This window comes from Pezoporus occidentalis, unplaced genomic scaffold (assembly GCF_034315485.1).
Source record: "Pezoporus occidentalis ecotype Australia unplaced genomic scaffold, CSIRO_AGI_Poc_V1 ctg2, whole genome shotgun sequence".
NCBI classification, from domain to species: domain Eukaryota; kingdom Metazoa; phylum Chordata; class Aves; order Psittaciformes; family Psittacidae; genus Pezoporus; species Pezoporus occidentalis.
This window is the reverse complement of record NW_026913855.1, coordinates 7,851,444-7,902,081: the sequence shown is the minus strand read 5'-3', so window position 1 is coordinate 7,902,081 and position 50,638 is coordinate 7,851,444. Positions and strand designations below refer to the sequence as shown.

The 50,638-nt window shown below is 43.7% G+C and overlaps 1 protein-coding gene across 4 annotated transcripts; it reads left to right on the top strand.

The window, feature by feature from the left end:
- Positions 1-300: 300 nt before the first annotated feature.
- RNF152 (ring finger protein 152) lies at positions 301-46,135 on the top strand. 4 transcript variants are annotated; one of them, XM_062617708.1, is made up of 2 exons: positions 301-361; positions 40,738-46,135. In XM_062617708.1, the coding sequence occupies exon 2, from the start codon at positions 40,956-40,958 to the stop codon at positions 41,565-41,567; it is 612 nt and encodes a 203-aa protein (XP_062473692.1). In that variant the 5' UTR covers positions 301-361; positions 40,738-40,955; the 3' UTR covers positions 41,568-46,135. The 4 variants fall into 4 exon arrangements, 3 of the variants coding, with proteins under 3 accessions (XP_062473692.1, XP_062473690.1, XP_062473691.1); XM_062617706.1 differs by lacking the exon at positions 301-361 and adding an exon at positions 672-730; XM_062617707.1 differs by lacking the exon at positions 301-361 and adding an exon at positions 12,924-13,045.
- The last annotated feature ends 4,503 nt before the right edge of the window (positions 46,136-50,638 follow it).

The window sequence follows — 50,638 nt, the reverse complement described above, 5'->3', positions numbered from 1 at the left end:
GCATCTTCAAACCGGAGAGCCCTTCCCGAGTGCTGCATTTGCCCTCTCCGCTCTGGCCGAGCAGGGCAGCGGCTGCGCTTGCTGATGCGGAGCCGCCCGGCTCCCGGCCGGGGTGGGGGGGGGGGCGGAGGGGGTCTCTCACCGCCGCTCTGACGACGGAGCCGCGGCCCGCCCGGGACGCACCGGTGCTCGGGGCGGCTCCGGAGCTCCGGCCGCCTCGACTCCGCCTCGGCCCCGCACCTCGGCGGGCGGGGGGGGACTGAAGGGGGGCGGCGCCGGCTGGCGGGGAGAGGGCGCCGGCTGCGGCGGTGGGCACGGGGCTGCCACCCCGCGGGCAGGCACGGCGGCGGATGGCGGCAAGGTCAGTGGTCGCCCGCTCCCCGCCGGCGGGGCTCCTCTCGGCCGCCCCCGAGGGGGGCGGCGGGCGATGTTCGTGTGCGGTAGATGCAGCGGCGGGGCCGCCTTTCCCTCCTCCCATTCGCGGCGCGGCGGCGGGGAGCGGGGCCGGCGGGCGCGGATGCCCCCCGCCACGCCTCCCTCCCGGGCGAGGGCGAGCCGAGGGTTTCGTAACCGCCTGCCCGGCCTGGCCCCGCCGCACACGGCGGGTGCAGGCAGAGCGAGCAGCCTCCGCCGGGCGGAGCAGCAGCAGCAGCAGCAGCCGCTGCCCGGCTCCGCCGCCGCTCGGTCCCCCCGCGGGGAGGGCGAAGCCAAGGCGCGGTGCGAGGTGCAGGTGATCCGCTGAAACGTGCGCGGGGCTGCCCGGTGCCCGCCGCCTCCCGCAGGGTGGCGGGGCGGGAAGGTTACTTTGAAACCCGGCGGGGTTGCGCCTGCACCGATCGCATCGGCGTGCTTCGGAGAGGAGGAGGGTTCTCCTTGGGCTTCGCGAGCAAGTAAACCCAGATAACTTACAGACGGGGTGTTTTTTGGTGGGTGTGTGGTGCATCCTTTGGTTCTGTTGGAGGCTCGGTGTTGGTTCTGGGTTGGCGTTTTCTCTTTTTTTATTGATTCCCCCTCCCTCCCTTATGCTGGCAGTTAGCGGAGAAGGTCCGCGGTAACTCGGCGCTGTCGCTAAGTGCCAGGCATCTCGCTGGGTTTTTAGGGAATAGCTTTATTTTTTCTTTTAACCAGAGAAGAGGGGAGCGAAGCCCCTGCCCCGGTAGCAGTCCCGCTCTACAGAGTTGCAGCGTTCAGAGTTTGCTACCGTGTTGGTTAGGTGCTGCCACCCGGCTGAGGCTGAGCTACCGAAATACAATTTCGGAACCCTGCCGCCATCCATCACCCGGGTGCTGGGTTCCGACATGCCGTCCGGCGGAGGGAATTCTTGGACGCGGCTCTCTGCCTCCTCTGAGCTGTGGATACGCCTAGGATGTGTTGCTGTTAGGTGGGGAGGCGCGAAGGGGTGTGTTTGTGTAATAGATGTCTTTGAGAGGTTAAAAAAAAAAAGAAAGAAAAGGAAAGCAAACAGGCTTTTGATAAGGTTCTGTTAATTGAACAATAAACACAGTAATTCTGTTGAACTGCAAATACAGTTCTTGTTTCCTCGCTGAAACTCTTTTCCTTCTTCTCACCGATATGATCCATGGTTGGTTTGTTTGTTTTTATAGTATGTTTCAGAGATCTTTCTTGATACGGAGTTGCTTATGGTGTAAGTCTGGTTGAGGCCACTGGAAAATACTTGTAACCTTCCAAGCTGTGATGTACGCTAAGCTCCTGTTTTCAGCCTTTCTGTACCCAGGCTGGGGTCACAGGCTTTCTTGAAATGCCCACTGAGTCTGAACTAATGCAGTGCTCATGGGATGATAATAATAGCAATTTAGGAAAAAGCCTTCTGCTGGGAACGCTGTTCTTGGCTATGTAATAGTGTGCAATTGGATCTCAGCTTCTTGTTAAATGCATGAAAGGCAAAAGGTAAAAGTAGCCCTGGCAGAGGAGTACAGAGCTGGGACAGTCTGGTGCTATTGCTGCCCATGGCACTGGGGTGTCCATAACCTTTGGGACATGGCTCTGTGCAAAATTTTCCCCATGCACGTGCTGTTGTTGGCAGTGTAGTTGAAAAGCCCAAACCTCTGAAACCTGTGAGGTCTGTTGGAGAGTTTGGACAACTTGGTAGGCACGTGAAGGTGAAGATGTTTGTTTTCTATTGTTTGTCCTGGGAGAGGAAAGTTGGTTGGGCCACATGTGGTGGAAGTTCTATATGCACGTTATGAAATATCTTGGGAAGTACTGGGCAGCAGAATATCCAGATTAGAAATGCCAGCAGGACAATAAATACAGTGTGTTTAAATTATACATGCAAATACAATAACTCAGAATAAGCCACTCATCCAAGATACACTATGGCTTATCAGAGTGCACAGGGAATAGCAGGTAGATGCTTCTGGGTGCTGGTCACCCTTCCCCAAGTGACTCACTTGAGCCTCCAGCTTTGCCAGAATCTGTGGGTATGTTTTTGCCGGTGCCTGTGCCTGGCTCCAGTTCAGGGTTCTCACCTTGACCCCGTGATGAACTGGAGCAGGAGCTCTATCATCCACAGTCTGACAGATGGAGGCTTCAGCACAGTCTTAACTTTAGTCATGTGTGTTGTCCTAGTGAGACAAAAGAGGGATGCTCGCAAGCAAGCTTGCATGCAAGGGTTTTAAACTCAGGGCTGCTTCTCTTAAGCTTTCCAGGGTGTGCAGTGCACAGCTTTTTTACTTGCATGGTACGGAGAACAAATGCCATGTCATGTTTGGGTACAGTATGGAAGAGCTGACCTTACTTAGGACCAACACTGACAGAGCAGGAGCAGTGGTGCTTCTCTGCTGGAATTTTATGGAGCATTAGTTTGCACATGGGAACTGAAGTCTTGCTGGAAGCTAATGAAGCTTAGACTCTTAAATGCTCAAGCCGTCCTATCCAGCAGAATTTAGCTTTCCAAGTCAGTGAAATGTTTTTCAGACTGTGGCTCTAATCAGTTGACAATGCCTGGAGGATACAGGTCTAGAGGGAGGCATATGATTTAGATGATACCCTGATCAGGTGGCATAACTACCAAAGACTAGGTGATGTGTGGCGTTGACTGCACAGCTGTTGACTCTGGGATCTGCCCTAGGTGGTTTTACATTGCCTTCTGCCTACCTGTGTTTATCAGCCAAAGTTCTGCAGCCCTTCTGTACATCAAGTGGCAGTGATTCAGGCAAGTAGTTTCACTGGCTTGAGTGTGGTTGTTCAGCTGAGTAAATGGTGTGTGATCTGAGTTCAAGGCAGTAGATTTTGGGCGTGAGTGCTGTCTTTTTGTGGAGAATGTGGGAAACTAATTCCCAGAGCCTGGGATCCTGGCATGCCTTAAATTCTCTCCTGTTCTTATGCTTTGCCTCTGTCCAGTGGGTGGGCTGGAAGTGAGATGGGAGGCTGGACTTCCCCCCCCTTTCACAGTAAGCAGCTCTTCCAGAGAAATTCCGCAGCTGTTTCAGAGTCTGTCCAGAGTTGCCTGCTTGCCTTCCTGATGCTATTTTCTACACAAATATATTTGCTGCTGCTGCTGTGCTGGGCTCTGCGAAGAAAGCAGAGAAGCCCTTAGAACCAATGTAACTCTGTAGTATGGTCTGTCAAACCAGGTGGCATTAGAAGAAACCCTTGCAGCCCTCCCCAGCACCAGCAACTTGTGGTGCATCTCCCCACATCCTGATCCTGGGTTGGTATGGGCTGGTCCAGTCACAACAGAGTTGACTCCTGCCTCAAAGGCACCTCTTGGTGCCGGTGGCCAAGCGCCAGCAGTGTGGGCTGAGGGACGCTGTGGATGGTGAGAAAAGATGCTGAAATCTCTGGGATGAGATCACCTCCAGGGCTGGAGCTTGTGAAGGAGAGAGGAGGCCCAGCAGCTTCCATCCTTAGAGCTGAATAATAGTCCTTCAGCCCTCAGGGGGTACTTCACCTCTTTCAGATGCAAATGACTTTGCCCTCCCCATCTTCCTACTTCAGAAACTACCCCTTCAGAATAACCTTCAGCTGTAAATGAGTTTGTAATTTGCCCCTTCCTGCTCCAAATGCACAGAAACTGGGCAGTTGCAGAGTTTAACTGCAGCTTGTGCTCTGCTGCTCGCAGGCTTGATTAAGGTGATGTTTCCTGGGACATAGTGGAATGTTGAGACACCACTAATCAAACGCACCATAGTTTTCATCTGGTTTTATTTTATTTCATTTTAACTTCGTTTCCCCAGGAAACAAGTGCTGTCTGTCTCATGCCCCTTGCGTTTGGCCAGTTCCAACCAGATTGCACCAATGGTTGGCAGTCTTGAAGATCATTAATTTCTCACTTGTTTTTGTTCAGATTAGTGGCTGGCTGGGCAATCTTTGAAGCAATGCTCTCTCTGAAGAGAAAGGAGGCTGCTTTCAGCTAGTCTCCAGTCTGCCTCATAGCAGCTGCCCAGCCAGGCATTGCACATGTGGTGGTGATCAAACAGACAGCAGCTTCGTAGCCCTTGCCACCTCGCAAGGTGTGCGTAGTCCCCGGGGGAGAAGGTTTGGGCAATATCGGAGGGAGCTGCAGTGGAGGGGTAGGGGGGGCAGAAGACACACAGATCTCCATCAGACGGGGCCTGTTTGTTATTCCTCCTTGTGGTGCTGTTACCCTTTTATTTGTCAAGCCACTTGAGATTTAGGAAGGCTGGCAGGCTGACTGGCATGGCTTGGAGCTTCCTTTCCTTGACCTCCAGGACACCTTGGGCTGGATGGAGGTGGGTATCGGAGCAGATGGAAATGCGCAGCCTGGGCAGGACTTTTGCAGAGGTGTGTGTGTGTGTGCGCAAACTTGCACGTGTGCAATGGCAGCGTGGTTATCTGGGTGTTCACCAGCGTCATCCTGTTGACTTAAATGTTAATTTGACACTGATGAAAAGATGGCATTCAGAGCTGTACGTTTCTCTCAAAATAATTTCTGTGAGTGAAAACAGCCTCTGATCCGCACACAGCCCCTCCCCTCCCCACAGGTACTTCAGGCAGGTATGTACTTGGGCAGATGCAGTGCTGTGAGATGTTTGGGACATGCTTTGTATTGCTAAGCACCTCTGTGTAGATGCAGCTGGTCTGGCATGGGTGAATTGGGTGGTTTGCCTTAGGAATCTGGGCAAAGCTAAACTAGGAAAAGCAGCCTTGCGCTCACCCAGGCAATGCCTGCGCTCGACAGCTTTTCAGTATAGCTGTGCTGGGTGCGATGGGCACATTTCTTCTAGACCTGGACTGAAGAAAAAGACCAGCATCTGCTCAGGCAGCGGCATAAGAAATAGGGTGTTGAGAAGCATACGTGGCATGCACACTGCAGTTCTTCAGCCAGTGCATGTTTTGTTACCTTCTCTGTTGCTGCTGAGTTTCAGGCAATACATGCCTGTTTGTCCTGGGGCATAGAGTGTGGCTCTTCAGAGATCGCCGGTGTCGCTCTGTAATGTCAAAATACTAAGTGTCACCCTAGAGGGCTGAGCTGAATCTCAAGCACCCGTATGCCACTCCTTTTCAGGCAGCCTGTGATGCAGCTGGGATCAGATGCATCTGTCAAGGTGAGATGAAGGAAGGAGCTGTGTAGCTGTATAACCCCTTATGGGTTATGGAGGATGTGGAGCACTAAGCCATACCAGCAGGGCAAAGGGGGGACACTACTCCTTCTCCCCCCACACAAACTGCCTGCCAGAAGCAGGGCTGGACATCTTTGGCGTCTGAGCATAAGTCTCTGTGCCACAGAGATGTGGTACTTAGTGCAGGAGAATGTGTTTGGTTTCCCTTACTTTTCCCTCTGGGCATCAACTCATACCATGGGCAGCATGGCATGGTGGATGACTGTGGTAGCTACGAATGGGCTCTGAGGCTCGGACCATACATCCTGTGCATATCCCTCCTCTGACAGCGCTGGCCACCCAAGCTTCAGTGTGAGAAATCCCGAAACAGGCAGTTGTGGGGTAAAATGCTGCTGCTGTAACATTTCTGCCTGTTCTTCGTAACTGTACAGTGCTAACGATATACATTTAATGCTGGTGTAGTGCTTTCTCTGTTAGGTTTTAAACTAAATCGAGTGGGTTGCATGCCAAAGGGGAAGGATTGCAACGCTTCCACCGCCATGACTGACTTTTCCATGGTGGAGCTTTTCTGGAAGATGTGCACTGGAGAGAGGTGGTGTGACCTGAGAGCATGGGACACTGCAGGTTCTGACTGGCTGTGGCTCACAGGCTTTGTAGGCTCTGCTCTCCATGGGGATGGGGAAAGATGGAAGTGAAGCTGGCTTTGTTAGCAACAAAAGAGTGTGTAAAGTTTGTACTGTAAAGCTGCCAGCAACCCTCAGACAAGGTAAAATTACTACTCTAGAAGAAAGGGAGTGTGTGTGTGTGAACAAATGGGGGCACACAAAGACAAATAAGACTATAAAGCACGAAGCAAGTGTGCTATTAGATGCACTGCCTCTTGCCATATCATCTGCAAATAAAACAAGTTAGGTTGTTGGCATTGCAGCTGCTTTTCCTCATGAAGGTAGCATGGTGAGCCAGGTGTGTCTGACTCTGAGAAATGTGCTGGCAATTTGCCTGAAGTCTGAGGTGGGCAGGGTAATTTACTTAAAAACTCTGACATAACAATTATCATCCAGGATGAACACATACAACCATAATGTTTGCTTGCAGTTGTATTTTTTCTATGACACGCTCTCAGGAGTTGCTCACTGGATGCATTCACCAGCAAACACAGCCTGGAGGTGATCAGCTTCTTCCTTGACCTACAGTTAACAGCAATAATTATACTTCAACAAGTTTTAATGTGGGAGGTAGGGATTCAACAGCTTGGGCAGAAGGCAGTCAGTGGGGTCATTTGAGGTCCAGGCTTTGGAGAGCTTTCCTTTTGACCTTGGGCAAAGCACATCAGCTGCTCAGTGATTCTGCTCTTTAAATCTATCTGTTCCAATTGGTTTCAGAGCAATTGATTAATATTAGAACTGGTTTCATTCTCTGAGAGAACCCCCAGATCTCCAAATGTTAGTGCATGGAACCGAAGTTCAAATACAGCTTCCCTCTCTCCTCCCTGCTCTTTACCTCAGAGCAGGAAGAAAGTGAGCCATTCACAGCCATCTGCTGGAAGCATCAATCACGCTGGGAGCAGAGTCTGCCAGTTGTTCCATATGTTATTAATGATGAAAAGATATAAACATATGAGCTCATAATCATGTTACATTAAAACTACTTACAAAATAATGACATTAGGAGAACAATGGGGTTATGAAATCAGGCGGACAGAAGCAAGGATGTGCCAGGACTAACGTTGCATAGCTCCCCTTTGCATCTGCATTATGATGCAATCTTTAATTCTGTAATTGCATCATTTTTTCCCTTTCACAGAGTCCCTCTTTCAGTGGATGGGTAATTACTGCATAATACATTTTCTCTTCCCCTCATGTACTTGCTGTGTGTGTCCCCACATCTATTTATTTTATGCTCCACCCAAACCTTGAACTGAGCAGTGCTGCCAATGCCTTCCTGGGGGCTTTGCAGGTGGGGAAGTTCTTATTCTTGCAGCATCCCAGGTACAGGTACTGTCTTCATTTTCATAGCTGAGGAATGGAGGCAAAGAGCAAATAAAGCTCAACTGATTGAAATGCCTTCAATTATGGCTGCTCAAAATGATACTTAGGGAGGAGTTTATTTCTCACTCACTCCAGAGTGCCTGGCATGATGTACCAGTTCATCTGCTGAAGCACAAGGACAATTGACCTCAGCTGTAACTCTTAGCACTCTTGTAGGTTAGTCCAAGTTGTCTTAGCTTTGTACAGGGTGGAGACTGTCCTGATAGGGGTCACCTGAATTAAAACTAGTTTCAGGGATTTGCTGAGCATCTTGCAGACTGTGGAGTGGAGAAAGAGGTAATTCCTGCCTGCAGGTCCTACATCCAACTTCCTCAAGCAAGGGAGTTGTGTTTTTCTTCCTGCATTGCCTTGTTCGCTGATCTTCCTGACCTGGGTGAGGCAGCGGTCTGAGACAGCAGTTGCTTTTATCACACAGCCATGTCTTTTTCCAGAAGTGGTTCATTTCCACAGCTCAAATGATTTGCAAACGTTGAATTAGAGACAGAATCGGTGCAGGCATGTACAGGACCTGGGTGAAGGTTGTATGGGCAGTATTCATTACAGTACCTCTTAATTTTGAGTGCTCAAGTTTGAAATCTTTGTGTTAAAAATTTAACATAGCTGTGTTTAAACGTAATTTTATAACTGTACAAAGGGAAAAGGTGGAGATAAAAATTAGTCCTGTCACATGAATCTGCAGTGGCCTAGGTCATCTAGAGGGTGAAGACCTTTGGGCTGTAGCATTAATTTCTAATCCATAAGAGCACTGTTTGGCTGTGGATGATGGTACTTGCCAGAGAGGGGTGGCATGTTCAGCAGGTCATCTGCTGATGTACTGGGGGTTTTGCAACCCAGACTAGGATACCCTCAGATCCAATTTAAGGATGGAGCTTTCAGAGCTCTGGTGCTTCCCAAGTCCTCTCTGATTTGCCTGTGTCTGTCCTGCTCTTCCCTCTCTGGCAGCTTAGTTTCTCATCCCCTTGAACTCCTTCTTCCCGGTTCCCCCTTCTTCCCCTCAGTTTCTGTACGTCCCTAACAAATGCCACCTGTTTCTCCCATTGCTTTCTTGTACCACCGCTCTAGCCTGTGCCCATCTTTTGTTACTGCTGGTGCCACCTATAATTTTCCAGAGGTCTCGTATCTAGGTGCCCTGGTAGGGTTGTGTGCAGTCTTGGTTCCAGTTTAGATCTGTAATTTTTGCTTGCTTGAAACTGCAGGTAAAGCCCAGCCCAATACCTTTGTAGGAAGCATTTTAAGGGATTCATCCTCCTTACTTTTAGTCCAGAACCATTACTGTGGGCATTCTCTGAGATCAGACAATGGATAAACAGCTGCTTCAAACCAACCCTATGAAAAAGGTTTACACCTAAAGAATGTGCTGCTTTCTGCCCCATTTCTCAGCGTGTCGTTTTATGCAGTCTTGTTTGCTCCCACCTACATTCTACAATTAAGCCTAGGTGGATGTGTCATTTTATGGGCTTGAATATGTGATAGAAGTTACATCATTTCATAGAGTGAGGAAGACTGGCTGCTTGTGATTTTTTTTGTTTTCTGGGAATGAATAGAAACATGATAGTGCAAGCAGGAGTGTGCAGATTGAGAGGCTGGGCTTCCAGCTGAAATGCAAGTTGGTGCAGCTCAGCTGCTTCCTGGAGAAGTGATGTCTGTAAACCCAGCAAGCCATTAGATGCTTTTGGCCTGCATGTCAGTCTCCTGACCAATTTACAGTGAATTTCTTCCTACAGCTTTGTTCATAGGAGGGGTAGGCTGTTGTTACAAACCTCATGCTGCAGTAAGAGAGATTTCCCATTATGTTCAAATGAGTATAACTATTTGCCTTTTTCATGTCCTTTGGTTTTTTTTGTTTTTTTTTCATTAAACTAGATGAGGAAAGCTGGATAATACTAGCAAAGAAAATACATTTGCCAACAAAATCTGGTCTTGGAACAGACCAGGCTGCAATGAAGCAGTTGGGGTGAGAATGATTTTAAAGTTAGATTTGTGTTCTTCGGAGTTTGTGATATAAATCATGGCCATGATACATATAAACCATGTCAAACTAGATTCATAAGATAATGACAGAACAGTGTCTTAAAAATTTCCAAGTGACTCAATGAATTGTGCACCTTTATAAAATAATTAATAAGCCAGATGCCAAAAATGGCACCAGCCAATTCTCCCTGCATTACCACTGTGTATAAGTCCAAGAACTAGTATCTAAGTATTGAACTTCACCTATGTGAAAAGGAGACAACTGCTAAAAGCATGGACTGGTTTTCAGGTGTGGTCTAAGGGTACTCGGGAGCCACGGATGTTAGTCTGTGAAAGGTAACTCTGAGAAATGGCTTGTGTCAATGGAGGGATCTACACATCTTTCAGAGTTGGGGGGGGGGGAAGACGAAGACTGTACATCACTGGCCTAGCCATCTCCAGCTTGGAAGGTGGTGGTGAGTGTGCATGCCAAGGATCTGGTCTGGTGTTTGTGTAGGCACCAGTTAATCCCTGACACAACCTTGTTCTCTGTATTTTGTGTGTGTGATTTTTCTATTGAAGCAAGCATGTTTGGGCAGATCTTCAGCACCATCAGTTGCCATAGCTCCCCTGGGAAAGCAGCAGCTCCTTTGTGGGGTAGCCCCCATACTGGGTGTGCCCTGCTGGCCTCTCTTCACCCTTGGTTTACCTCCTCCTCTCCTCTTCCTCACAGCATCTGTGTTTGGATGCTGAGAGGCAGGGACAGGGCTTCAAAAAAGCTGCCTCAGCAGAGGAGGTGGAGAGCCAGCTGATGCCAGTATTAATATTCTTTCAAAATTGATGGATGAGACGATTATAAAATTGCAGAGGGAAGTGAAACTTAGCGGAAGCCATGTTTTAATTGCATTTTGGATTTTCCTCAGCAGCCAGCCTCTGAGGTGCAGGACAGATCGAGCCATTTTGTGAGGATGTTGATGCAAACTGCACAATATATTGTTTCTAAGAAAGAAAAAGAAAAAGAAAAAGCCGGGGCCAGTCTGTTTTTCACACTCTGGTGCTCTCAGTCTTCCTCAGTTGTACTGCATGGTATCATGCTGTGTCTAGACAGTGAATCAGACCTGAAATACTGTCTTGATGCAGCTAGAGAGAAAAAGAGCCTATTGCAAGTGTCCTTGGTGTTAAGGTGCCCAAGCCTGTGAGGGGTATTTAGGTGCTGGACTTTAAGTTTCCCCTGTGTGCCTTTTATTACTGCAGAGAGGAATGAGGATGCTGGAGCCATTTGGCTTGCGGTGACTTGCAGCGTGGGTCCTTGTTTCCTCCCCGCTGCATGCCAGCCTTCTGGCAACTGATGCCTGCTTGCCTCTAACCTGGAGAAAGATCCCTTTTCAGCTGATGAAGGCCCCTGCTCAGTCTGTGAGTAGCATTCCAAAATGGATGGCCTGCCTTACAGTGGAAGGGTTCTTGCACTTCTTGCACTTCAGTTTACATACTTCTTTCTAGTTTTCCTTGTTATTACTCTTTGTTTCTGGTAGGAGGAACAGCTTCCTGGATCCCTGGTCTGTCCGCACTGAATGTCAGGTGCGGACACATCATTCATGAGCAGGGATAGAGGCTGAATGTATGCTGCACCCTTCGGGGTTGTTTCTGCCCTGGTTGTGTCTATGGCTGAGCTGCTGTCACTGGTACAGCTACCTTTGCTTCATGGGTCCCTTTTGAACCCTGCAGTATGTAGAGAAGGACCAGCAAGCATGCAGTGAAGTGTGCTTTTAGGCTGTTCATGAGACACCAGTTCATTTTTAATTTGATGCCTTTGCCAAATGTCATTCAATAATTTTGGTAGGTTGGCTTGCATGACTAGAGTGTCTTTGTGCCATACGTTGTGCAGTCTTGATAGCCGCTGTGGTCACTTTCCTCTGAGTAGAAGTAGTATGTTTAGGTGGCCTGCAAAGCAAAAGGGGAAAGCTATGACAATAGGAAAATAATGATTTTGGGCATACTGGATGTCAGTGAGCTGGAAGCAGTGGATAGCTAACTTCTAATGAGTGCTGTCTTCAAAATATGGGCCAGATGTTTGTATGCTGCGTGAGGTTTTCTCCTGGACAGGTGTTTTGCTTGAGTGTGCTTCATCCACGATTGGACCAAAACGCTCTTCACCCAGTTTTATTTTCCTTCAGGCATTAAGGAAAACAGTTTTCTTTGTAGCATTTTTCTTTGGCCTTTCTTTCCTCTGGGACTAGAACTTCCCTCCGCAGTCCCCTTAACCCAGCCATAACTCTCCCTAATTGTGCATATTTTGAACAAAACATACGTGTAGGTGGTTTAGTTAAGAGAAGAAAGCATTAGCCTTTTCTCTTGACTCCTCCTGCTTTCTCCCAAGTCAAAAGCTGAGGAAGAGACACTGTTCAAGATGTTCCTGCTCAGGAGTGGACTCTTTAATGTCCAAGTCCCACAAGTCCTGGTATCTTCAGCCTTATGCTTCCATCAACTGCGGGTGAAGTTGGATAAGAGGAGGTATGCTCAGGGGCTTGGAGGGCAGCTCTGTTTCTAAAAGAGAGTAATTTGGGGTGGAGATGTTCTTCCTGAGTGCTTTTAGTGTGTCTGTTCTCTCCACCTCTCTCATGCCTCTGGAAAATTTTCTGGGTTCTGATGGGAATGTGGAGCTGCAGGAGCTGCTTGCTTACTCTGTGGTACAGTGGCTACAATCCGAGTGGCGAGGTTCAAAAGTTATTCCCTCTTGCTGTGTTTCCTGCTCTGATGTTGGTTGGTATTTTGGTGGCTTCAAGCTAACACGAGGAAAGGTAGCACGCTAAAAAGCTGGACTGCTGTTGGGAGGAAGTTTCTTCTGTTCTCAAAGCTGGTGTCCTTGCAAGGTGGTAAAATGGGTTTGTGAGGTGTGGTTGCAATCCCTGTGAGTTATAGAGGTGCCTTTGCTGAGCAGGTGGCAAGTAATGAAGGTGAACAGCAGATCACGACAGCCTTCTGACATCCTGAAAGAGCTGAAGTCTTTGTGGTGTTTACTCTGAAAATATTCTCTCTGCCTTTTCAGAAGCACATTGTTTACATGCGCACAAACTTTGGAGTTTTGCAGTGTATGCACTTGCGTTTTTTGTGCTTTGAACACAGCTGGTAATGCTGATAGGAGTATTTCTATTGTACAAACACTTGCTGCTTAGAAGGTAGAAATTGCTGAGAGTGGCACTGGAAGCCCAGCAGTTTTCCCTTCAGCAAGGAAGGGAGCTGCTGGCAGCTGAGCTGTGCTCGGCAATGCATGCGTGTGTGCTCACAGCAGGACTGGGGGTGCTGAAGTGCTGGTGTTGTTATCTGGATGTTTAAATTCCTTAAGTTTATTTTTTTTTTCTAGCAATACTTTCCATATAATTATTTAAAAGTATAAACCTCAATTATGCTATTTTGCAGATGCTTGGGAGCTTGTTTTCTTCCTTTCGCCAGAGCGGTAGATCTGTTAACATCAGTGACTACAGCTTGAAGTAGCTTGTCCAGGTATAACTTCACTTTTGTGGAATTAAGGCTTGTATGGTACTCTTTGACCTGATTGTTGCAGAATTTCCTTCTGTTTGCTGTACTGTTCTGTATGCCAGTTTCCCTGTAAATGTTATGAGAATGGGGAGTATGGGCCTGATGCCAAGGGTAAGGGGCTAAGAAATATGCATATCTTTTTATTTTGGAACTCTTGTGATCTGTGCTTGTCTGGCAGGGTGGTAATGAAGTTTCACAGAAGAATGCCTTTTCCATCATTTGATTTCAAAGTGCTCTAACAGGGTCCATCCTCAGCGCCAGGCATGACAAGCAACACACCAGAGCCAGGGTCCATCCAGCAGCAGGAGCTGGGGATGGAGATGGAGCTAGGGACATTGCTGCAGGCATGAGCCCGAGGCCCATCCACGGACAGGACTGGAGAACAACAGTGCTGTGGCATCCTTGCAGCAGGGAGTGATGGGCGGGGGGGGCTAAAACAAGGTCCTGTTTCTATTTTTTGAGTGCCAGTCTAGTGCTCTAGCCATTTTGTTCTGTTGCTTATTCAGTGTTTCGTTTTAGGAGGCCTGAAGGTATGTTGCTGTAGCTGAACAATGACTCCTCCTTGAGATCACTGCATTTGCAGTATCTGGCTGTTCCGTGTGTGCAGAGCGGGGGACAGAAGTGCTTGTGTTAGCCTTTATGGTAGCTGAGGGATCACTTAGGCTCCCGATACATGGCTGTGCTCAGCCGGCTGCTGCAGAGTGACGTGTCTAGTGTCGTCATGCTGATGAAATTTCAGAGAGACCTGGCAGCTTTTGCATCCAGGGCTGTGCAACCTAAGGGCATATTTAAGCCAGAGAAGATGCTTGATGGGAGGCCAAGATGGATATCTACGTTACTGATGAGATGATTAATAGGCTGTGTTCATGGTTCTCATTAGAGACCTCTGGAAGATTGGAATCAGGGAGGGTGTATGTATATATATATGTGTGTGTGTGTGTGTGTGTGTGTAATTTGTGAGGTCTGCTGCACAAACCTCTTAATATTCTTATTTGTCACCTTCCACACAGGGGAGTGGGGAAAGGAAGCTGGAAAATGCAAATCTTGTTGTGTGCTCTCAAACAGAAACAAAGGTGGCTGTATCATGCTTTCCGCAGAGGCTCAGTGCTCCTGGGTGCTGATGTCACCGTGGATCATCAGCAGGGCCAGTGCAGGAAGAGTGCAGGGGGATCTGATTTTCATACCCTCTGGTGTTAGTTTAGAATTGATAATTGGCTTCCTTTATATGGAAATATCTTTATAGGTGAAATAAATCGAAGGACCAGGTTCTTAGCCCAAATCTGTTTTCAGTATTTGTTGCGTGCTCAGCTGACTGAGTTCAAACAGAAAACGCTATTTCCCAAGCCAGAAAACTTCCAAGAAAAAAATGTATTCCACCTGCTTTTTACATTTAAAAGCCAAATATTAAAAGATCCCTCTTCTCTACTTCCTTCTCTCACCCTCTTTCTTCTACGTTTCTCTCAGTGATAAAAGGTTGAAGGAAAAAAAAGATTGTGTGGATTCTCATACATGCACGTATGGAGGAAAGCCCAAAACATATGGATATTGTTGACTTAACACAAAAAGGCTGGTGAAAATGAGTGATTTATGTAAACTTATTTGTATGAAAAACATGCATTTAGTAACTCGCAGTGACTTTGCAAGTTAATTCTATTTTGTATTCTGGAGGTACATAAACATAGCTTTGAATCTCCATTTTTTTGCCCTTGCTTATCCTTTTTTAACTACAACACAGTTGCATTGATTTAAAACTAGTTTAGGGTATTGGACAGCCATGTCCAAATATTTCTCTATTAGCTCACTACCTCTTATTTAATATTTGTTAGTACCGCAGGTGGTGGCAACTCCCATCTCCAAAGTGTGCCGTGCACTTCTTTGAGTGGCCTGACCTGCCTGCTGTTGCACTTTCCCGGCATCCCAGTTCAGAGCCTCTCTTCTCCATTTTGTTCATAATGCATGGGTCTGAGCAAAAGCCAGCAGCTGCATTCTGAGAATTCATTGGTATGATATGCTGCATACTCTCTAGATGTATCAGCTTCCCTCTTTTCCAAATCAGATTAAAGAGGATAAGGTGCAGATTCTGTTTGATTTCAGCATGGCTAGCTTATTCAGTAGAAGATGCGAGGAACATATGCAGTCATCCAGGTGGATGAAAACATTAACGTTGTTTCAGTAATGTCACACATGACAGAAATTCTAGCCTTCTGTGTGAAATAAATGTGTCTCTTCCAGGAGAAGAATATCCTTGACAGTACTTTTAAAAGCTTTTGGGACATTGTGGGTTAAATAAATACCTCTGACCACATTACCTTTTTATTTTCTTTTCTTGTCACTTTTCTGATTGCAGACAAGATATGCGGGCAAGAAGCAAAAGAAAAACAAAAGTCAGATAAGGGAGCAGCTAGTGTGTTTGGGGTTTTGTTTGGTTTACTTCTTTAGCGCATCTTTCTTGTCTCCATCTGGTTCCTGGCGGTGTTTTGTGACCTCCACTGGATTCCATCAGTGTTCTCCACTCGGAGCCCCGCAGAATAGGTAGAAAGCTACAAGCTTTCTACTGAAAGTGCTTAACTGCCCAAAAGGAGCTGCATCTAGCAGCAGCTCTTCCTCTTTTCTCCCATGTTGGTGAACATTGTGGGGAATTGTTTAAACCATTTAACTTTGCTGCAAAATCTTCAACATTTGGAGATAATTACAAGGAGGACTGACCACTACTGTTCCTTCTTAGGACACTCCCGCATTCGCTGCTGGCCTTATTTTAGTACCTTTTAAAAGGTTTTGAAGATCAGCTTCACCTGGAAAGAAAGCTGTGGTTTGGTTGTAGTGCATTATTCTCGTGTATCAGGATACATGCGTTTAAACTCTGAAGCTTGAATATTCTTGGAACATATTTGAAGTGAAACCTGGAGTCACACATTAGCTGAAGAAGAAAACATCTTAGGCCACTGCAAAAATCGTAAACAGAAGAAATGTAGGTTTTGTAATTCTTTAGTGCTGCATTGAAGGAAACTGCTGAACATGTTTCCTTGGTAAGCAGCCAGTTTGTGAACTGTATTTTAGTACTATTTTTGTGAATGTCCTCAATTCATCAGCTCCTGTTCTAAGATTGATTGCTGGCACCTTACCTTCTGCAACCAAAAAGTGAGAAGAAAGAGGCCTGTAGGAGTAGCAATTTCAGGAGATTGTTTGGAATCTCAAACTGCTTATTAGGTTTCTTTGAATTATCGGGTGTTGTATTTGGTTCCTAGTATTTTGTTTCAGAAGTACATAATATATAAATTTGATTAAATAGTGCTCATACACTTTCCATCAGTCTTTTGGCTGGATTTTCTAGCTTCTTAAAGCAAAAAAACTCCAGGTATTGGCAAAATCTTTTCCTATATATGTCTTTCCTATGAAAAGCTGGTGCAAAATAGTTCTGTTCTAGCAAAGGGAAAGACTAGTAGGTGTGCTGCACCTCCCAGATCCGTACAGGTCTCTGTGCCAGTTTGAGAAGGCAAACACACGAATTTGCCATTCCTTCATCACAGTTCAAAAGTTTCTCTTTCACTGTGGCTTGGTTGCAACTGCAAAGCCTGCTTAAAGACCTCACATCAGTAGAGGAAGGCAAAATGTTGCATCCACCTGTCCTTACATGTTAAGAAAGGGTGCTTGGCATCCAGGAGGTACAAACACCATCCTGCAACCCCAGGAAAGCTAGAGAAGCAGTGGCCTGAAGTCTGTACATTGCCAGCTTCCTATGTCTTAAGATTGCAGTGGCTGTTTGGAAGCAATGAAAACAGATGGCCATGTGCCCAGTGCAAGAAATTATTAACTCCACTGTATTTCTTTTCGTAGTGAAATCGCATTTTCACTTCTCCACTAGAGATACTTTAGCAGGATACAAACCCAACAAAGCATTTATTTTTGTGGACATAGTGACTGGCACAGATGCGATGAAACTAGCTACTTTCTTGATAAAAGCAGCCTGAGCTGGTAATACTGCAGTTTTGCATCCTCTCTAAGGAAATTTGGCAGTTAAGCTGTAGTGGATGGACATTGTATTTCTTTATGCTCCAGACTGACATTGCAGTGCAGGAAAAGGTATGTTGGACAGGCATAGCTTTAGCAAAGTTACATGACCGTGATTTTGGAGTAAACCATGGGATTAGTAACTACCTAGATAATAGAGTATTATTTGATGGCAACTTGATTTCACTTTTTACTGACTTAGAAATATGAACACTTAATATTTGAGTCATATTTTTAGAGGTGTTTTAACAGGTCTTTGAAAATTATGGGTGCATCTCACTGCATTCAAGTTAATATGCATGTAAAAGTTTGAGAGCACTAAGGCTGTTTGTGCTTGTGAATTGGGGAGTTAGTGGCTTGGCTTCCTGCATTTTGTGTTTGCATGCAAAATAATTTGCCCTAGCAGTAAACCATTCCGTGTGCTTACAGCTTGTGTTATAAGTAATCTTCATGCAAACAAATTAGATCTGGGAAACGTAGGAGGCCATGTAGGTAAGACTGGATACTTGCTGGAGGCTGCTAGATTGTGTCTTGTCTTAAAAACAGAAGGGTTGAAAAAAGACTGAGTGGAGAGGGTGGGGGTGACCTGGTTATTGTAGTTAGGATCCAGTCCACTTCAATTAATGCAGGGCACTGTTGATGTTAGAGAATTATGCAGGGCTCTGTTTCAACTGGTCTCCGAAATGACTCAGTGTAAGAACTGACAGTGAGGTCATGTGGATCTTTTTTTTTAAGTAGACCTGTTTGACTAATGAGGCTGTTATGTGGCCTAGTATTAGTTAAGCATGCCCAGAGTTACTGCTAAGAGTTCAACCTTTAATTTTCTGCCAGAAGCAACTTCCCTTCAAGATTCAGAGATGTACAGCAGTTGTCATTAGAGATTGTTACATATTAAACCCCAAAGCGCTGTAGAAATTATGGGGGCAGGAAAGACACTGCAGAAAGTAGGAGGGGAATTAATTATATGACAAGAGCCATACCGAACAAGTGGATGGCTTAGCACTCAGTGTCACAGGGAGAAGATTAATTGTATTGGTGTTTAGTAACTACTTTCACCAAGTCTGTTTATGTGCATATAAAAATTGCTGCTGCTCTAGTTATGTATAATGGCTTATTACGTAGTTGTTTGAACAAGGCGGCAGAGAAAGTAAAACTTCCAGACTCGTATTTCTTTTGCTCATTACAAATATTCAGTTCCTCCCTCTCCACCCCCAGGCACTCGAAAAGTTGCTTGCGCCTTATCTATATCGCACTTGCTTCCTGCTTGCTCTCTGTCCCTACCCCCCCACCTCTTGTTCCTGCCCTAGCCTCCAGCTCCCATAGGGAGTCCGATGCCTTTTGTCCTGCTTTCTGCATCCTCTACATACTCTTCTTCTTAATCTTCAGTAATGCACAAATAAGACCCTTTTTTAGTTTCTCCTTAATTTCTGCAGCATATCTTAGAAATACTATTTTTTAAATAAGAAGGTCTTTGTCCAGTGTTTCTTTCCAGATACTGTAGAGGATGGGTAGAGACTTTGGGAAAAGAGTATTTCTACAAGGAAACTCTCTTCTTATAAATCTTGCCAACCTTTACACGGCATAAAAAAAAATCTTCATCTCTGCTGGTAGATGAAGAGATGAAGGTTTTACTGAGGTTCAGACTCTTAGGTTTTATGTATAGAAAGTTTGTGTCCAGTAAGGAAAAGCCTTCATCTGTCATATCCTGTTGACAGCTTAAAGTCCAGAGCAAAAATCATGTCTGGAAGTGTAAGGCTGGGTGCCTGTGAGAGGGCGCTGTCTATCACAGCTGTGACTTTGTACTGCTAAACCTGGGGCAATATGATCAGATTAGCCAGGACATGCAGTGGGATGTTTTTTGTGATTTTTTTTTTTTTTTTTTTTTTTTTTTTTATGATCGCAGGAAGACACGAGAACTGCCTGACTGGTCAGAAAATGTCCTGGGCAAACACATTTAACCAGCAAAAGGAGTTTGAAGCGATGCTATGTTGTATGCCAGTGCTATCTGTGAATGTGTGTTGGGTGCCTCAAGACCAACTTTGCTTTTCTGTGACACACCGGCCATGCACCAGCAAAGGTTGCAGGGTGGCACCGAGGGTCTGTTTATCCCAGCATGATGTTCAGCTTGGTGTTCTTCCCCAGAACAAGAGTGGCTTGTTTTTCTAGTTGGGTTTTGATCCAGAAGAAGTAACCCCCACCATCAGTGAACCACTGGGTGGGTGTCTGTCATACATGACATGTCCCAAGAGCACCGCACGCCCACTTAGCAGTGGTGGCCAATGTTGAGTCCACAGCAGTTCTTTCCCTTTGAACTGTGCCTGATGTTGCTGCAGCCTAAGCTAAACTCCAGCCTCTTGAATACTAGCTTAGCTAACTTGTTCTCTGGGACTATTCAGTCTTCCCAGTCAAGGCAAACATCATTTCATTCCCCCTCTCCAAAGACAGTTGTTACTTGCTGCTTTTTTCTTTTTTTTCCTCCAGGATTAACAACTCTCAGTGGCACCTCTGGTAATGTTTCATTGCCATGCAAAAGGAGGAAAGCACTTTGTCAGCAGCCTACTTCAGGCACAGAAATTGATATCTGTGAGAACCATATGTACAGAGCAGCAATTACTCAGATCATCAATATTTATACAGCAGATAACAGTCATCATGGACAAGATGAATATTGTCACAACAGCAGTAGCTGCTTGGGGGGGGGAATGTAAAAAATAATTGCTGTTTTTTTTTAAACAGGGTAATTATTTAACTTTCAAGTGATTGGTGAAGATAGCTTGAAGTCTGAATTAGATGTTCAATGGGAGTTCATCTGCTTCTAAGAAGTAAAGGAAATGCCCCTCCTCTCTACCCTCATGTCACATGGTGAAAACTGCCTGGGATGTCATCCTTTACTCTGGTGGCTTTTGCTGAAGGCAATGCTGGTGCCAGTTGCTGAATGAGGAATCATAAGCCATAACAAACAAATCAACCAACAAGAATAAGCAGCTTTGTTTGCAAACAAATTTTTGTTAAGTCTGATGTAGATGGACATGTTTGTGTTGAGATGGTGGTATGGTTGTGCATGCTTTGATTTTAAAAGCCATACCTCAGTGCCTGTGGAAGGTAGCCATCCTTAGGATGTGCTCTTTCCCAGAGCTTTCCAACATCCTACCCACCTAGCTGATGTGACACTGGTTGCCATGGTGGTGCCTGGCTGGACAGGCAGCCCAGTGAGTCCCTGTCTTGGCTCCCACTTGACAGATGTCTGGAGGGACAGGGTTATGGTTTCCTGTTTGTGCAGGAGATGCAACTCCAGATTTCTGCAAAGAGAACACCTCCTTCCACCCACCTTTTTTAACCTTTATATGTTGGTGTGATTATTTGGAGGCTTACCTTCCCTGGCAAGAAAGTCTGCTGGGTTGCCCTGTTTTTTGAGAAGTATTGAATTGAGAGCTACCTGTGTGTGATCTGTTTGCTATGGAATAATTTACTTGCTGACTTTTGTCTTCTGCTTGTGAAATGCCTCTGCATAGTTCCATTCTTTCTTTGAACTGACCTACTCTTCAGACGTGACTATCTGAGTACTTGAACACTTGCACCCCCCTGGACTTCTGTCACTTGAGGGGAAACAGTGGCTAGCAGCATGCAGCACTTGATGTTCAGAGTTCAGCTCAGTTGGGTTGGCTATCATTTACAATCTCACAGCTCAAAGTTTTCAAAACACTGAAGCAACTCAAGAACATTTTCAACTGAGTAAATTCCACAGAAGACCTATGAAACTTCCAGGCACTGTATTTTATGGGAAATTCTATTCAGATAATGAGGCTTCTTGTGTGATGCCAGGAGAAAAATTGACCTAAGAGTGAGATTTTCAAAAGCCGACATCCCAACGATGGGCTGGCTACACAAGGAACAATCAAGAGGAATTCTTTTAAGCTGGCAGCCCTCTTCCAGGAAAATGTCATAAACTGCTCCTTTTTATTCTTTTCTGGAGTTGCATACCTTCTGCTGAGATGTAAGCAGTGGAGAAGATAGTGGCTTTTCTCTCTGAGTTAGGTCTGATACTCAGCCTGAAGGAAGTGGAGACTCTGCTCCCACCTTTGTTTGGCAGCATTTGATCGGGGATCTTTTTCTCTTCAGGTAAACCCATTAGTTTGCGTGGATTCTAGCCCTTCTCAAAATAAATTTTTAATATGAAATAATTAAACATTCATTGGAGCAGGGACAGGAGCCCAGGTCTCTGCCTTTCCCTCATACTTGCTTTTCCTTTCTGACCTCAATATTGAATTGCACACTTCAAAGTGGAATGGGGTCAGTGGAGGCATTGGAAGAGCTCTGCTGAGCTATCGAAATTGCTGGTACTTAAAACTTTCATCCGTGAGAAGGGGAGAGAGCATCATTTTGTCAGATTCACCCATAGTGAATGAAAATTTCCTTCTGCCATGAGCATACCCAGGTGCCTTTGAATTGAATCTGCCACTGGCATGTGGCTTGGAGAAGTTTGACCCTGTTGCATGCAGATTAATTTGGATGGAAGCCTTGTCTGAAGCTAAATTTAGGCCATCTTAGATCTTCATAGTGCAGGTAAAGTTGAGACATCCAGTAATGGCAGCATTAACATTTCTGATGCTTGTCTCCAGTGCAAAACTCTTAACAGAGATGCTTTCTAAATTGCAGACCACAGACCCAGTATTGAAGCTATGCATTTTAAAACTTTTTTAAAATAGTACCTCCAATTTTTTTTTACTGATGGTGATGTAATCTTTGCTCAGAATTTAAGCTTGCAGTCAACAGACTTACTTTCTCAGTTACCTTATCCAGGTCCCTTTGAGGCAGCCACTGTTGAGCCTGTGGGGGAACTATCTGCAAAAGTGTTAATTCAAACATTTTCTTATGCCTGAAGGTTCTGCCTTGGTGAAAGTAAGTACTATACAGTTCTTTGAAGAGATCACTGCAGTTCATAAGCCAGCCCATTAGGTAGGTGAGCTAGCTCTGTGAAAGATCCATGCTTGACACATTCATTGCTCATTCAGTTATATTGCAGCAGAGAATAGGTTTTTGTCAGAGCAAGGAGAAGAACAAGGGGCCATTGAAGGGGGCAGGTAATCAGCACTACTGATGTTCCAGATTATTGAATTGTGTTGAAATAATGAGTTTTTTCATCAGCCTACATTGTTTGTACCTAACTCTCCGAGTCTTTCTTCATTGCAGTAACTTGCAAAGGGATCTGGAGATTATGAGGCTGCTTCCCTTCACATTTAACGGGGTACCATGTTTTGGCTGTCTTGTGCCATTGCAAAGTGCAGGCCCACTTATATTCTAATTTGAGGATGAGCTGTTTGCAGTTTGAGGAAATGGGGTGCTTGCAGCATCTGGAAACCATGTGCTCCTCTAATTCTATTTGACTTCAGTGTCAAGCACTGGGGCACTGATGTGAAGACTGTAGATGAAGATTTTTCTGTCGCACTGATGCATCCTAGCTAAAGCCTAAAGGGGTTTTGACAAATAAGGGTTTAAAGATGAGTCCTGTGTACTAGTTTTCTTTTAAACTAAAAATGGGAAGAATTGTGTGGTGAAGAATGGAGTTGGCGATATGTTGGTATGAAGCCTCAAGAAGCTTCTTGGAGCAGAAAAATCATTCCTCTTTAGCTTTTAAGCAGTAAAAGGTTGAATGTTTACCTCTTCAGTTGGTTTTACAGCTGTTTTGAAGACTTATCCTACATTACCTTCTGGAAGTTTTTCCTACATCCTTATTTTGTCAGAGTTCATTGGTTTATTTCATGGAGGGGAAAAATCCCTGCCCAAATTTTCTTTCACTTAAAAAAAGTGAAGGCTTAGGTTTAGGAATGCTAGCACCATCTCTTATGGGAACTGTAATTAGCATGCTTTGTTTTCCCATTCTTCCCTTGGGGCTTGGCTTTATGGCTGGTTTCCATCTCCTGTTTTCATGTTGAGTTGCTATTGTGGTTATGGGAGATGTAATCTAACTAGGAAACCCAATCCTTGTTGAAGAATGGGAACATGGGTCATCCCATATGGAAGTACCTTGAGCTGCTATAAGCAACACTTCATCATCCTGAAAATGAGTTACCAACTTTCAGTATTTAGTAGAAAGGCAGCACCTCTCTTAGTACAGGTGACATAGCTGTTTGTTTCACTTTATTCATAAGGTATTCCTCTTAAACCCCAAATTTCCATCAGAACTCACTTTTATTTTATTTTATTTTAAATCAGCATCTTGGCTTTGTCTCCAAGCACAAAATACCATTTTTTTTTTTTTTTTTTTTTTAGGGTTTTGCCCTGCAGTAGTAAGTGTGATACTTGGATACTGGAATTTGTTGTAAGTTCAAAGCACAGCAAGTAGGAGATGGCGATTTGATTTGCCTGAGGAGACTTCTCTTTCTGGTCTGGCATAAATATTTCTGAAATGTGGATGGAGCTAGACTGGGAATGGGAATAAAGTACTCTTCAAACTTCAGATTTTACTTTCTCAAGTAGATTCCTTTTTTAAAATAGCAATCAAGAGAAATGCTGGAGCTGTGTTAATTAAACAGACTGATCTATAGTCTGTCTGTGGAGTAGGAAATGTCAGTGTATGAAGTTTAAGCATGTCTAGAAGACAGAATTTGGTCAGTAATAGCAAATTGATGAGAAGTCAGTGAAGTTGCATTGTTCCTGAATTTGCTTTTAATAAGCAGTGAGCTATTTATGAGGACACTTTTGCTACTGTTATGATTGGCTAATTAGCACCTCCCCTTCAGAAAACCTCATTGACCCTCCCAAAAGCCTTGAAGTGTACAGAAACTTGTTCTTTTTATTCTCTCAATTTCACAGTGTCTTCTGCCTTTCATCTTGCAGCCTCTTGCGAGCTGCCACTCTCCCTGTTTGTATGATTTCCACAGAAAACACAAGTAATAGCAGCTGAAAGGGAATTTTAAAATAGAGCAGGATATCTAGGACATGTCAGGGTGATTGTGAGGTGGTCTTAAAAATCTACTGGTTGCCTGTTTTGAGTTTTTTTTTTTCAGAATGTTTTGAGATTTAACCTCTCTCTTCTTTATCTGAAGTTTTGGAAGAGCAGCAAGGCTTTCCTCTTAAACACAACATGGCACATATGTTGGCATCTGGGGGAAGCAAGACTGTTTGTGAGATGATCAGTTCTCCACTGGAAGGATTTCTGGGCAAGTCTGGTCCAAATCGGCTCTTGAGAACAGTTACTGTGAAAGAGGCTTTACCCAGCTCAGTAGAACTGCTTCACATGGAGGGGTCACTGGCACAAAGAAATGCTGGTTTTCACAGATTTAAAGAAATAAGGCTTTAAAGAAATTGTTTATTCACCTGAAAAGTCCTTGTGATATATATATTTAACCCATATATAAATTTATAATTCTTTTCATACATAAATCAATTCATGTTATCATGGTTCTCCCGAACATCCTTGCACAAAGGGCAAAGTAAGTCACTGAAAAGGATTTAGGTGAGGACATGTGAATTTTAAGAGGACATAGTGCCCATGTTTGAAAGTAGTTTAGGGGAAAAACTTACACTGACTTACCTCTTAGAAGCCTGATACACAGTGCAGGTCTTCTCTCTTCTGATGAAGCCACACCCCTGACACAAGAAGGTGAGAGCTAAGCGCTGCTCATGGTCTCACTTTGGTAATGAAGAGCTTTTAAAGAAAGGTTACAACTTTGTGACATGTTTGCTTTTTTCTTTATGTCCACTTGTCTGGAATGAGCATGACACAAAAATGAGTGGTGGTGTTTGATGAAGGGCAATGGAAACAACCCCACAACTGCAGGAACTTTACAGTTTTAAGTCCTTTGAGGGGCTACAGCAAAAAACCCTTTGAATTTTGAGGGACCTAATTTTTTCCAGTGTTACAGGGTTACATTCCTGTGCTACTCCTTCCTCTGCTGGCTGAAACTCATCCATGTGGTCCATTGGAAAAACTCTTTTTATGTTAATGGATGGTTATGAAACAAGAACAAAAAAAAAAATAATCATGCACTGGCAATTTAATGAAGTGATAAGAATCTACAACTTCGTCCTTTAATAAGATTATAAACCTGTTGCATTTTCAATTACGAGAGACACAGAGGTGGCTGTAAGCCCTACATGTGCAATTTTAAATCAGATATCATGCTGAGTTGGATTTCTTTTCAGTTCACTCCTTCAGAGGTCTCATTTTCTAGCACTTACTTCTTTTGTGTATTTTTAAACAATATACAATAGCATTTTTCCACCAGCAAAGGCCTGTGCATTTCAGTGACCTTTCCTGCTAGCTTTAGAGGGGTTATGCAATCAGACATAAGGGAGTGAAAATATTTAATGATTCTTTTCCTTAAAAGGTCTTATGCCTCTATTCTTGTGGTTATAGTACTCACATTTAAGCAGTTGTGTTTTGCACCTGCATACTTACATGCACTTGAATACTTACTTTGAGGAGCCTGAAAGTCTACTTCCAAAATCTGAGCTGATTTGCAAAAATTGAGCTAAAAAAAAGAATATAGTGGATATGGTCGTCTTTAAAGCAAGAAGCTTTTGTTCTAATGTTCCTTTCCTCTTTGGTCCCTCACCTCTGCTAAATATGGATATTTTCTGCTAAATTTAAATTCAGAACTTAAGAAGGAATGATCTTTTTAATATCTGTTGACTAGTCAGTGATGGAGAACTTAGCGTTCCTTTGTGAGCCCACTTACAATGCACTTGCCTGCATTTTGTTGTGTGGGAACTTTAAAGCTCCTGACAGTCCACCCTAACTGAAGTCTTTTCTATCATGAGAAGTTGCTTATAAGAGAAGGTGGCTTGTTGTACCTAATAGTGAGAAGAACACTAGAGGCTGGGCACCCCTTAGTTCAGCTTCCCAATCAGGAGTGTGGAATATCAGGAGAGCACCTATGCATCTGTTCAGGGAGACACATGGTAACAGGAGATCCAAATAAATTCTAACAGCAACAACTGTGCAACTTGTTGACTTGGAAATACTTCTGCTGTCTCATGATAATCACCAGACAGTTACATGCTTCATTGCTGCTCAGTATTAAGACTGGTGTGGGTTACAGTTACGTTCATGACTTGCTTTTCCACAGGTGAATACTTTGTGAACCAAATCCACGTTGGGATAGCAGCTAGAAAGGCAGAATAAGCAAGAACATTCTTTGCCTCATTCTTCTTTCCATGCCATCAGCCCATCTTTGTGTATTAAAAGATAACTTGCTCTGAAACCATGTATTGAGCAAATTTGTGCAGTGCATGTAGTACGTAAACCTTGAGTTGAATTGTGCTTTTTCCAGTAGGTGATGTCAGTGAACCATCAAGATAAAAAGTATGTATTTATTGCTTGTGAGGAAATGAGTTTAGAATGTGGCATTGACTGTGGACCCCCTTCTGCAAGAAGGGCACATTACTTTGCCTGACTTTATTTGGTTTGTGTGTTGCTCATGTCCACACAGACAACCTTAAACTTTTCCACTTTTGTGTCTATTAATACTTGGGGTCAATTTGGGGCAGGGGAAATGGCAGTGGTCCACTGACATATACAGGAGAGGAAAGGAAATTGCTTTCTGACAGATCTTTTCTGCTATTTCCACATGAGCAGATGGATCCCATGGTACAGGTTTGCCTTTAAGGAGAGTTTAAGCAGGAAATACTTGTGTTTTTTTTTTTTTTTTTTGCAAGAAGACTGGTTATTTTCTGTATTTGTACAGTTTTTAGGTAATTCATAGAGACTTCTGATAAAAATGCAGGCTTTTTTTCCACCTAGTTGTATGACCTTCAGTGTTTTAAACTCTCACCTTTTCCAGGGGAGAGAGATGTGGGAATTGCATCTTTGTCAACTGAGGCAGTCCATTACCTCACTAAATGCTGACTGCTATGCTTAATGCCTGGAGCTGGAGAAAGCAACTGGCTTCCACAGTTTTCTTTAAAATGTTATTTTCCAAGGTAACAGCACAATCTTCCTAAGTTTAAGGAAGATCTTCCTATCTCCCCCAGGTTGAAGTGTTTTAAAGGGCCTCATTTTGAAGACTGAATGATTGGGAGGGTTTCTCGAGCAACAAAGCAAGCAATTGCTCTTACAGCTGGATGAGAGTTGCGAAGACCAGGTGAACTACAGCCCTTTGAGGTGGATTTCTTCTGGCTGACAAGACTATAAGACAGAGGCTTTCCTGACAATCGTTTGACTGGAAGAAGTGCTGGTTTGACTGACTTGGCTGTGGGAGGAGCATGAGTGTTGGGGCAAGGCGGAGGGTGGCAGTCTGCAACATGCCTCAAGAAACCTTGAAGGTGAACACTGTAGCTGTTATGTATGTGTAGAGCATACCTGAAAATAAACAGAAGGGAAACTGGTTTCCTAATCGTTAGGGTATGTTTGTAGTTGTTGGTGCTGTCTTTAAGCAGTAAAGGCCAGCATTATTTTAGATCTATCCCAGCTTGCTTGTTTGGAAGAGTGCAGGAGAGTGGCAGGAGGCAGCAAGGCACTGCCACCTCTCCAAGCACAGTATGGGAAGCAACTCCAGCTGTCCTCTGGGAGCTTTTTCTTCAGACAGGGAGCAAGTAATGAGCTCAGTGCTTTTGGTGTGCTGGTACTCTACTCTCCTTTAGACATGACCATGAAAAGTGCAGCTCACCCTACCGATGCATCCCATCCAGCACCAGGATAATCTTATGGTGCTGCAAGCTGGTACTGGCAGCATTTGTCCATGCTATTTGGGAGTAGGAAAGTGGAGATGGTCATCCTACCTAAACCAAACCTCCTGAAGGGTGCTAAAGCAAGCTAGTGGGACAGCCAAGCAGAACTTTCTTCCTCCTGCAAGCCCTGGTGCTTAACGCTTTATATTCTGGAGTGCCACCTGCTGGCACTTGCTCTTTTCACTTGCTCTTTTCTAGAGGCAGCTGCTCTAGAAGATGAGAGCGCAGACCAAAGAGCGTGGATGTCAGTAATAATAATAGCACTAATTATTTATATTGATCATTACATTATTTTCTTAATTGTCATAGCACTTAAGAACCCTGTTTATTGGCAGAGACCTCACTCTGGCAAGTGTGCTGCAAACTGAGTGTGAAAGAAACTGGCAGAGCCTTCACTGCTTAAAATATACAGGGTACAATATGAAGGAGTGCTTTAAAGAATAGAAAATTATTTTTCTAATCCATGCTGTTATTTGGCAAAGTATGAATAATTATTTTCTCAATGTCTTGATTTAGTAGATGTTTTGATCATTTCTGTCATTAGCAAAAAAACAAAGCGATAATCAGGAAGGTGAAAGACACCTGACGGTGAAGTCACTTAAGCAAAGTTAGGGTAACACTGCCTCAACTCTAAAAAGTAACAATGATGTCAGTAAACTAAAGAATTCTGAAAACCTTCCGTCTGGAAAGCAAGGGATGTTGTAGTTTGTAGCACTATGCAAATCTGACTCCAGAGCTGAGGTTTTTTGCCCTGTGAGTCAAGAACTTGTTTTGGCAGTAGGGAAGAGGTATTTTTTTGAATGTTTCATAACATTTTCTGTCTGTGTGCCAAATTCTCTGTGGGCATAAGTCAGTGTGGTTCCTTTGGCATCTGTTTGGTTGTGTGCATTGATGTTTCCTGTGTTCAGTGCACCACTGTAAGGCCCACAGATACAATACTAAAATAATGGAATAAAGACCTCAACTGAGTGGAATCTGGTCAAATACTGCATAGAAGCATTAAGCTGTGTGCATGCTTACCATGTCTTCTTAGATCGTCTCTTTCAATGCAACACTTTCTAGAGTAGCAAAATGCATTTTGGGCCTTTCCTCCTTTCTTTTAACTGTCTCTAAGGCACCTCTTTGGTTCCTTGCCGCTATTCTGTGCGATGGTACATGGAATAGAATCATAGAATCATTTAGGTTGCAAAAGACCTTTAATATCGTTGTGTCCAACTGTTAACCCAACACTACCAAGTCCACCATTAAACCATGTCCCGAAGTGCTGCATCTACACATCTTTTAAATACCTCCAAGGATGACGACTCAACCACTTTCCTGGGCAGCCTGTTCCAGGGCTGGACAACCCTTCTGATGAAGAATTTTTTCCTAATATCCAATCTAAACCTCCCTTGGTGCAGCTTGAGGCTATTTTTTCTTGTCCTATCGCTTGTTACTTGGGAGAAGAGACTGATCCCCACCTTGCTACTGCCTCCTTTCAGGTAGCTGTAGAGAGTAATAAGGTCTCTGAACCTCTTCTTCTCCCCAGTTCCCTCAGCCACTCCTCACAGGACTTGTGCTCTAGACCCTTCACCAGCTCCATTGCTCTCCTTTGGACACACTGCAGCACCTCAGGGTCTTTCTTGGTAGTGGGGGGCCCAAAACTGAACACAGTACTGGAGATGAAATACTCTGGAGACCACTGGGATGAGTGTGACTGTTTTTAGAAAACCCTGAACCACCTGCCCTTTCAAAGCAAGATCCTTTAGCACCTTTGTTAAAATAGCCTGTAAAACCCAGCAATTCTGTCAACCACATAGTCAGGCTTCAATCACATCATGAAATATGACTTGTCTGTTCAAAATGCCCATGTTGTGATTTTTACTGGGGAAAAATACAATGGTGTATTGCTAGGCTTAAGCAGTCCACATTCATCAGTAGAGCGATATGAGCTAGAGATACTTCTGGCTCACTCAGTGACTGACCACATCAGAAGAAAAATTGTTCCAGTACAAAAAGCTTTGTCCTTTGTGTTACCTTTTTATAAATTTATTCTAAAAGAAAATAGTCAGATTGAAATGAGCTGACATTTTAATGGAAATGACCATTTTTGCCTAAAGAGAAAGTATTTATTTAATTTGATCTGAAACTGCCAGTGAATTTGTTCACCTCGAAACTATTTTTCTTCAGGTAGCTCTAAGTCACATGCAGGAATCATAACACTGGCTTGCAAGACAGGCACTGAAATTTAGGGGTTCTACCTAACTGGGTAGGATTTGGGGGTTTTGAAATTCATGTTTTCAGACTTTTCTTCAGAAAAATGGGGCTAGCAGCTTTCTTTTTACTGAGTACTGAATTGGTTGTACATAATCCTGTGAACCTAGGACTCGCCATGGCCTTATGCTATCAGGAGTGTGATGAAGCCTTAAGCATTAGCAGTATTATGCTAGTTATCTAAGTTTGTTCTGCCTTTACATTGCAAGGACTACAGAACTAGGCCCAAAATTAAGAGATGAGGCAGTTTGCTTCATTTTGATTGTTTTGCTCTATTTAGAATAACACAGTCCTTTCTGAGCATTTGCATTCCTTCATACAGCAAAAGTTCTTTATACTCTTAGGTGCTGCCAAATGGGAGGGTATTTTCACAGAAGAAGGTTCCAAAAGCAGCCAGACTTTGACTGGCTGGAGTATGATGGGTGACGCCTGGCCTGAACTTTGGGACTCAATGTAAAGAATGAAATACAACCAGACAGAGCTTGGCAGGTCTGATAAACGTCTTGCAGCTACAGAAAGTGAGTGGCTCTTGGAATTGAATACCATTTCTGTGAAGGAAAACAACAGTAGATTTCATATAATATGGGCAAGAATAGTTTATCTTCCTGTGCCTGAGCATTTGAGCAGCCAGTAGCAGTCCCCATTACAGTGTGACAGCCAGAGCAGAGAGGCTAGCAGCTCTGCAGATTTGAGCTCTGTCTCCCAGATTGTAATTTATCTGAGCCCACTGGAGAGGGTTGTGGTGGTGCTAACATGAATTATGGTTGTTGCCCTGCATTGCTTAGCTGTGAGGCTACTTTTGTTGGCAAATGGTGGTGGTTCATATGAGGGAGAGACTTGATGCAAAGCCCTTCACTCTGTTCTAGGCTTCATTCTATAATTCCATCCATGGTAATCTTGTTTCTCTCATGGGCATGAGGGAGAGAGCTGAGAGCCTTTCCTGGTGTCTGTTGTCTCAGCACTAGTCCGAAATTTTGCCTGGTGGTACTGCGACGCCAAGTTGTGACGTGGAGCTGGTGGGGTAGGTTGATGTGCAACCAGTTGGTTTAACTGTAGCTGTTTTGGGAGCATTGTGTTGTTCCCTCAGATTGCATGTTTTCAGGGTGGCACAGGGGAATTGAAGACATCTGCACTTAGAGATTACCTTGATCTGCCTGAGCTGCTGATACTGGATTCTTTATTGGTTGTGTTGAAGGATAGTATGTTAAGTATGTAAATGTGCAACTGACCTCAAGATCATGTGTCATCCCATTAACTTCCATGGCTAATTTCAGGGCATGCACTTCATAACTTGTCTGAACTGGAGCTTGTGGAGTGTTTATAGTCATGGGTAGAAACATGTGGTTTGGAAAAGTATTGGAAGAAATAATTTATCCAGTATAACTTTTTAAATCGCTTTTGGAGGATTTTACTGGTGTAAAGACAGAAAGATAAATCATGAAATAGGAAATCATCAATATGTATTCAGTTCAGGCTTTGCCTAACTGCTTGTGATCCATATTTGCAGTAAGAGTTGGACTGTTCCCAAAATTCAGGAAGAGAGGGTAGTATTAATATTACTAGCTGGCAGAGTGTTACAGGGTGAATGATTAGTTTCCAATAAAAGAGGAGCTTTTGGATCGGTTCCAGTTCCTTTTGGTGTAGTCTGCAAACCAGAATGACCAGTACTGTGACCTAGAGTATCTGTTGTGCTTATCAGAGACTAAAAATGCATGAAGATCACAATTTGCTGCATTAGGAAATGACATAGCAGTTGACCTTGAGGAGGCATATTAGTTGGCTATCTTCCACTGTCTTGTGAAGATAAGCTCTTGGAAGTGGTTCTGCTACATTAGGACATCTGTTACACCTTTTCTCTTCCCAAAAAGGGGACTTTACTCCATTGTGCTGCCTACTTAGCTGATTCCAGGAGAAAGCTAAAAATATGCAAAAAGCTCCCCTGCCCCATCTAATCTCCTTCAAATCTTATTCTACTTCTTTATGATCTATGAAGGAAGAGAGTTTCCTTACTTAGTGTTGTGTGGCTTCTGAGAAAATGTTTTCCAATTTCTTAATCCCATCTTTTTCAGTGTAAAAGGATGTGTTACTTTGCTTCCCTTAGGCTTATTGCACTATTTTTTTTTTTTCTTACTCTGAAGCAAAAAAAAAAAAAAGACCCAACCCCTTTCCACACACAAACAAAATAAGCCCCAAACCATCGCAGCCCTTGAGAGCAGCTATGTGGAGATAGCTGTTCAGCGATGTGGGTCACAGAATCACGTCCTCAGGAAGCTGTGCTGGATGAGTGTAGAGAGTGCAGAGCATGTTAGGTGGTGGGGTGTATGAGGCAGAAACGCAGAGCAGAGTTGCAACAATTAAAAGTCTCATTTGAAGGACTTCTGTTTCCTGAGGTAAGTCTGAAATTGAGTTTTCAGCTTTAGCATTGTATAGGCAGTGTATTAATGTGTGAGTATTGATTCCTTTCCTCCTCTGTTTGGGCCCATAGGCAGGTAGATTTTTGACCTGGATTTATCAAACCCCACTCAATGGCCTTTCAAAGCTGTAGCACTCTCTCCTGTAATTATAGACTGGTATCTTAATACATTAATTCAAGGTGATACCCACTCAATCACCCACTGACCTGTATCGGTGAGAAACATCTGCATTTGAGCTTTATTTAAAATTACTTTTTTTTTCTTGGGATGGTGAATTTTTAAGTAAAATACCAAATCCTTAGGGGAGGGAGGGAATACTCTTTTAATTAAGTTTCTCTTCAGGTATCAGGCAAATACTATCAATGGCAGATGAAACACAAAGCTCTTGCAGAGCAGAATTTTTCACTGAAGTGATCAGGTGTTTCATGCCTCTTTCTTTCTCAGGATTTTGAATGCCACAGAATTCGGTCATGTGGCTGTAAATAAAAATCTCTTAGAAATAAGATATTCTATTGCACTGCATCTAAATGCTGTAACTGAGAGCAAGTTTGACGCCCATAGTTCTTGCTGTAAGGTTGTGGGATTTTGGTGTTAGTGATTTAGTTTGTGACTTCACTTTAAGGTAGGGAAGCACCTTCTAAATCTCTTTGCCAGCCACCTAAACACTTGCTCCTTATGTCATGGTTGTAAATAACTCCAGGTGCTGCTTTTATGGGTGTGAGAGGTAGATGTCTTTTCACACCACCCTTCCCACTCCCCTTCCTCTTGATGCCAGTTTGAATGGCAAATGGGTCTTGGTTGTGGAAAAAAATTGTCTTTTAATTCCTCTTACCCTGGGGTTTAGGATTAAGTCAGGCATAATTAAGGGCAGCCAACAAAACTGAAGACGTGCTAATGGTCCTGCAAGTGCAGTGCTTGGAGTGGGCTGTAGAAATGAGCACCATCCCTTGGGATGCTTTGAGTGCTGAAGGTATTTTCTTATTTGTAAATTGTGAGGAATCTGTCCTCTGCTGGGAAATATTCAGATTTGGTATGTCTTAGGACCGCAGTCATGTCTTTCATTGTGTCACTGCATCCCTCATGCAGGAAGAGAAACACTAGGACTTGGGGACAGCAGCAGCGGTGATGAGTATCTTCACACTCCTTCCAGCAGCACAGAGCTGCACCTGGGGGTCTCTGTGCTGTGCCAGGCTGGAGGGAACCTGGGAGATTTAGGGAACTGTAGCTCTGGGGCAGCTTGACAGGTAACCTTGTCAAAAACCTGCAGGCATGTCAGAGTTGGGCTGGTGAGGAACAGGTCAGGCTCCCCCTCTCTTGGCCTCAGTTCCACTTGCATGGAGCACTGCTGAGAGGCTGGGTGGGCAGGAAAACTGCTTTCTGTCTCTACCCCTCTGAAATGGGCATATTTCTGCAGGTTATTAAAGCACCTCGTGTGAAACTGTCTGGTCAGTTTGTATTGACTCAGCAATACTGTACCAATCATTTGCTGACCTGGCATGTTGCAGGTGATTAGTAGTGTTTGCTGTTGGAACAAAGTGCACGTTTGATGACTTACCTTGGTTATATTTGACCAAAATAAGGTCTTTGGAGTGAGGGAATGTGGACATGTCAAAGTTTGCAGATAAAAGGAGGGAGCAGCACTGCTGGTAACATGAGATGGACCAAGGAGCAGCACCAGCACGTGAATCTCTTGTTTTCTATAAACACCAAATGTTGGTGTTTTTACCTGATATGTTTTTGCTCCAAACACGTAAACTTCTACATCTAGTTTCTTTCCTGTGGGTAATCTTTCTGCCTCTGTCTTCTATTGCTAGGGTTGTCTGGTGACAATTTCTAAGGAAAATGCTGTGGGATGATACCTTGCAGCTAGGCTTCTGTCTCATGATCCACCTCTATTCACTCAGATCAGCTGCCAAAGAGGCAGGACAACTGCTGTCCTATTTTATCTGTGCTGTTGAGATCATCCAGAGCAGGTTCTCTCTCCATCAGCATGGATCCCCTGGCACTGGTTCATAGAATGTTGTAGGCTTATATACTACAGTTTCACTCAGCTTTATTTTTTTGTGGCTTTATGCATTCAGGAGTGTGTACACCTGATTCACATCTTTGCAAGGGCTGGCCTAAAGGTAAAGGAGCAGCACCAGCTTGGACTGGCTAAGGATTTAGCCAAATTAAAACACTTTTTCTGCAATATTTCCGTGCAATTGTGAATAACTAAATAGAAAGGATGTAAGCTGCCTGGCTTAAAAGAAGGTGTCTGGAAAATAGGTAATTCGGGAGAGAAGAATAGATTAACTTTGTTGTTTTAGTTTTATGTCGTTCAAAATGCATGTAGTCTCTTGGTTGTGATCTACATGGTGGATGAGCTATGTCTGTGGAGAAACATCAGTTTCTGGATCACAGTCTCTTATAATTTTCACGGTCTTTGGAAAAGCTCATATGTTCAATGAAAGCCACAAAAAATCTCAGGCATTCATTCCATGGAGATACTGCCAGATGGAAGAAATGGGGAGAAATTGATGGTTTTCTGAGCTTTGTTGATTCTCTGTTGCAAAAGAAAATAATCTGCCCAGAATCTGTCACCTCTGCCTGAGGGCTCAAGAGATGAAAAGTTGAGCTGGGATGAAGTTGTCCAGGAGCTTTGAGCAATGTGGGTGGTGCTTGCATGACCTTGGATCAACTGCTTTGTCTCTCAGCACTTCTTTTCTTAGATGATGAAAGGATATGATAATACTTCTCTCTTAACAAGGGTGTTGTGATGAATAAATTAATTAATCTTTGTGATATTCTCAGTTACTATGGTAATTAGAGCTACAGAACAGCCTAAAAATAAATAGGATCATTTAGTGAAGGATATTCAGGGGAAATCAGGTAGCATGTCCTGGGCATTTGCAGCAGCCCCACTGTGTTTTGTCCAAACGTGTTTTTTTTGAAAACATACACAAAAGCTAAATATTGTAGCAGACATGCTTCCAAATATTAAATATGTTCCTTCCTCCTCACTATCAGTTTGAAACAACTCTAGCACACATTTCCTTCCATATCTGTGGGCAGATGATTCTTGCAATTAGTTCCTCTACTGAGAACAGTATTCCACCATCACCCCCATCTCCTTTCCAGCCTAAGGGCACCTGAAATGAATGGATTTTTCTTCATCGTAAATCATACATACTCAGTAATACTGTCAAAGAATTCTTAATGTGTTTGGGGAGTTTACGTAACGAACCTTCCTTGAGAAAGGTGAAGTATTGTCGATACACTGCCTTGAAAGTCTGTTATTAACCTTGCTGTACAGCAAGTAGAGCATGCCTAAGTACATGCATAAGTCTGTGCAAAGTTTCTGACGTGTTATTTCAGTGATCAGCTAACTACATCAGTGTGCCCCAAAGCCAGTCTTTAAAAATGTGGTATGATGTTTAATCTTCCATGTATTGTATTAGTTTCCACAGGCATCATTAAAGTATATTTTTGAGGCTTCCAATTAGTATAATTTTGGGCCCTAGTAAGCTAGGAAGCATGTGTGAAGATAGTTCTGAGTTCTCCTGTGGAGGTGGCACCCCTTCAAGGCTGTGGTTCCATTGCTTAGTATCACTGGGACTGTCCTTACACAGAAAAAAATATTATGTCAATAGGCAAAGATTTGCAATTATTGTTCTCTGACTTGTTGTCCAACTCCCGTCATGGATGTAAAATGTCCTCTATGCACTGGGTTCCAAAAATAGCCTTTTTTTTCTGACCCTGCCAGTTGGGAACCGCATTATAGTTAGGGTTTGTGCAGAGCTTTCTGTGCAGCAAACTTGTGCTTTCTTCCTCCTCTCATCTATAGCTGTGCAATACTACCTGCAGCAACCTTCATCTGTTCATCTCTTGCAACACCCCCTATGTTGTGGTGGGAAGCTCCAAATTGCAAGAGAGCAACAAATGTCCCTTCTGCCTTCACCTTCATGGGGAGTAGGAATCTGATGCCTTGGCATTCCTGGCCTCCTGCTCACCCTAAAAAAAAAGGGCTTGGGGCTCTGCTGTGGCCTCCAACAAGGTATCACCAGAACAGACACTGAGACTGGCAAACAGCTAAAATACTTGGTTTGTTCTCCAGACCTTTATTGCTCTTGAGTTACACAATCATTTCTCAAATGTTAAAAATTCCTAGCTCACACAGAGGGCAGCCCAAATCTGCAAGAAGGACCTTTGTGCTGTGCTCTCAGGCACCTGGCTGTACTTTGATCTTCTGCTGCAGGGGTCATCAGCTTTGCGGGTTCCTCCCTGGGTCTCTGTAACCACTTGTAAATCTCTTGCTGGCCACTGTCAACCCTGACACTTGAGTTTTGGAGCTTGTGTATTTTTATACCCAGTTAATCTTCATTTGAGTCACTAGATAGATCTCAGCCCTGTAGAACTTCCAGTTTCTGTGAGGTTTGTGCCAGGCAGAGTCACTACTCACAGTTGCAGTTTTCTCTGGCTGTGTGTATAGCTTCCCTGTCATAGTTCCCAACCCTCCTTTCCACATGCATTCCCCTCTCCACACATACATATATGCTGTCTCTCTTGCAGAGCCCTACAGATAACCCTGATAGTCTTCTTATTTTTTTCCCCATTTTCCTGTCAACAGTCTCCTCACTCCCCTTGGGCATCAATGGATGACAAGAGCAAAACATGACAAGACAGTATTTTTGGCTAATGCTCTTGGTCTTCATGCTCAGAGTGCCAAGAAGAGTGAAGTCTGAGTAAGCTTTGAGTGAGGTGTTCACCTGTGACAGCTCAGTACCTCCAACTGGTGGGAGTGTTGAGAGTTCAGTCCTCTGTCCAAGAGGAGGTCTGCTCCTCTTCGCATAGTTACTGAAGCAGTAGAAGAGTACTGAGAGAGCTCCCATGGCTTTTTCCTTCCTACCTATGTACTGTGAAATGAATTAAATAGATATTATGCAGTTTAGCTTGGACTGTACATAATAGCTTGATTTTCTTTTATCCCCAAGCTGAGCTGTGGCAGAGTGCAGGAGGGTTCTGGGACTTCAAGTGTGGTTGGGAATAAAGTTGCACTGTACCCATGAAGCTGTCCAACCTTTGAACAAGGCAATGTCATCAAAGGACAAGGGGTTAGATGGCTGTGGCTACTCTTTGTCTTTAAACATATTTGGAAGGAGTCATACTAACCTCTCAGTTTACTAGTTGTTACAACTGATATGTCAAAATATATGTCTGATCATTATTTGATATGTTTTGGGAAAGTAAGAATGTTATAATTCTCTGTAAGTATATGCAGAATGTAACTTTGTGACTTGAAATAATGTTTATAGTTTTGGGGGGTGGGGGGGGGGAAGAGAAGGGGTGGGTGAAGAAAACAAGTGTAACTTGAAGACACACAGTTGGAAATGACTATTTCCTTTATTCAGCACCAGGTCAAAGTAGGGTTGTCACTGTATTTACAGCTTCTGCAGATATATCCACACATATCTGAACAATGTATGTCATGTAGGTGGTAAGCCCTATCTTAACCTTTTAATTTGGCTCCATTGTTTCCCTCTTCTTCATGTGGATTGTGCTAATACTTTAAAACTTTAGCCTCCTAGAGAAATGCTTTGCAGCATAACTTAGTGTTCCAGCCAGCTGAGATCTTGTTGAGATGGATTTCCTTCTTTTTCCTCTTAGGGCACTCTTTGCCTGGGGGTGATTCTTGTTTTATTCTTCAGCTCTTCTCACAGAATCACAGAATCATTAGGGTTGGAAGTGACCTCTAGAGAACATTTAGTCCAACCCCCCTGTCAAGGCAGGGCCACCTAGAGCAGGTTACACAGGGACGCGTCCAGGTGGGTTTTGAATATCTCCAGAGAGGAGCACTGATCTTCTGCTGTAAGGATGTCAGTGGGGCAGGGATGAGGGGCTTGATAGAACACGAATATATGACTCTTGGACAAGGACATGCAGTCAGAAAAATTATCTTGAATCCAATCAGGTTCGCATCAGTGGAAACTGGTTTACCTTTAACATTGTAAATGGAGAGAGATGGTTGTAGGTGACAGATAAATGAGGTCAGAGAACTTCAGCAGTTCAGTGCACTGACATCCAAAATGTGGAGGGCAGAGCTTCTATGCAGGCATACTGATTTACATCTGGAGGAGTACCTCAACTTTGTCTTTAAATGTAAGCCTTTCCTTCTGTATTTGCATTGGAGCCTTTTTTAATTTTTTTTTTTTATTTTTTAACATCTTTGCAGATACAGCAGATCAAATTTGTGTCCTGTAATGTCCGAGCTGAAGTTTGGCTTGGGCAGTGCATAACTGAGGATTTTGTATGGATACTTCTGTGCAAAATGTAAACTCAGCTTGTGGCTGAGACCTGGATTTGATAGCTTTGGTGGTTCATTCCTGAGTTCCTATGCCTAATTTCTAATCTGGCCTTTGTCTGTTAATGTTTTTCAGCCATGAATTGCCTAGCAGTGTGGATAGCTGTCTGTGCCATTTTTCTCTCAGTTACACGCTAGCTGTTTAAAGACCCTTTCAGCCAGTCTTCTGTTGTGCCTTCCTGTACTTTAGGGATGTGAAGACAGTAATGGGAAGGAGGGGATGAAGAAGATAAAGCTTCTATGCATTTTCTTCCACTTTCCCTCAGTATGGCCTGCATGCGGGTGGTGAACTCATAGTGCCTTCTGTGGCAGAGTTAGGCTCCCTCTGCACTAGAGTATTTGTTAATGCCATGTGTAATACTGTGTTGGCGCAGGGCAGGCACCACAAGGACCCATGCTGGCTTCATGCTCACATCAGTCTCTACCTCTCAGCAGTGGTCTCTGTGCTGCATTCAGGCAAAGCATACCAAAAGTGCTGTTTGGGTGGCTGGCATGTGCCATTTTCCCCTGCAGCCATTGACCACATTTCATGAGCTCCTGCCTTCTCTCTCATGAGTCAGGAGTGTCACTGCGTGTTTGTTGAAGTGCCTTGTGAGCCAAAACTTGCTGCTGTTACAAAACCTACAGCAGGGCTAGTTCTGCCAATGTCAGTGATATCAGTTGTTAGCATCTGAAGAGATGACGTGTATTTTGTTTTCCCTACTCAAATACCAGTAGCTGCCAGAAGCAGGATGTGTGGGACACTGTGGTCCAGAAGGCTGTCCTGCATTGCAAACTGCACATCTGTGCCTGCCTTTTGTTCTTGAACTATTGTTATTTCCATTGTACTAATGTCACCCATTGGTTAGCATGTCACAACCTAGTTGCTATGAACCGGAGGGAAGAGCAAGAAATAATTGTATGGAAAGGAAGAGAACCTCTGACAGCTGTGGTCCTCAGGTGTTAACTCTATTTTGCAAATAACACTGCAATAAGAGAAGATCAAAGTTCACTGTGCAAATATTTTGTGTTTTCCTTATTGTATTATCTGGGTGCAAATTCAGGCTGATATTTCTTCAAGCACAGCTAGGCAGGCAATGTAAAAAGTTGTAAAACTGTTACCCATTCATATTTATCACATGTTGGAGTAACCAAAATTAAACAAAGCTAAACAGCTCACTGTGAAAGTCAACACAGCTGCCATTTTTTGCATAGCTGTAAGTATTAAGTGGGAAATGCAAAGAATTCCTATATAGTGAATAGTTCAGAGCAAGGTTAGTAACAATTTGCCTTTAATTTAGTGCATTAACAGATTGTTGTCCATGATATTTGATGGTTCTGGGTCTAAACAGAGCCTTTTGTCTTGAGTGAAGCTTTCATCAGTGAGAAGGGCCATGTTGAACAAGCTGCTTGTGTAACCAGGCAAGAAATTAATTTGACTGAAAATTATGCCATTCCTTTTCATTGTGAGCAAATGTGAGTGTTTCAGTGTAGTTACTTGGTTGCTTATTCATGCACAGGAGTAAGTTCAGGAGCCTGTGGAAATGCATCCATTTCACATATTTTTAATTTCCCAACCTTTCATACAGACTTAGAGGTTGAGCCAAATAGCTAAAAATCCTCAGGGGTTTAAAGGATTACATGAGAACAATAGTTAAGGTGCAGGTCCTGCAAAATATGACAGGAGGCAGATGCTGAAGGACCTGCTTAGTGAACTACAGCTTCCCCTGTTACGGGTATAAATATAACGGTGACTGGTGGACTGGTAGAGATTTTATAGCTGTAAATGGAGACCTAGTGGTGGCTGGCCTGAAGGTTTGCCACTGGGCAGTTTGGTGAAGCCAGTGGGAAGGTGTTTTCTTGCTAAGGGTGGCAAATTTGTTTCCAGGTTACAAGGTCAGCACTAGTTTCCATTCCGCCCTTAGCTGGACTCTTGTTCCTGCTGGTTCCTGTAAGTAACCTATTCCTTCATGTTTATCTGTTTGTCTCAGGTACTGGAAGGTTCAGGCCTGAGGTTTTCCTGCCCTCTCCATAGCCACTGCCTGGTGCTGCCCTGAGAAGAAGCAGCAGCAGGAAGGCAGACGCCATCCTGAGGAGAAGCAGGAGGAAGTCAGCAGCTGCTCCGTGGCTGTGAGACTTGTCTTGTGTGAGACTTGACCTGAGTCTTGTCACAGGGTGAGAGCTGCTGTGCTGCCCTGTGCCAGCCACCATGGAGACCCTGTCCCAGGACTCTCTGCTGGAGTGCCAGATTTGCTTCAACTACTACAGCCCGCGCCGGCGGCCCAAGCTGCTGGACTGCAAGCACACGTGCTGCTCGGTGTGCCTGCAGCAGATGAGGACCAGCCAGAAGGACCTGCGTTGCCCCTGGTGCCGTGGGATCACCAAGCTGCCACCGGGGTACTCTGTGTCGCAGCTGCCTGATGACCCCGAGGTGATCGCCGTCATTGCAATCCCCCACACCTCCGAGCACACCCCTGTCTTCATCAAACTCCCCAGCAATGGGTGCTACATGCTGCCCTTGCCTCTCTCCAAAGAGAGGGCACTACTGCCTGGAGACATTGGCTGCCGCCTCCTGCCTGGCAGCCAGCAGAAGTCTCTGGCGGTGGTGACAATCCCACCGGAGCAGCAGCCACTACAGGGTGGCCTTCCCGCTGAGGCGGGAACAGAGGAGCCGGACCGGAGAGGCGTTGTGAAAAGCTCCACCTGGTCGGGGGTTTGCACTGTGATCCTGGTGGCCTGTGTCCTAGTCTTTCTCCTGGGCATCGTCCTCCACAACATGTCGTGCATTTCCAAGCGCTTCACAGTGATCTCCTGCGGCTGAGGCGGGCAGGGGTGTGTGTTCCCTGGGGGTTGGGTCAGTGGTGGTGGTGGTATGGAGTGAGACAATTCAGCGCAGCTTTGCCCAATGACTGCAGAATCGGGGCAGCAGTGTGCCAGCCCAGCCACAGCCCCCGTCAGTGTGGCGTCAGGCCTGTCGGCAGCGTGCAGAGAAAATCACGTCTCGTGTCTGGCAGCAGCGGCACTGAGGAGGGCTGCATGCATCACCATAATCATTTATCAAAGGGACTGCAAAGTACAGTGATTTTTTTTTTTTTATTTTTAATTATGTTACGAGATTAAAGACATCTATGTAGCTGGTTATACTGTAAAGTACATGGAATGAGCTCTACTCTAAACACGGTAGATTAAAATCAAAACTGCTCCATGTAGAATTAAAAGAGAATTGGTGCGTGACTCTGTACAAGGTGTTCAATACCAGTCCACACATGCATTATTTTTTAATGGGGGGAGGGAATGAGACTTGTAAAACCAAGAAGTCACTTAGCTGGTAAAGCATTTTGTATGTTTTAAACTGCACACTAATTAAACCGAGTTAGGGAGTTGTACAATAGTTTTTAAATGGAAATGTTTTGCAAGCAATCATTTTGTTCTGTGGTGTGTGTTTTTTGCCTCTTTTTTTTTCGCCGATTTTTTTTTCAGCTCCAGGGAAGTGGCACTTCAAGCATCTTCTATTTGAAGGAGCTATTAGTGAAGAAATAGGTCATAAGAAGTCCTAGGACTTCTCCTGAAAAGTTGTGATAGCAGATTGTTCTGTTTCTCCTTCTAAAGCTTAGGTTTTCCTAATTGTTTTTAAAGCATTCGGATCTATTTTGCCTCCCTCTTTCGTAGGAGACGCAACTGTGTACCCATGGATAGTGTGACAGAGCATTTCCCCTAAGGAAGCCTCACCATCCCAACAAGCCAAGGACCTTTATACGCAATTATGTAGTAAGAGGCTGTGACAATAGCCAGGAGGAGTACCCATGTCAACCTAACCCTCTACTGGGTGGGCTGCCCTCCTACATCACTGTAGCTGTCCTGGTGTCAAAGTATCTGGGTGAGCATACTGGAGCCATTTCCCACATTTCAGTGTTATAAATGTTGGTGTTCGTAAAGACAGATTTGAAAAAAAAACCCACAGGAATTGTCTCCCTCCACCCATGAGTGTCATGAAACCCCAGTCATTTGCAGTTCACGTCCTGGAAAGAGCCAAATTCCTGAACCTTTGCTGCAGTAGCGCCTTGCTCTAACCAGTCCCGATAGTCTGTAAGTAAAATAGAGCTCAGTGTGAATTTTGGTATTTGGCAAAGCTGAAATTTGTGTGAGATTTAGGGATTGGATCGAGGGGCATATGACAGACCTTTCATAAGACAGAAAAATCTATTGATTTGAACTGCTGCTTTTTGCAAGTACGAAGTGTAACCTCCCTGAAGCATGACCTCTTGTCATTTACCTACTGCTCTTTCTAGTAATTAATTAGAGATTGCTCGGTGTCGTATTACAACACTAGAGAATGTAATTTTGAGCATGCGGTGCTCAAATTGCCCCTGTAGACGTCGGTGGTTTCCTGCTTATATCACAAAATCCAGTTGCTGGTTCACAATAAACATTCCTAGCTAGGACTTCTGTCAGGAACATACCTCTATCTTCATGCTGGATTCCTTCCCCTCCCTGTTCCCAAACTACAATTTTCTTCCTTGATTCCTGTCAACTGAAGAACAGCCTATTTGGTGCTTAACTGTTACGGTGTGTGTTGGTTCATGTATGGAGAGGAACCATTGTGCTGATTTTTATCTACTGTCAATGTATGCATAGCACAGCAAAAAAAGAAAAAAAAAAGGATCCTCAGATAACACATTCAATGCCTTTTCTGTGCAAGGCCCATGTGCAGTATGCCTTGAACTTGGCTTACAAGTATTGTAATTACATGGACACCTCTCCACAGCATGTTTAATTTGGTTGCAGTAGGGAACAACAGGTATTGCCAAATGTGTATTGTGAAAGTGCTAGTCTCATGTTGCTAGTAGGAAGCCAGATTTTTATGACATCCACACTACGCTGTTTATTGTGTAAATGAAAGCCAGTTCACAAAAAAATTCTTGCCTTTCTGAGACTTGAGGAAGTGACCAGATATGGGACTCAACTCTCTACTGCCTTATCCCCTGTAGCAATTGCTAGGAATACCAGGGGGCGTATGGCGTAGCTGGAAAATGCTCTGAGAACAGCACTGATGCATTTCTCACCAGCTTATCCAACTTGCAATGACCATGAGGCAGTCAAAGAGCAGGCCCTGGAGCTACAGTGCTGATACTGTTAACCTCCTTCTGGCTGTACCTGCCTGCCTGAAGCTCTTGAAACCAAGGTTTCTCTGGTGTTGCAAAGAATGGCTGTCTTGAAAAGCACCCCTTCTGTCCCTCCATGGGAGGGTGCAGTATGAAAGAGGAATCAGAAATTAGGTTAAAATACTACACTGCATAACACATTATGCAACAGGCAGACCTGGAGTTTATCCGGTATTAATGACATAAGTATTATATTAGGCAGAATACCATCCTGTATTATCACAGTACATTGTTTCATTAATATGAATTTCCTGTACTTTTCTTGCCTGCTGAAATGCATGTTTGACCTAATTTCTGATCCAGACATTTGCCTGCTCACAGCCTTCTGTAAGAGCAATAAGTAAAACCTCAAGATTTTTGCCTGCGTGTGCACGCATGGTGTGTACCTTCATCCCGTTTTATAACTAGGGGTTCCAGAGATGTTTTCGCTCTGGCTTTAGACTGTGACTATCATTTTAAATTTGCAGCTGCCATGTCATGTTGGATCACCTAGCTTTATTGCTGACTTGTGTAGAAGTGAACTAAATAGTTCGTTGTAATGTACAGTGTTAAAATGTTTCTTGAGTATGTCGATAGTCATACTACTTTAAAAATGCAGTGCAGTCTGTCCCATTCCTTGGTCCAGTACCTGACATTTAAAAATGTGATACTGCTACATACACCTCTAACTTACTTTTTTTTTTTTTTTTTACAGCCTTATCTTTGTAATTTTTCTCTGTGGAAAAATGCATTTGGACTTGTATCAAAAGCGTCATGTTCTGGGCTACGTTGTGTTCTCTGGTGTCCATTAAGAAATCACTGCCCAGTTCCACGAAAAAAGAAAGAAACTTACTATGACACAGTGCTATTTGAGCAATCAAAATTTATGTTAAAACTTGTGGGTAACTACTCAAGCACCTGCATTTTTAGAGCAAATTACTCTGTATGAATGTGTATTTATTTGCTCGTTTAATGGGAAGGATTTGTGTTGGGGTCTGGCTTAATTTTCTTTTCTAGAGGGCCCCAACTTCCATTTTTGGCTTGTGCTTTGCTGGCAAACAGACTTTAGGGTTCACTCTGTGAAATTTTGTTTAGTGAATTTTAAAAATTCAAAATATGCAATTTTGGTATGTGGTATTTTTTTAGGAAATCTTGTGTTCAGTGATTGTTCATGCTTAACCAAGATGTAAAGGAGACTGGATGTTTTGTAAACATGGAGCAATCATGAGTCCAGAGTTTCATCTTTATTAATGAAGCTCAGTCTGAATAAAACATTAGCGGGAAAAGAATTATATCCAGTGAATTATGGTACCTCTTTTACTTTGCCATTAACTAAAAATGGCAGCATCTTCAAAAGAACACTTGTAAGGCAAAGTGTCAAGTGTGGGTTGTGGTAAATAGTAAAAGGTTGTTCATGTTTTAATCACTTTGGAATACAGAACTGTAGCTGATGACAATTGAGCCACAAAACTTTTGTTCTCTTTTTTCCAGTTTTAAACAGGAGACTTACTTAGAAGTTTTAAGTGAACTTTTCACTCATGGAGGTGAGGGATGTATGGAGGCCTTAAGTATGTATTGTACTCTATGTTCCCTGAATCTTTTCACAGCAATGCCATGTAGCAGAGGACCTTGCCTCTTCCCAGTCATAGAGAGGGGCTGTACACATCATCCACAGCTAAACTGCCCCCAGGCAACATGCCCTGCTGGCATGAGTCACTTGCATAAGTACTGCAGGAGACATTCGTATGTCAAGTGAACACATCTGAAGTAAATATTGGAATTGAAATACTTCCCTATTTGAGTTACACAGAAAGCTTGGCTTCAGATTTGTTTTTTCCAGACATTTTCTATAGGTGCAGGGAGAGGGAGGGAAGAAGCTACATGACAGCAAATGAGTCCCAGCATCATCTGGGAGGCTGCTGAAGAATCTGCCTGCCCTGAAGGTAAAGATTTTAGTGCAAGAGTTTCAGTAGGACAACATTGTCTGGAAATGCTGCAATGGATTTACAGCATGTTGGTGACCTTTCTGGTGCTGTACACTGTCCGTAGGCCTGACAGCTTGGGCTGTTGTGTTCTTTCTCTTTGTCACTTTACCTCATGTAGGCTTGTGTCAACAAGCAAAGCTGCTTGCTTTATCCTCAAGTTGAATGATTTCACAACCATTCCTTAAGTTGCCCCAAGCATCTCTAATGAAAAAATTACCTTTCAAGTTCAGTGAAATTTAATGCTTAATAAATGTTCAGAAAATGCATTTTTAAAGTATTTCCTTGTGCTTCATTACATTTTAATTTTAGTTCTTTATAATTCCTGTAACGTTTGTGCTAAGCACGTTCCTGAGCATGCAAAGGCAATTCGTAGGGATTAGGTAAGATCCACATCCAGAAGAAAATACTTCCTATTCCCCCTATCCATCCCACAGTCCCCTACAGATCTACACAAGTCCATTTTCACTCTCCTCATCTATGTTACACTGAAGCACCTAAGTATGGGGATGAAAGGGGACTCCTGGGCATGCATGGAATGCCTACACTTACGACCACAGGAACGTATTTCCATGCTTGGGGAGGGTATGCACATAGCACATGCTCACAAGTAGTAGGGAGAGGCCAAGAGGATTAGTAATAGGGCCTTAGGCTCTTACATCTTGGTATGGTCATGTATTGTATGGTCCTGGGATGATGAGGTGCTGAGATAGATTAGTAGCATGAAGCCTAAGTATTGCTATCTATTTCATACGGGATGAGTTGCAGCCCCCTCTGTGCTATCTACTGCAAACTGACTTGCACTGCTGTTGGATGGAACTCACAGATGACATCTCTTCTGGGGTTCGGACTGGGATAACCACCCAAACGGGAACAGCCAGATGCCTTTTATTTTATCAGAGGTCTGTAAGTTCAAGCGGAGGTCTTTCAAAACAGAGCTGCATAAAGCACTCCTGAAAGCTTGAAGGCGACCGCATACAGACTTGGCCTGAACTGGTTTGAAGGTGTGAAGAAAGGGTGCAGAAGGAGAAAGACACCTGGAAATGAGCAAACAATTAGGCAGTAGCCTGGAAATTTAGATCAGTGTGTGCAAAAACATTTCCTGGGCATGTTTTACAGTGGCCTGCATATGTCATTTCTGTCAAATTGAATCTCTAGGATGGCAGTGAAGCTCCAGATCTTGCTTTTTCTTCAACACCTTTGAGCTGGGAATCAGCCTATTTCAGAAGTGCTGCTTTCCACCTAACTGAAAAACTTGATGGGTGTGCAGAAATTTTTTAGGGTGCTGAATCATCACTGAAGCTCAGGACTCAGATATACAAGCTGAACAGGAATTCATCAGGAAGAAGCTGGGATAAAAGAGCAAAGCCTTGAGTTCTTGGTATGTGCAGATGCATCATGTTGTTTAAAGTAAAAACTTGTTTTATTTGCATGTGTGTTGACTGAACGTACAAAAAGCAGTTGTTATGTCCTAAGTCAAATAATGAAGTTGACAACATTTAATGAATGCCAAGCAACTAAAGACAGGATGTATTGAACCTATTAGATCTGAAAAGCTGAAAAAAGAAGTGGTTATTTGACACTGCTATTGCACTCAAAAGATCTAGTAAGATTAGGTTAGGGGTCTGTAGCTTCCTGGCTTGGTTTTCAGATGGAGTAAACCAGAGAAATAAGAAACCTGAGTTTCATGTGAAGGTTATTTACCTGCCTATCACCTTGGGAATTACAAAATATGTGTATTTTGTAATATACAAAATTATTTGTGTATTGTCACTGCGCTGATCAGTTTTGGAAGCATTGCCCTGTAGAGCCTGCAGGCACTGACGAGGTCTGAATCATTGGGGTTTTACAGTACTTTCAAAACAGGGTGTCACATAGCAGAGGTGTGTGGCTGACTGAAGGTAAAAAGGAACTCAGTTCCCAAGCATGGCCACTTTGCTGATTGAACTGCAAATGAGTAATTTCTTGCTTAAACTGTTTGGAATAATGGTCACAGATGTTTTCAAAGATTTGCTTAAGGGATGTCTTGCAGTATTTGGGACATAACTCAGGAGAATATGCTGAGAAAGCACTAAAGCATTAAATCCGAGGAAGCTGAAGGGATTCGGTAGGACAAGCTTAAACACTTTCTTGAATAGTGGTGGACTTTACACTTAGGTGTTTGTTTCTTGAGACCTGGCTGGTCTGCACAATTCTTAAAGAACATCTGAAGTAATAAGCTTTGCTTTTGGGAAGGTTTTATTTTGAAATTTGAAAGCATATTGACTAAGACAGGCTCTGTAATACCCCAAGGCTGCTGTTTTCAAGCACTGGAGTGTAGAAACCTGTATTTCTGTAACTCCTGTTTTTAGTTGCTCATTGTACATAGGGAAGAATTCTTAAATCTTGGTGGGATAAAGAAATAAAAACAACGAAAAAGGTTGCAGTTCAGACCCCCACCAAAGCCCACCCTAGGAATCCAGAGTGATGATTTAAAAAAATCAGGAGAAATAGATTGAATTCTGATCGCTTCTTTCCTGCTGTGCTGAAATGCTGGGGGATTTGCTAAACCTACAGGTTGATAAAACTGAATCCCTGCTTAATGATTATATTTGCTAAACTGGCTAACTGCAATGGATACATAGAGTGGGCTTTCTTTTCCTTCTGACCTCCTCTGTTTGAGAGAAGACGAGATTTGGACAGTTGTAGCTGGATTGAACAGTGTGGTAAGAGTTGTAAAATGTTACCAGCAAGGAGCATGGTTTTGTGATAAACAAAGAACTGCAACACTGAATGTCTTCTGGCAGCCATCCAGTCAGAACAAGCATGCTCCAGCAAACCCCTGGGATTGAGAGAAATGTCAGGAGTAGTGGATAAATGAGAATATTTTTTAATACCCCAGATACTCTGTGTTTACTATTGCTGATGCCTGACATCTTTGGGTTTGAGTTCTTTCTTTTGTCCTTTATAAGAAGTCTAAAGAGCACTTTGTACTGCTTCCTTACGAGCATGCCATCTGCTGTTTCCTTTTCTTCAGCCTGTTGTTTGGCCATCCCATTGCCCTGCAAATTTGCAAGGAGAAACTTACCTTTATATATATGAGCAACTGCAAATTTCTACTGCATTTCCATTGATGAAAAGGGCAACAAGTCTCCCCAGAAAGAGGAACATCTCCAGGGCTCCCTGCAGAGTCTTATTTGCAATACCTCTCTGCCTGTTGTTATTCCCATAGGTCCTCGTTAAATGAGTATTTTGTATTATTGTTTCTTTAATATAGACCTAGTATTTTTTTTAAAGCAACAGCAAAGCAAGAGAGAACAGCAGAGAGCCTAGAAATCATTTGCACAGTTTGGCTTTTAAGATAATTCATGAACAGGATTTTTTTCTTTTCATTTTTTTTTTCCCCAGTGTATCAGTGACGTTAATTTTGTGATTCCACTTCTTTTGGTGAGGAAGGGGGATAAGGCAGAAGAAAATCCCACATTCATGCCTTGGATTATGTCTGCTGAGTTTCAAACTGTATGTAAGTGCTTCTGTTTTGTAATACCTCATAAACGTCCTAACAGCTGAAAACTGCAATAGCACCGAATTCTTAATGAAATGTCACGTGCTGCCTATTGATGAATGCTGAATGTGCAGAGCCTGGACTTCCTGGATGTCGAGCACACAGAGCACTATGTGTGGAATTAGTTGTGACTGTCAGTTCTCAGAGATCAAACTTGAGTCTTATGCCTCATTTAAAGCCATTAGTGGACCCGGCCTCTGAGGATCTCTGTCATATTTCCTATATGCAGTGGCAGCCCTCATTTTATAGATCTAAAGCAAGCAGCCTTTGATAAGGTGTTATTTAGTAATTTTGTCAGCAAATTATCCATCTCCTTAAGAGACTGCTAATTCCTTGCTTGGTTCATTGACCCAATTTTTGCCAAAGGAAGATGGGAGTTTGGTTAAATCATCCCAGCACAGTCCATTCTTGCTGTACTTTCTTGGTGGCCAAAGGGGAGATATCTCAAGGCAGATGTTGAACACGTTGAAGCATGGATGTAACCCACCACAGATCTCTCTTGAAACAATAGCCGCAAAAGGACTTAATGAGAATACTCTCCCTGCTGCAATGTCCAACCAACATCACCATTCAGAGAGTGGGCGCTCTGCTTGTAGATACGATTTTAAAGATTTAAAAGAAACATGAGAACCTTCCTGTAAAATTCCATCAGCTTTCTAAGTTGTCACAAATGTAGAGCTTTCCTGGCCACCCATTATCCCACAGACTGGAGAGCCTGCCCTTCTAGTCAGCTCCAGACGAGAAAGGCAGCCCTGAGGTAGGCTGCCTCATGGCAGAGCACTGCGTCTGTTGCTGTGCTGCTCGGATACTGTTTTATGGTAGGCTCTAAAATGTGTTTTTCACCTTCCCTCCTCCTCCCCCACCCTCGTTTGACCTATAAATGTTTTGGAAAAACAAAAACAGACACTAGGAAAAAGCAAAAAAGAAGAGTAAAGCTGCTCTTCTTTCAAGACACGTTTATGCCATCTGTTCTGTAGCTATTTAAACTCTGTCAGGAGAAAGCAGAGGTGCCCCCGAATTTCAGCTATGCTCCAAATGGATCTCGGTAGGCTTTCTGTTTTGGAGAATAAACATTGCTAAGCAGAGGACCTCTGAGAAGAAAAATATTTTTAAGTCCTGGCAGTCAGCAGATGTGGTTGCTGGAAAGTGAAGAAGGAGCAGTGGCAGTCCTTGCAATGAGGCACTCTCCCTGCTGCAGTCTGTGGTTAGAGAGCAGTGGTCTGGT

Coding starts and splice junctions, on each gene's coding strand:
- RNF152 (XM_062617708.1), top strand. CDS start 40,956: ATGGAGACCCTGTCCCAGGACTCTCTGCTGGAGTGCCAGATTTGCTTC.